This window comes from Triturus cristatus, chromosome 4_1, assembly GCF_964204655.1.
Source record: "Triturus cristatus chromosome 4_1, aTriCri1.1, whole genome shotgun sequence".
Classification (NCBI taxonomy): Eukaryota; Metazoa; Chordata; class Amphibia; order Caudata; family Salamandridae; genus Triturus; species Triturus cristatus.
This window is the reverse complement of record NC_140585.1, coordinates 128,423,909-128,495,997: the sequence shown is the minus strand read 5'-3', so window position 1 is coordinate 128,495,997 and position 72,089 is coordinate 128,423,909. Positions and strand designations below refer to the sequence as shown.

The 72,089-nt window shown below is 44.7% G+C and overlaps 1 protein-coding gene across 6 annotated transcripts; it reads right to left on the bottom strand.

Annotated features, from left to right (window-relative positions):
- Window positions 1-25,759: 25,759 nt before the first annotated feature.
- On the bottom strand, window positions 25,760-65,169 carry LOC146847629 (uncharacterized). Of its 6 annotated transcripts, XR_014981135.1 has the most exons (7): window positions 64,982-65,117; window positions 34,653-34,745; window positions 31,462-31,612; window positions 30,903-30,962; window positions 30,011-30,055; window positions 29,416-29,542; window positions 29,067-29,197 (listed from the first exon to the last, which is right to left on the bottom strand). XR_014981135.1 is itself a non-coding variant. In XM_085651763.1 (6 exons), the coding sequence occupies exon 6, from the start codon at window positions 28,409-28,411 to the stop codon at window positions 26,759-26,761; it is 1,653 nt and encodes a 550-aa protein (XP_085507889.1). In that variant the 5' UTR covers window positions 28,412-29,542; window positions 30,011-30,055; window positions 30,903-30,962; window positions 31,462-31,612; window positions 34,653-34,745; window positions 64,982-65,169; the 3' UTR covers window positions 25,760-26,758. The 6 variants fall into 5 exon arrangements, 5 of the variants coding, with proteins under 5 accessions (XP_085507889.1, XP_085507892.1, XP_085507891.1 ...); XM_085651763.1 differs by having other exon boundaries at window positions 25,760-29,542; window positions 64,982-65,169; XM_085651765.1 differs by lacking the exon at window positions 31,462-31,612 and having other exon boundaries at window positions 25,760-29,542.
- Between the last annotated feature and the right edge of the window lie 6,920 nt (window positions 65,170-72,089).

The following is a 72,089-nucleotide window of genomic DNA, read 5'->3' as shown; positions in this document are numbered from 1 at the left end:
CTCCATAGGTTAGGGGGGACCCCAAAATCATCACCTCTCTCATTGCCTACCATTTCCATTCACAGTTCACTTTTGTGAATTGGTTACATGCTGTCTAGCATGTAAAATTGCTTTAGCAAAGCATTAGTGGGTATTGTTGCTATTACTGCTACGCTACGTGTTGTAGCACAGTTTTTCCACTATGCATTGTGCATAGTACTGCAAACTACGCATGCTCCATCAGCGAAGCGTAGTACTATGCCCACTTTAAGCCACGACTACTACCAGGGCTTTTGAGAGGGAGGACTGTCAGGAATCCCCGCCACGCAAGTCATAGTTTGCCCTGTGTGATTTGTCGACATCCATATGGTGGATGCATTAATCATATTGCAGTACCCTTATAAAAGTGCTTTAATCAATGTTTATATTTATTTTGGTTGTTTGTTTTCTGTTGCATGTGCCAATGCTTTTTGTTTTCATTTGAAGCCTTGCCAATGCTTGTTTGAGCTTCAAGAATCAGAGGACACATGTATTTAAATTAGAACTGCTCTTGGCAGTTGACACGTGAGCACACACCCAAGGTCTGGGCTATAAATAGCTCTGAGCTCTTCCACTCCTTGCTTGGCTTTTTGTTCCGGTACTGAAAGGGGATTTCCCAGCTCTTCATCATCTGAAGAGGATTTCCCCTGCAGAGCTTTGCCAGCTGATCACCTCTCCGTCTTCCAGCCAGCTCAGACTGACTTCAAAGGACTTTCCAGGAAGTTGGGACTATGCCTGCTTTGAAGCTAAGTGATTCTAATCACCTTAATCCAATTAGCTCTTTCTGCTTGGTTGAACAGTGTTCTGAAAATCTTTTAACTTGATTTTGGAGGCTTATGGAAAGCATTTGGACTCTAATTATTTGAACATTGTACTAAAAAACTTTAACTTGATTTTGCAGGCTTATGGAAAGCACTTGGGCTCTAAATGTTTGTTGATTTTGACATTGTCTAATTGTGATGCTACACTTTGGCCTTATGTTCAGTGCTGGTAATTCTTGTTACAATAGGGCAAATAATTTCTTTCTGTCATTAGAGAAGTTTGTTGCATGCATTTTAGCAGCATGTATGCAATTGTGTGTATTGTTTAATGTTAGATTCATGTATATTTTTTGAGTGATCACGGACACATTTATACAGGCCCTTGAGGCTATTTTAGAAGCGCTTCATTTTGAGTTTGAAGGACAACAAGAAAAGACTGGTTCATATTTAGGTGAGATTATTGCAAATTAATATACATTAACATTGCTATGTGAATTTTCATGATCTAGAAAAGCGAAGTCTTATCTGCTTTATGTTTATAGAAAAGAAACCCTATTTCATATTCGCATATTTTTAAGAGACAACTTGTTTGAAGCGTCAGAATACCAAGAAAGGTAATTTTGAGTGTTAGAATTTTAATGTGCAGTATTGCAGTTACCTTTAGGGATTTAGGGCATCCTTTGCTTACATGTTTTTTGTGTATTTTAGGAACGCATGAGTGTTTGGCCGTGTTAACGTTACAGAACCTGGCAGGTCCAGACGACACCCTTATTTCTTGGTGAACACGCAAGGCGTAGCAGTCTCCCTTTCTTCTTGTCTCTTCCCATATTCCCCTTCCCTCTTTGGACATCTGCCAGGGCTTCTGTTTTAGTCAGTAGCACTGAGAGGTGTTCAAGGGGGGTTGAGGGACAAGCATCGTTCCTGCAGACAGGCCTGGATTTCAGGTGAGTGTCTGGACTCACATCTTACAGACAAGCAATGTGTCTGCCACTAGCATGGACTCCGACTCCCCACATTCCACCACCTAGACAACCGACACCTCATGCTTCTCCACCTGGGCAACAATCTCCTTCAATTAATACCATCTCAAACCAGACGTGCCACGTCTGGATTTGTCTCAATTTGAAGCAGAGATTCTGAGCAACTCATACATAAATACCTCCAGCCAAAGCTACCACTCTAAGATCCTGGTCATCCTCGGCACGAGCAGGATCCCCCCCTCCCATTCCCCCCCAGGCCACCATCCCCACTCAAATCCATCCAAACAGCACATTATGTACCAAAATCCTCACCCACACTAAGCTGCATGCTTCTAAATTGTTGGTCAGCAGCCACTGAAATAGAAGAAACCATCCTTCTCCATAAAATCGACATATGCTTCCTGACTGAAACCTGGCTAAACGACCACTTATTGACCTACTTACTCCACCGGGCTTTTCAACCATTCTTCATGATTGCAAATACCATACCAGTGGTGGACTAGCCATCATACACAACAAGGTCCTCCGCGTAATACCCTTCCACACACAATCGAATACACAACTTTAGAATGCCTAGGAGTTGATCTCCCCTCTAATGACTCCAACCTCGTAGAACTCCACACCATCTACCACCCCCAAGGTAAAAAGCTGCTATTTCTTGAAGAGTTTACAGACCTAAAAACACTAAACTCGATGAAGGATTCTACAGACATCGTACTAGGAGACCTACATTTGCACCTGAATGATGCCAACAGTATAAGCCCTATCTACACTCCTTGAATCTAAATCAGGCTTGATAAAGCCTCTACCCTCAATAAAGGCTCTACCCTCGATGCAATCATCTCCAACTACAATGGCATATCCCACCACATCATCGTTCCCCTCTACTGGCCCGACCACCACAATTCTCTTCGACTTCAACCTCTACCAGCCCAAGCACCCTAACCAAACCCATCGTCCAAAACACTGGATGAGGAACATACACCAAATCAAGCAAACATAGCTAGAATCCCTAATCAGCTCCCAAATTCTCCCCCATCTGAACTTACCACCGCCGACGACCTCACTTCCCACTAAAACACGAAAATGTCTGAACTTCTTGACACCATCGCCTCCTTAAAACTAAAAAAAATCAAGAAGCATCTCCTCCAGATCCTGGTTTAACAAAGACCTTAAGAAGGAGAGAGAACTACTCAGACTGATTGAAAGAAACTGGGAAAAAAACAACCTTCATTAGTACATCTCTCTCTCCTCCATAAAAAACACATCTACTGAGAAAAAATAATCTTTATTCCTAACCCAGCTGGACCAGTTCAGAAACAGACCAAAGGATCTCTTCAATATCATCATACACTAAACCTCCTTGATCCCTCAATACCCTATTGATACCTCCACCAAGCTCTGTGAAGCGTTTGCTAAATTCTTCTCCGACAAAATAAACATTGAACTTGCGCGTGTCCCTCACATACCCTCACCCCTACTATAGCAGACCCCCCTCCCAATAATGCTCCCACCATCCTCCCAGCTCCACCCCACAGAGAGCCAGATCAGCCTCACCAATCATTTACATCACAAAAACTACACAATATGGTCCAAGATCGAAACCATCTCTGAAAAGGAAGTCCTCAAAATACTACCACGCCTGAAACCAACCTCCCACCTTTCTGACCCACTCCCCTTCTCACTTGTCAAAAATCTCAGACACATTATCTCACCAACATGGTCCAAAATCATCAACTCCTCCCTATCCAGCGGCTCCATGTCAGCTTCCCTGAAACTTGGCCAAAACACCCCCTCTTCAAAACTTCTGAGGCTGACCCCAATGACCTCAACAACTACATACCTATAACCATACTCCCTCTCTTTGCCAAAAATATGGAAAAATGTGTGTTCTCCCAGTTAAACAAACACATCGAACATTTCAAGACACATTCCAATCTGGATTCAGGAAAGGCTGTGGCACAGAGACCGCAATCGTGAACATCACTGATGACCTATATAGATCCCATGATGATGACGGCGCCTGCCTCCTATTCCTCCTGGACCTTTAACATCGTCAATCACAACTCGCTTCTAAAGGACCTCTAAAAACTTGCTGGCATCAGCGGTAGTGTCCTGCAATGGTTTGCGTCATACATGAAGGAAAGATCCCATTTAATCAAATTACTCCATATCTCCAGTGCCACTAGTCAACCAAGAAGTTCCCCAACTCATTCCTATCCCCTGCCTTATTCAACCTCTACATGGAACCCCTTACTGGGATCCTAAACCAAGCCAAGACAGCCTACCGTCTTTATACTGATGATACACAAATATACATCAAAATCTCATAACCTAAAGACATCCAACACCTAAATAACACGCGCTTCCTGATACAAACCTAGCTGACCAACAGCTACCCAAAGCTTATCCCCAACAAAACTGAATTTCTCCTCCTCTAGCCAAACACTAGCCAGCTCCCTATCCACAACTGGCTCAACAATCTAAGGACACTAAACTGTACACTACCCCCCTCCGATTCGGTTACATTTCTTGGGATCACTCTCGACAAGAACCCAAAATTGAAAGACCAGTTCAACGCCTCAGAAAAAAGCGCCTGCTACACGCTAAAACACATAAAAAATGTAAACAATGCATCCACCTCGATGACCCAAAGATTGTAACACAATCCCCTTGTCCTCTCTAAATTGGACTACGGCAATGTAACAATCACCGGCACCCCAAAAATCCACCTCCTACTAATGAAGTCCACACTCACTGCAGCAGCCAAACCTCTCTGGAGAGAAACGATACAACCACATCACTCCCACACTCAAAAATCTCAATTGGCTACTGAATGAAGCAAGAAGCATCTTCAAAACAGTTTGCATAACCCAGAAAGCCCTCTACTCTGGACAGCCAACCTACCTCACCAACAAACTCTCTAAAGAGGGCCAATAGAGACCCGTATGAAGCTCTGACAATCTTCTCTTGATTCCACCCAAATTCAAGACTAATAAATCTCTCACCCGCTCCTTCTCTGGGAATGCTTCCAGAATTTGGAATGCCCTTCTGAAAGAGCAATGACAACCGGTCTGACCTGCACCTCAGGAAAAAGCTCACACTATCCCTTTCATGAAATATCTATACCCTACCGCTTAAATAAAATCTTCCCGCCTAACTACACTTCCCATCCTTGTTACAAACTAGGAACGTCCTAGCAAAAATCAGTACCACCCTGACTTACGATGCTACGTCCCATGCCGCAATCTCCTTTAACTACTGCAGAACTCCACTGACAATCCTCTCCTTCCCCCACTGGACATTTCGCCCCTTTTACATATTGCATTTTACTGTATGCTTCCTGGCTGTATTATGTCTCCTGTAGACATCCTATTGTTTTACACCCTTGAATTCACTGTGTATGCATCCCCTGTAAGGCGCTCTGATGCCCTTGGGCCACGTTTGTGCTATATGATAACCAAAAGCCCGATTGCCCAGCAGTTTTCCAGGAACTTTGTTTGGGGCCAGGTGCCCGTGAGATCTGGAGCTGGGATGCGCTGAGAGGAGGACTACACCTCCCAGTACCATTAGCGGTCCCGCCAAGGCCGCCACGAGCGCCGGAAGGCACCTTTTAAAGTCACCAGGTACTCCGGCAGCACGGGAAGCCCGATTGCCCAGCAGTTTTCTGGGGACTTTGTTTGGGGCCAGGTGCCTGTGAAATCTGGAGCCGGGACGCTCTGGGAGGAGGACTACACCTCCCAGCACCACTAGCGGTCCCGCCAAGCACCGCCAACGCCGCCACTGCCGCGAGCGCCGGGAGGTGCCTCTAAACGTCACCAGGGGCTCCCGCAGCATGAGACGCGCGTGGGCGGGCCCGTCCACACCCGTCGGAGCCCGGAGGAGACTGGGCTGGGCCCCTCCTCTAACATCTAATTAGCAATACAGCGGATCAAAGTTTCACAGTCAGCAGATAGCAGGTACTGTGTGTTAATAGTTCTAAGCCCCTATTGATTATTGTAACTCCTGCTGTATAGGCTTCTTAGTACCTGAAGTTCGGCTCTCATCATAAGTGCACGCAAGGGAGTAGTGGGGACTTTGGATGCCTTTATGTCAGGGCTGAATGGATGCTCAGTCATGAGATTGAGCTGACGGAACGGTGATTGTCATTAGACCCTATCACCCTGCATAGACGCTTATCACTAGGTACTTCTACTGTGGATGGTGCTTTACAAACCGGCCGGACTGTGCACCCACAAAGCACGCAACAAAGTTTGCCTTAGCACCCTCACGTACTTAGTTCGGACACACCCACTGTGGTTATTTCAGATGGCCCCAGTACAGCCACAAGGGCCAGGACTTCTAAACCCCACATGGGAGAAAAGAAGAGAGCGACTTTGGAAAATAGAAAAAGGGGCGTGGGTACCCAGAAACAAACATACCAAAAGGGGTCACGAGCGGTGCAGCCGGAGGTTCAAACTAACTCTATCAGCACACAGACTGATACTGCTTCCCCACTATTAACATTGAGTTCCCCCGGAGATGCTACTCTTGACACCACCATAGTGGCTGCCCTGGACACTGCTTTCGCACGGTTTAAGGAACTATTAGATAGGAACTTCACCTCCCTCTGGGATCACTTAGATCATGTGGAAACTGAGATGAATAATACGAGTGGTTAAAGGGAGTCCACTCAGAATGTTGCTATTGCAGGGGGGGTGCAGTCTATTGGTCCAGATGTTGGCACAGAGCCCGATCCTTTGATTTCATTACCAGTAATGTCTACAGGTGTTCCATCTGGCTATTCTTGTGTAACATGTTCAACCTGTTGCAAAGATAGGGATCTTTTTGTATCCAAGCCTAATGAAGCATCTGGAAATCAGCTTCATGTTACTAACACACGTAATATACCCGAGGCCTCTCAGAACCCGCCCTTTATTAGTCTGCCTGACTCAGTTATTAGCTTGCCTAGAGAGAACTCTATGTCAGGTAATGGCTCTTCGAATATTATGAGAAAGGGCCACAATTATGCTAATGTAGAGGTTTTGGGATTACCGCCAGAGGCTTGCCCATACGTTTTAGTGTTGGCAGGGGTACCAACTCTCAAGAAAGAACAGGGAGAAACCTGGCTACAATTGCGAAACAATTGTGTGAATTGGCTATCCAAACACAGGAGGTTTAAGGTGTCAGCTATGTATAACATCATAATGGTTAGAAGAGTTGGGTGGGTGGGGGTGTTACCAATGAATATTGAGGGGGACTGTATAGTGATTAACTTTTGCAGCCCGCCCATGGTCAGATCATTGCTGAGGGCACAGGACGACTTTATTTTTAATTCCACACATATCTGCACATTGCCGTTGGGCTATTTTTATAGGCCACTTCCTGGACCTTTGACAAATAATGCTCCCTTCCCAACCTTGGACAACAGGTTCTCACCTTTATCCGACCTAGATAGTCAGGACTGACTAACATCGCACTTGTTAACCACGGAAGTAGACCCCCTAATGAGCGCATATGTGTATCCCCCCTGAGCCAACGAGTCTTGTCCTGTCTTATAAAGTTGACCTACAGACAAATACAGAAGTGTGCTCTTTGGAACATAAAAATTATGCAATGTCTAATGTAGCCGGTCCCCTTCTGGTTGCAGATGGGAATTGCTCTAAAAGAACTAAGTTGGAATGTTGCAGGCTTAGAGTCCAAAGTGCCTCAACCTGAGTGGTTACATTTTGTACAGGAGCAGGACATCCTTATGCTTCAGGAGACATGGTCCACAAAAGATCTATATATTGACGGGTTTGAATGTCATAATACACTTGCCCTCACCCCAAAGCTTGGCCACCCATCTGGAGGCCTTTCAATCTGGGTGAGCATTGCGGCTGGGGATACCATAAAGATGTTAGATACTAAAGATGATAAATTCCAAGTGATAACATATAAAAGGGGTAAATCCATATGTTTAATCAATTTTATACAAATTTTTATTCAGTACCAAATAGGAATTTTATCAATTTGTTTAATTTTATTACATCCCTGCAGTTCGGTAACACTATGGGTATTTGTTTGGGGGGTGATTTTAATGCTAAAATACCCAATGATCTCATGCCACCTATAGGGACCAGCAACAAGGTACATCAATGCAATAGGGGTATTGAACTACGTGATCATTTGTATAAACATAACTTGTTAAACGTAATGGAAATTGCAGAGGTAAATTACAATGGGGATACCCTAGAAACAACATTTAGAGGTAGAGGTAGTGCCACCAGCATTGATTATATTTTCATTTCTCCCACTCTTGAGGATTGTTTAATTAAAGCTATGGTTATCCCTGCCATTCACGGCGACCACAATCCAATTACGATAGAACTACAAATTGCCCCCAAACCATACTATAACAATGAGTGTAGTGCATGGAATCTGACACCCACCACCGATAACCTAAGATTGGTTTGGCGTGGAGTTAACTATCTCGATCTTTTCGCTAAGATGGTTAGGGACCACTCGAGTCTTATCGATTCATGTTTGACATTACAGGATCCCACCCTGGAGGTAGTTGGGGATTTTGGGAAACTGGATTAAGTTTATACTGTCGAAACCAATGTCGAGAGTGGAATCTAGGTCAAGATGGTTCAATGGTGCATGCTCACTAATTAATAGACAGCTGCGTGTGGCACTATCAAAAACCCCAAGAGACCTTTTACTGGTTACCTCCTTAAGGAAAATGTAGAAGGTAGCCGTCCTACAGAGGAAAGAGCAGATTTTGAATGAGCGCTGGGATGACCTAGCACAGGCCGCCCTCTTAAATAATGGGTACACTTTCTGGGCTGCAGTCAAAAGTATGAGATCCCTTGCTCAACCGCTATGTTCCATAAGCTGTAATGTGACAAGCGAGGCGTGGGTAGCTCACTTTTCGATGATTTATTCATTGCCTTCACAGAACGAAGCGTTGTTAGAGCTTGAGGACCCCCCGCGATTGAAATAACTTTGCAGGAAGTTGAAGATGCTTTTAATCAAAGTCTGAGTAAGAAAGCTTCAGGTCCTGATGGGCTGCCTATTGATCTGATTAAATTTAAACCTGGGGTTCGTAGAGGAACGAGACAGGAGTGTCCCCTATCCCCCCAGCTTTTTGCCTTGGTGATGGAGCCCCTGGCGTCCATGATGCGGTCGTGCAAGAGTGTGCCGGGATGGGAGTTGCCCAACACAGAACCGGATAAAATTGCACTCTATGCAGATGACGTCCTCATCTATTTGGCAGATCCCGCCAGGTCAGGCCCACATTGCCTCCATATTCTACACCTCTTTGAACGGGCTTCTGGCCTAAGGCTTAACCCGGATAAGTCGGCCTTGGTTCCCCTACACTTGACCCGCGAATGTTTCGACTGGCTTCACCGTCAATCATTCAACTACTTGGGGATATGGATGACCTTGCTTCAGGAGCTCAGCTGGACTCTCAACATGGCCCCACTGGTGAGGCAGGTTAAGGCAGATCTCCAGAAGTGGCAGACATTGCCCCTGAACCCTATGGGGAGAGTCGCCCTATTTAAAATGATGGTGCTCCCCCGTTTCCTCTTCGTACTACAAAATACCCCCATCGGCTTTCCCAGAGCCTGGTTCCGTGAGATTGGCAGCATAGCCAGCAAGTTTTTATGGGGAAAAGGTAGGGCCCGGTTGACACTCAACGTGTGTAGGATCCCCTCATTTGACGCGGTACTGGGGATGACACACCTCTACCTATATTATTTGGCCATGCGGCTTCTCTCCATACATGATTGGTTCAATGGGGGTTGGTCAGACCCGGCATACAGGCTCGAAGTCGGAGAATTAGGTTTCGCCAAGATCCAGGCTATGCTATACGGGGCCCCTATTCCCTCCCGCTTGCCAGAGGTGACACGCTCTGTGCTGCTGGCCTGGCGGGCTGCTCTGCGCCATACCAAATGGACGCACACGTTAACCCAATGTACACCCTTGTGGCAGGGGACCTGGCTCAGAGATGTCAACGCACTACAGGGGTATAGAGCCTGGGATTTGATAGGCATTTCACAGCTAGGCGATGTATGGGTGGGGGGTCACATGCGGCTCTTTGAGGACCTTCATGGCAGGTACTCCTTACACTGGTCACAATTCTATATGTACTTGCAGCAGTTACGCCATGCTCTTCACACCCACCTCGCGACTGGCACGTGCCTTCCTGATCACAGTCCACCTGAAGCCCAGGTAATGTTCGGTGACCTGGGCAGGGGGGCATCTCCCGTATTTACCGTACACTGATCAATAATGCTCCCACTTCCTTGGATCGATTACGGGCTCAATGGGAGGGTTGGATAGGTACCTTAGACGAAGAGGACTGGCGCGATGCCATTATGGCTTCTAGGACGGTCACGTCCTCCGCTAGACTGCACTTAGTGCAATTGTACTACTTACATGCTGCACATCTCGCCCCAACACGCCTTCCCCGGGCTGGACTTAGCCCAACCTCCGCTTCTGCCAGGTGCGGTTATGACCCTGCTGATTTTTTCCACATGGTATGGGAATTTCCCCGCTTTGAGCGGTTCTGGGGGGAGATTGAGGCGGAACTCACTGATGTTTTGGGGTGGGAGGTCCCCCATGATCCAAAACATGCCCTCCTGGGTATCACTGATGGGCTGGATGGGTCACGGAACGAAAAACTTTTTTACACAACGGCAATGGTGGTTCCAAAAAGAGACATTGCGGCCTCCCGAAAGCTCTCCAAACCTCCGGACGCTGGAGGACTGGGGTGGATTGGTGTGCCACGCAGGAGATGGTCATGTACGAGGCTCGTGGGTGTCCTAAGAAATACCGTAGGGTGGTGAAGTTGTCATGAAGGTAATGCCCAACTTTACACTCCTATGTGATTTTGTTTTGTGTTTGTTTTATTATTACCTGTAAATCTTGTGGTGCTGCTTTCCTTTTCTATATCCTGGACTTATGCGGTGCTGGACTGTTAGACTGGTGTAAGCTCTTTATTTTGTCAATCAATAAACACAAAAAGTTGTTTATCAAAAAAAATTTAAACCTGAGTTCTGGGCGCCCCTTTTATTAAACATTTTTAATAATCTAATCATTGCCCCACTCCCAAGTACATGGTCGACAAGCATTATTGTGCCAGTTTTTAAAAAGGGTGATCGATCGCAACCCAACTGTTACTGGCCAATCTCCCTAATAGACAATACAATGAAAATTTTAGGAAGGATTCTGTACAACAGAATAAGGACTTGGGCCAAGGATGATTGTGTGAAGAAAAGTAGGGACTATTGAACAATGTTTGAACCTCAAATTAATCATTGGGAAATAAACTGTAGCGAAGCAAACCCTGTATATTTGGCTTTATGGACCTTACCTCGGCCATTGATTTTTGTAATAGGTTCCGTTTATGGTCCATCCTTTTGGAGTATGGCTTAGATGAGGTTTTAGTCAGTTTTTTAGCATACTTCCATAGAGACCTACATGCTCGTGTAAGGATCAACACTAGTGGGGAAGTTTCAGGGGACATCAGAATTGATAGAGGTGTAAGGCAGGGAGGGGTGTGTTTTGGCCCCCCTGCTTTTTATTTTATATATTAACAACTTGCATAAATCCCTTATTGTACTTACTGATGATGTCCCCAAAATTAACGGCAATTTAGTACCCACCTTATTGTATGCTGATGATGCTGTTTTAATGGGACGAACGCCGAATGCTTTACGAATTTTAGTTCGGGGTTTTGTGGATTTTATAGGTAGTCTAGATTTGTGTACCAATTTTAAAAAATCATTTATTATGTCTTGTTCCCCAAAAAAGCATCTTTTAAATTATATTACAGTAGATAACCAAAAACCTTATTGCGCTGGCACTTTCCCTTACCTTGGGGCTGTTTTCTCTGCCAATGGTTCATGGATTGACCATGTGGCATGATGCAGCAGAGTTTACCAGCTCTACACTTTTATACACACAACACTCATTTGGGCCCATATACATTCATACACTCACTGAGCTAGTAAATATCCACTGGTCATCAATTTTATTTTACCCTAGGAAACCTTTACACCAGTATTCTTACCATTTCTGTCTCCTGAGTAAATGAACAATTCGAAAGATCTAGTAGTAGATTAGAATAGGGAGGAAAATACAATAATGCATTTAACTTTTATTTAAAAGACCCACAGACTCAGTAGGAGTTTTAAAAGTTTATCTGAATTAATCATGTTGTGAGTCAAATCAGAATACACATGGATATACCAGAAGTCTCCATCAGGAAAAATAGTACAGTTAGCTTATAATGACAGCACCTGAGGAGAGAAAGAACAGAGAGCAAGCATGGAGCATTTACCCTACAGATATATTTACCTAGAATGGTGTGAGGACCCCGACATCAGAGAGTCAAGGATTCAGGACAGGGAAAGGTGACCTCTTCTAGTGTAATGCCAGCGTTAAACCCCTCTCTGGTGCTACTCTCTCCGGCTCGTCCGGACCCCTTCCTAGATGTGCCTCCTCGGCTGTTCCGTGACTTTTCCCCAGTGTTGGATTCTTCAGTCAGATTGCAGCAAATTCGGGCAGCATCTCAGCATAGCATCGGCATCTCAGCATCAAGTGTGTCTAACTATCTAGAACTTACCTCTGTTATACCAATTCAAATGTATGATCCACCCCCAAATGTTCCAATTCCATGTTCACCCGCAATTTGATTGGGCCAAGCAGTGGGGTGAGGACATCACACCATACGAAGTGCAATATTTTTCTTTAGTCTATTGTCTAGCTCCCCGCCCCTTAATTTTAATACCCACAAGCTTTATTCCCACAAGCATTTCATATGTGGATCGATAAGTCTATTTTACAATGTTGCTTCTTCTTCCTCTCATAGGGTCAAGAGTTGGTTTTTCCATGTCCTTGCTGGGCTTAGAGTTTGGCAGCCAGTCAATTACTTCACTTGTTCAAGACAAGCAGACGTTTGCGCATGCGTAAAAGCCACAAGAAAACAGAGACGGGGTCACCCTTCAAGGCCCAAATAGAAACTTACCTCCTAAAGCCAATTGGACATTGGGAGAGGGGATTATTGTTTCGTCTAAGGGCTGGCACAGTAAAATTTCTACTGTGTTTTCCTTTGGGGTATACTGCGAATCTGGATCAATTTCCTTTTGCATGTGACGACAGGAGCAGGCAGACAACACTCCATTTCTTATTCTTTCGCAAATTTTATAGCCTACACACATCCGTTTTTGCTTCAATTTTTTAAGAATACGCGACCTACACATCTGGAGGAAGCCTACCTAGCAATTCGTAAGTTAGAATATGATGAGCTAATGGCCTGTGTAGGTATCTTTTTAAAATTGTCAGTGCGCACTCGCAATTCTATGTGCACCTTATGATGTTCTGTTTTTTCTGAATCAACCTGTAGATGCTGTGGTTAGGCCCCATATGAATTTGATGGAATCTGTTTTTATATAGATAATGAGTCTAGAATATTATTAATTTATGGGATTCTCTGTATATATTTGCTTTATGTTAAAACAATTGTTAAGTATGATCTTGTTTTTATCGGGTTCTTGATAATGGCTTGCTATATTTACCCTTTTTATTATGATTGATCTCTGCTTTTATGGATAAAATGTATCCGAATAAAGATTTTTGAATTGAATTGAATACTCAAAATAATTTAAATAAATAAATAATGGGTGATGCTTAAGAATTGTTCAAAATGAAGCATGCAAAAAGGGGAACTGGTAAGTGTGTGGGGAAAAGAGCTTAGAAGCTTTCAAATTTGTTCCCAACAGTAGTAGATGGTCGTTATGACGCACATCCAGTGCAGATTCCTGCATCAGTATACAGATCAAGTAGATTATATTCTGAGAATCCCTGGTTTAGGCAAAGTATTCCATACATTTTCCATTTTTTGTTTGAAAGTGAAGTCAGTGCTGCTGTAGGCCATGTTATGAGAACAGGAACACGGTTTAAGGATATCACTGCCAGAGCTTTTTTTGGAAAAAAGTACGCAGAACAGATGAGGTTCTCGTGAGTAATTTGATGAACATCATGGCTTGCCAAAGTGGTACCAATGAATATTGGTCCAGTTGCCACGGTGAGGTAAAGAGTATGCAATTTAGGTGCACCTACATGATTTGGCACTTTGAGCTGGTCAGAGTATGCTTGGGATGATCTTCAGGAGTTTCTCCGACAAGCTAATGCAAACATTGCAGACATTAATTTTAAAAAATCCTAGAAAACATGTTCCATTGATCCTGCAAATGTTTGAAGATACTTTAAGCACCGATTTGAAGCTCCATTTTATCTGTAACAAAAATAAGGTTAGGTTGTGGATTTTTTCTGGAGAAAAGAATATCAAGCTAGAGGTGCTCCACATATACATATGTTATTGTGGGTGAAAGGTGCACCAAAGTGTAGTCAAGATACTGATGATTCAGTGTTATCATTAATTGAGCAGAATGTAACTTGTGAGATTCCAGAATAGTCTCAAAACAGAATTCTTAGGCAACAAGTACTACGATTCCAGTCCCATAAATGTGGGAAATATTGTCGAAGGCGATTCAGAGCAAAACGGAATTACTACACTAAATGTTGTTTGGATTCCTTAGGCCTGTAACCTCCAGAGGAAGAGAGAACAGTTTTACGTCTGCAGTCAGACACACTGTTGCTGGTAATACACCTACAACACATACTACCTGGAATAGAAGTGAAGCACCAAAATGTATCTATGATTATAATCCAGTAATACTATCTATATGGAATGCCAACATGGACATTCAGGGGCTTATTTACAAGCCCCATTGCTCTGCCGGTGCGTCACTTTTTTTGACGCGCCTGTGGCGCAGTATGCTGGTCCATATTTACAAGCCCACCAAAGCCACTCTGCAAGGCTTTTGATGGCCTCGTAAATACGGCCTATTTCATGCATTACTTTGCCTGACAGGGGCGTGCCATGGGTGTTGCCGTGGGTGTTCCCATGCAACACCCATGGATTCTGCAGCATTTCTAGATTTAGAACATTTTGTAAACCTGGGAATGCATCAGAATCCCACGCCTCTCAAAAGTAGGCATAAGGAGGCGCAACTGTGAGAAATACTTTTATTTCTCCTTGTTTTTTCTAAGGGTGGGCGTAGTGGGCGTAGTGGGGCTACGTGAAGCAGCACGTAGTGTGCCCAAATCTACGCACACTACGCGCTTCGCGTAGCCCCACTACGTGCCACCCACCTCCCGCCCGCCCTCCTTTTAAATAATATCAGCAATGTAAAATAAATTAAAGTAAAGCGACTTACCGTAAGCGCGGCGTCTCCGGGGCTCCCTCTTCTTCGTTTCTAATTTCTTCTGACAAATGCGCGCGGACGCCCGCGCATGCGCATTTCTCGCAAGAAATGCGCATGCGCGGGTGTCCGCGCATGCGCATTTGCCAGAAGAAATTAGAAACAGAAAGAGGGAGCCCCGGAGACGCCGCGCTTACGGTAAGTCGCTTTACTTTAATTTATTTTTCATTGCTGATATTATTAAAAGGAGGGCAGGCGGGAGGTGGGTGGCGGGTGGCAAGCAGCTACGCTTCGCCCTCGGCGTGTGTGTAGCGCTGCCCTGCTTCGCCTACTTCGGAAAGTGCGAAGCAGGCAGCGCTACGTACACTACGTGGGCGAAGCGTAGTGCTACGCCCGGGGTTAGTTTTTTCCTCTTTCTATCCATGCTGCAGCACCCATAGAAAGAGAAAAACACCATCATTGATTGTTTTTGTGCAGGAAGGTGTCCCTTCCTTCACTACAACAATCATCTCCGCAACACAGGAATCATTGCTCCATGGTGTAAGTGAGCCTGCTCTGGTGAGTGGCAGGCAATTGTGCACCAGCGCAGGGAAAAGCATATGGATTTGTTGTATTGTTGTAAATATGACGTATCCCTGGGCTTTTAAAATGACGCAGTTCAGCACAGCAAAATAACTTGCAGCGCCATGCTGCATCATTTTTTTTTTTTTGCGAATGAGGCTCACAGTTTGTAGCAGACAATTCTATTACTTTAGCTCAAAACGTCACTTCATATCTATCAAATTCAGAAAAGACAGATGAAGGATCAATGGAAAGAGACAGAAGCAGAGAAGTCTGTAACTGAAAAGCTTTACAGTTTTAGATTAAAAATGCTGCTCTCAGACAGGAAAATTAGATCCAATGAAAGTTGTGATAGACTTGGGGGCATATGTATCAAACGATTTTGTATTCGCAAACGCTGTGATTCGCAAAAAAACAGCGTTTGCGAATACAAAATCGCAAAACGCGATGTATCAGCCATTTTCGCATCGCATTATTAAGGAATTGCGTAAGCATTTAAGGAATCGCAAATTGCGATTCCTTAAACGCTATGTAACAAGCACCCAAGTTGTGCGATTTCACCTTAAGAAATCGCAAATTACCACCAACTTCAAGTTGGTGGTAATTTGCGATTTCTTTGAAAAATTCACTTTTTGGCATTTTTCAAAGTGCCATGTGGCGCACATACATGCCCTTATGGCATGTATGTGTGCCATATGCGCACACATGCTCATTTCAGAGGTGCATCAGGGTGTCATCATGACACCCTTGCACCTTTGAAATTATTCTCAATTTGCGATTAGCAAATTGCGAATCGCAATTGGAGAATGACTTCCCATTCATTCCTATGGGCCTCCTGGCCCATAGGAATGAATGGGAAGGTATTCCTTAATTGCGATTTCGCAATTTTCTAATCGCAATTAAGGAATATTAAGAAGTCGCAAAATATGTGCGAATTTTTAAATACATCCCGTTTTGCAATTCTCACATAGCGATTCTCAAAAAATCGCTATTTGAGAATCGCAAATACGGTTTTTGATACATATGCCCCTTAGTTCATCCAGCTTGTATGGGAAGTCCAAAACAATATTATGGGCTAGTTTGGGCCTGGCATCAACACAAAATCGTTTGTTGAGACTTTTTCCTGAAATTGAGTATCTTGCTCAGTTAGACCCAGAAATGACACTTATTTTCCTAACCGAATTGTCAATCAATCAGAGTTGGTAAAGTGCAACTACTCACCTGTGAAGGTCTCAAGTCGCTGGGGGTAAAAGTGGGGGCAGCTCCGTTGAGTACTGGGGCCATCCAAAGTGCCAGGTCTTGAAGTCCTTGCTGAACTGGGGTAATGTGGGAGCTTGCCGGAGGGGGAGGTCATTCCAGGCCTTGGCTGCAAGGTAGGAGAAGGACTTTCCTCCCGTTCTGTGTTGTAGATGCATGGGACGGTAGTCAAAGAGAGATCAGCTGATCGGAGGTGCCTTTTGGGTGCGTGGAAGGAGAGGTGGTTTTTCGGGTATGTGGGTCCAGTGTTGTGAAGGGCATTGTATGCATAGGGGAAGCGTTTGAAGGTTATTCTTCTTTCGATTGGGATACCGTGGAGATTGCGGAGGGGCTGGGTGATGTGACAGCGACAGGGGATGTCGAGGATCAGTCTGGCTGCAGTGTTCTGGACGGTCAGGAGTTTGCAAAGGAGTTTCTTGTTGATTCCAGCATAGAGAGCATTGCCGTAGTCCAGTCTGCTGCTGATGAGAACGTGCATGACAGTTTTTCTGGATTCGGATGGGATTCACCTGAAAGTCTTTCAAAGCAAGCAGAAGGTGTTGAAGCAGGTCAAGGATACGGCGTTAATTTGGCGGTTCATTATGAGCGATGAGTCAAGTGTGATGCCAAGGTTTTGTGTGTGGTTCGTCAGGGTGTGGGGATTTCCGAGGGTGGGGGACCACCAGGGGTTGTCCCATGTGGAGTAGGTGGAGCCAAGGATGAGGACTTCTGTTTTCTCAGGGTTGAGTTTCAGTTAGCTAGTCTTCATCCAGGTGGTGACGGCTTTCATCCCTTCTTGGAAGTTGTGTTTGGTGGTGTTGATTTTGTTGGTGAGGGAGAGAAGCTGGGCGTCGTTGGCATAGAAGACGATGCTGAGCCCGTGGTTCCTAACGAAGGTTATGAGGGGGGCCACGTAGACTTTAAAGAGGGTGGGGCTGAGTGAGGAGCCCACGGCTACTCCACAGTTGGTCTCTGTTAGTTCTGAGTTGGTAGGGAGGGAATCTGACCCGCTGAGTTCTGCTGGTGAGGAAGGAGCATATCCAGTTGAGGGCCTTGCCATGGATGCTGGCGTCGTGGAGTCTGGTGGCAAGGGTGCGGTGGGAGACGGTGTCAAAGGAAGCCGAGAGGTCAAGGAGGATGAGGGCTGCCATTTCGCCCTGGTTGAGGAGGGAGCGGATATCGTCAGTGGCGGCAAATAGGGCGGTCTCGATGCTGTGGTTGCTGCGGAATCCAGATTGGGAGATATCCAGGATGTTGTTGGGTTTGATGATGTTTGCTAGCCGGGTGTTGACGGCCTTTTCAATGACCTTGGCTGCGAATGGAAGCAGGGAGATTAGCCTGAAGTTTTTGAGGTCCGTCGGGTCTACAAAGGGTTTCTTCAGAAGTGGGTTGAATTTGGCCTGTTTCCAGTCGTCGGGGAAGGTGGTTGACCATCTGAAGTAGTTTGGATGCTATGGCCGAGGCGGCTCTGTGGAAGATGTGGTGTGGGCAGGGGTCAGAGGATGCTCCGGAGTGGATGCTTTTCATGGTCTTCAGGATGTCTACTGTTGTGAATGGGGTCCATATGAGCAGGGTCTTTTGGGCGGCGCATGGAGGGGGATCTGGAGTGGTGAGGAGGTCTTAGTTGTCAAAGTTGTCATAGATCATCTTTATCTTAAGGTGGAAGAAGGTGCTGAGACTGTTGCAGAGGTCTTGGGGGGGTGGGACGTCTGTTGTTTCGCTGCAGGGTTTAGCCAATTCCTTGATGATTGAGCAGAGTTCTTTGGTGTTGTGAGCATTGGTGAGGATTCTGTCTTGGAGGGATTTCGTTTTTTTAATTGAGATTTTTATTCATTTATCATAACAATACAGTACAACACATTCCAGAGCATACGCTCCATTAGGGTTCTGCAAAACACACAAGATGATGGACGGAATGTTGCACATTGGCAAAACATTCACCCCCAGTCACAGATCTGGCTGAAGAGGGGTGAAACCCCGAAACCTGTCCTAGGATGCTTGTTTCCAATCCAGGGAGGACCTGGCTTGGCAGTTTGGGCTGGACTGTACCAATGAGGCACAGGGTCAAGACTGATTTGCATATAGCTGGGTTCAAACTGGAACAGCATGGTGAGCAAAAAAACGATGGATTTAGGCCCAGATCTCTGTACTGGGGTGAATGTATGACATTGTTCTGCATTCTGTCCATCAACTGTTGTTTTTGCATTTATCAACCCCAGTGGGAAGGGTATGCCCAGACGTGGGTCCCGTGCTCTCCATGCCACTGGAATCAAGCAATCCTGGCTGAAGAGGGGTGAAACCCCGAAACCGGTCCTAGGATTCTTGTTTCCAATCCAGGGAGGACCTGGCTTGGCAGTTCGGGCTGGACTGTACCCATGAGGCACAGGGTCAAGACTGATTTGCATATGGCTTGGTTCAAACTGGAACGGCATGGTGAGCCAAAAAAAATGATGGATTTAGGCCCAGATCTCAGTAGTGGGGTGAATGTATGACATTGTTCTGCATTCTGTCCATCAACTGTTGTTTTTGCATTTATCACCCCAAGTGGGAAGTATGCCCAGACTTGGGTCCTGTGCTCTCCATGCCACTGGAATCAAGCTATCCTGGCAGAAGAGGGGTGAAACCCCGAAACCGGTCCTAGGATGCTCGTTTCCAATCCAGGGAGGACCTGGCTTGGCAGTTCGGGCTGGACTGTACCCATGAAGCACAGGGTCAAGACTGATTTGCATATGGCTGGGTTCAAACTGGAACGGCATGGTGAGCAAAAGAAAAATGATAGATTTAGGCCCAGATCTCTGTACTGGGGTGAATGTATGACATTGTTCTGCATTCTGTCCATCAACTGTTGTTTTTCCATTAGGGTTCCAGCACCTTTCCTCACATACATCAATAGTGGAATGCACCGTGAGACAAACAGTAAACAAAAAAGAAGATCCCTACTAAAGAAAGGGAGGGATGAGGGTTGGGGGGTAGGTGGGTAAGGGGGGTGTCTATCTCTCTTGTATGAATATGTTGAAGAAAATAAAAATAGAAGCAATATACAGTCATCATCATACACTGAAAGACATATTGTGGCAGCAAGTATCACCCAGCGAGTTCACATGTCTTTACAATAGGCTCTCCGCTTGACATGTTACTAAGGGGTGAAGTATCATCCTAGGGTGTAGGAGAGTCGTTGGGGCCAATGGGGACAAAGGCTCCTGTCCTCTTCTTCCTTGTGGATTTGATGAGATGGAGGTGTGCGGTGGTGGCTGCTTTGTAGGCGGAACGTGTTTCCGGGGTTTGGTTGTTCCTCCATGTCCATCTAGGAAACATGTGCTTGTATGAAGTATTGCAGCACTATTCATACAGGAAATATGTAGATGAGAATATTGAGCAAGGAAAGTTTGGGGTAACTGGCTGTAACGGATGTTTAGTGATACATTCAAAATCAAGTCTCATTAATCATTGTAAATTGAGCTGTCAAACAGGTGAGAAAAGAGAATTATTTTACCTGGCTCTTTTGCAACGTTTAATACCTTGGTGTTCAGAGACTGAACTGCAAGATGACGATGACTGTTACAAAGGTGTTTTCAATGCAGTCAAAGATAGCATTCAAAGTGAAGTGTTTCCCACATATCAGAAAATGTCAAATGATGAAATCCAGCCGGCGGAAACAATTGCTGTAGAAGTTGCAAAGGACAGTTCACAAGATAGCCAGAGCTCAGGGCCTAGTAGTCAAGATCCTCTTGGTTAGCCTATCATTGAAAATGAGGCACCCATATCTATTAATGAAGTAGAAAATGCGATGGGTCAAGTGAGGAGTGAGAGCATTGATTTAGAAAGTTTGATCTCTCAACTAGATGAAGAACCGCTAAAGATCTTTCAGCAAAAAAAAAATCTGTAGAGTATGTACTGCTACATGCTAAGTCTGAATGTATACTTGCAAAGTATTCAAGCCTACACTTCTATATGTTAGTGGTCAAGCAGGTACTGGAAAAAGTTTTCTGATTAAAGTGCTCACTGCATTTGCTCATGGAAAACCTAGCTTTCATCTTTCATGTGTTATGACTGCTCCTACTGGACTAGCTGCTCACAACATTAACGGAATCACACTGCACAGACTCCTTATGTTGCAAGTGGAATATGACACAAACTAGAATACCTAATGTTATTTGGTGGTGCTTGTCATGAGGTGTCTAGAGTTTGCAAGAAATTCAAAGGTCTGATTATTGATAAAGTTAGCATGGTATCATACCTTAGGCTAGCTTTTTATTCATCTGGGGATGCAAGAGGTCCTCAGAACTGACTATGATGTTTTGTTTGGAGTTAAACACGTCATAGGTTTTGGTGACCTTTTACAGTTCACTCTGGTCAAAGATCAACTAGTTTTTAAAAACTTGCGCTTCAAAAAACAAAAAAGTAATTAAGCAGTATTGGAAATGTTAAGATCTGGTTAAATTTTCATTATGTTGGTTTAACACAAAATATGAGACAGGCAGCAGATCTAGAGTATGGGAAAATATTAAAAGACATGAGAATAGGTATAATTAGCAAACAAGCCAAAGAAGTTGTACTTTCTCGCATGGTTAGATCTCTATTCCCATAGAAGAAGTCACCGGCTTCTATAATGCAACACATTATGAAAACTCAAAAACAGATTGTATGCCTAATGCCAACACTGAATGAGTGCGACTAATTTAACTGTACAAATGCTTCATTTGGAGAAACAGGAAATAGTGACCTTTAATAGTAAAGACAAAATGGAGCATCAAAGTTTAAACTTATCACTAAGTCAAACAGTGGTAAAGAAACTAGGATCTCTATAGAAAACAGTTTCACATACTGCTGGTTTAGAGAATACTCTAAACATCTGTAGAAATTGCAGAATAATTTTGCAATAAAATCTAAACATCAAGGAGGGATTAGTTCAATGCAAACATGCGAGAGGCTTCATTACATATCCCAACAGAACAGAGTATAAAAATATTGTGATTACATTTGATCTCATTCAGGAAGGGAAAAAATAGGAAAGTGCACTGCCAGATTTTTCCTGGTAAAAGATCTGTATGTGAAAAGCCAACAGTTTCCTATGTGTTAGGTCTATGCTGTCACCATTCACAAATCTCAGTAATTAAGTTTGGTTGCAGCTGTGATAACTATGTCACACATTCTTTAAAGTAGGTATATCTTATGTTGTTTAATCATGTGTGAGGACATTTTCAGGCTTGTAACTTCTTTATTTTGATGAGAGCAGAGTAAATGCTGAGTCACCATGTGATATAGAGCATAATCTCTTGCAAGGATGCTATGCTCCTTATCTGAGCTTATACCCCATTGTTGAGAAGCATCCAAACTACAGAAAGCGAAATAGTTCTGAGAGTGTCGATTTTTCAAAAGTTTCAAAACTACAAACACTTCACAAAAGCAAAAAATGAACATTTCTGGAGTCTCATGTTACTGTAATGTAGTAGTTATTTTCTATTCTGCCTAGAGCTGGTGGTTGGAAACATTGTTCAACACAAAGAGAAACCTTTATGTCAAGCTTTGAAAACTCTTTTACATTTACTACACACTGAAAAACACATCTGTAAATTCTAGTGCATTTATACGTGATATGGTTGACCACTGTAATGGAGACACACAGTTCACTGCGAACGTACAGCAAGATGCACAGAAGTTTTTTGAATAGTAGTGCTAAATGTGTTAGAAAATGATGGAATTGCAATAAATTTTATCTTTACAACAAACTATTCATAGAACCGTGAATGTGCAAATTGTTGCTAATAAGGCAGAACAGACATTCAATCAGTGCGATTTGTGTACCTTACAGTATCAGATTGCAAGTCAGTGTCTTTTGAAAAACTATTTGTGAAAGCTGTTCAGAGCAACTCCTGTCCAGACTGCACATCAAAACTGTTGTCTGCATTGGTTATAAGGCACAGCTAAAAATATCTCATTCTCATGCTATAAAGATGCAGAGCTGATTGCAGCAAAATCAATACTGATATCACCAACTTTAAAGCTGGTCAGATATTGATTCATAAGAAAACATACTGCGGGTATTGCTTTCCATCATGGACACTCAATCAACTCTAATCACTACACAGTCTACCTAAAAATCTATCTAGCTCGACTGATGGTGATGATGCTTCTCTTACAGTAAACGGAGATTACCCTGGAAACCTTCAAATTCCTATCTTAGATTTCTACAACCAAAGTTCTAGAACATGTATTTAGATATAAATAGGCACAAAAACATTAAAGTTCATTTACATTGTTGTTATGTGGCTTACCAAGGATAACGACAATATAATAATGAAACTTTTTCTAATAATAATAAATGGACTTAAAACAAATAAATGAGTATCAATGTGTGCTATGTACCAATGTTGATGTCAGGCACATAAAACGTGTTTTTTCGTAAATCTAAGTGATTTATTTTTTCCTCACAATTATATAATGGATTGCATTTCACTAAACTAAACACACTGTTAGCATGCTGGCGTTTATACATTTTACATACTACATCAGGATATTTTCAGTGTAAATGTAAATTCCATTATAAAAATAAATTCTTGCAAGAGACTTGCAAACCAGGAAGCACTGCCCCCTCGGACATCATGCAAGGGATTGCCTCCATGGCTCTCGCGCCTGCTCACTCTCTCTCGCTCTCTCCCTCTCTAGAGAGAGAGAGAGCGAGAGAGAGCATCGCAAAAGCAGCTGGTTATAATGGGTGTCTCTGCCTCTTGCGACAGCCTTATGAGTTATTTTAAGAACAAAAAAAGGGAAACAGTACAAAACAACACATATGATAAAAGTAGAGGCTAGTTCGCAAAAGACCAGTTTTAGTTAACAATTTAGAGGTTCTCATGAGAGTAATACCACCTTAAAAATAAACTACTGATATCATGTGTCCAAATGAGAGTTACAAGAACTCAGCAAATGCACATTCACTACTGAAATATTGAATATTTATCTCTTTAATATTCTCACATATTTTACAAAAATGTTACAACCTACAAACCATACTCTGTTATATTACGACAAAAAATTATTTTTACAAAATGATGTCTAAGCTTTATATGTATTACAATAATCGTTCTACCATACATAGAGACCCATACATAATTCATTTACTTTAAAATAAAACCTAGAAATTCACAGAAAATAACAAAGGTTAAAGTAACATTATAGTGCGGTGTAATAAAAATGTAAGTTTTAGATTTTAAAAAAACCTTAGAAATTCATTGAAAAAAAAAAGTTTAGAGTAATGTTATATCTAGGTGAATTTCTTAGTGACAACATTACAGTTTTAAAGTAATAAAACTACATTTGACATCACTCATGAAATGTTCTATGCCATCATTTATGACATCACTGATGGCATCTCAAATGACATCATTGATGACATCATCCAAGCTATGTTTTCCTGCATATTGCTGTATAAATTGCAATGGCTTTATATGTCGGATACTTCACAATAACAATCAACTACACACCTATGGGAAACTCTCACTGAGTACGGTGTTCAATCTGTATACAACTGTTCAGAGAAAGCCAAAATAGTGAATGCCAAATCCCAAACAAATGCCCTACTACTGACAACTTTTATCTGTATCAACCCCCTGACAAACTACAAACCTACATTAAGAAATTAAGTTGATATCAGTAGAGAAATGAATACTGTAAACAGTGTTTACTCTATGGAGAGAGTTTATTCTATACCACACTGTTTGCAAACAGTGAAACTCTCATATGAAATACATCACAGAGTATTCAAAAGAATCTACTAAGAACTGCATACATTCTATGCAACAGTTGTAAAAAAAGACGCTATTTGCTAAAAATAACCAAGATCTGCAGGTGCTAAAGAAAATGCTACCCGCACACTTCCTACTGTGGTGAAAACTTTACAGATAGCCCTTCTTCTGAAGCAAAACAAGTATGTATACATAAGTTACTACCTGGTGCATACTCTCTTCCATTTTAAGTATAACTATGCTGACATGATTCTCTCTTATAGCTCGAGGCTGCTTACAAAAGTTAGTTTATATGACGAAGAATCTTTCTCCTGTTAGAAACTTTTTCCGCAGAACCAAAATATTGTGAGCAGTATATTTAATAGAACTCGACTGTCACTTTCACACAAGAGTTCCTCGTGAATGCAAACGTTTATAACATGTTCAATACCTCTACAAAGTTATGGTGCATTAGGAGCACCTGCGTTTTGTAACTACTTACACCCATTAGCTGGACCCAACCTGTACACAATTTTGTAGAAACGTAATATGGTAGTTACCTGCTACTATGTAAACTTTAAAACAAACTAGCACCCTCATTGGGTGATATCGCCAGTGATGTCATCAATGATGTCATTTGAGACATCATCAGTGAAGTCATAAGTGATGTCATAGAACATTTCTTGAGTGATGTAAATTGTGAGGTCATAAGCAGTGCATGGTGGGGGCACAAGTTATAGTTACTTTAACCTTTGGTTTTTTGCAGTGAATATGTATGAACATATATAACGTTCTATTGAATTTATATGTATTTTCAAAATTTATTTTAATTTAACATTACTTCCTGTGAGGTTTTATTTTAAGTCTCTACCACCATTTTCTTCTATGGGAAGGTATTGCAGTAACCAAGGTTGGCCATGTGTGGTGTTGGACTTACTCGAGCTCTTAGCTGGAGTACATTTACAACAGTTTTGAGGTCTTTTGGCTGTACTAACTTTAGAAGTGCAGTTTATGAATAGCAAAAGACTTACTCTTTTGTGAGTGTATGCAGGTTCCTCCCTAAGACCCTTCCTAAACTCCTTTATCCACTTCCCTTCTCCCCTTATTCATAAATATTCCACATTTCCAGCCACTCCCCGTCCCTCCCACATTTATTAGTATAACGTATACTTACATGTGTGATAATACTGCAGTAGGGCCAGAGATCTCTGCGCTGAAAACAATAGGAGAGGCAGAACGTCCGCACGTAGCTTTGAAGTAGCATTTTATTGAACTTTAGTAGTATTATTGTAGTACAAGTAAACGTAGAATAAAATGCAATTTGTGAATCGGCCTGATTATTTATGAAAGCTGAAGAAACTTACATGAGCAGATGGGAAGCATTTGCAGCAATAAGAAAATAGAAAGAGATCACTCCAGTGAATCTTTATAATACTATGCTGTGCAACCTCGGAATAGAAGTATTTAGGACCATTTAGGATGGGGCCAAGAATGGTTTGCATATGGTTGGCCATGTCTTCAGTGGCACAAAAACTAGACAATGATGTGGTGTAATGTTGCCGAGATGAACTATCAGTCCTTCCCTCTGTTTTAGTTTTTCTCAATGATCAGCCTGAAGTGGCACAGGCATGAACAGACGTTGGTCCCATAGGGACCTAAAACATACAGACTCCTGCCAAGCTCCCTGGTGTACACTAAGGCTGGAAACAGTTTGAGATTACTTGATTCCCAGATCATAGGGGCGTGGCCTGAAAGTTTAGGATCAACTCAAACTCGTGATTCAGAACCATGGCTTATTAACACACAGGGAGAAAAACACACTGAATGGAATGAGGCCACAAATAGTTACCAAGGAATGAGATTAATTCAAGCATTTCCATCCTTTGCACTGTGCTTTTCTCAGTACACAGTTTGTAAAACAATCAATGGATTGATGTCTTTGTGGCTGCTTCATGTTAAGGTTTTGCGATGCTGATACCTCCTTCCCAGGGTTAACAGTGAGCACCTTTTATTCTCCCACATTGCCTCTCTCATGCAGAGATGTTACATTTACAACTAAAGTTGTTGTCACATTGAGAACACTGATAATATTTTTTCTGATTGTGAGTTCTCTCCTGTTGAATCAAACTGAATCATGTACTGAAACGTTCCTGGCATTTAGAACAATGATAATTTATTTGCCCTGGGTGCATTCTCTCATCTTCAACAAGATCAGATTTCGGACTGAAGCTTGTCCAGAATTCAGATCACTGATGAGGTTTTTGCCCAGTATGAGTTCTCTCATGGTGAGTGAGACTAGCTTTAAGACTGAAACCTTTCTGGCATTGAGAGCACTGATAACGTTTTTCACCAGTGTGGACCATCTTGTGTCGAATGACACTAGCCTTACAACTGAAGCTTTTTGGGCACTCTGAGCATTGATAAGGTTTGTACCCAGTGTGTGTTCTCATATGTTGACTGAGATTGTCTTTCTGACTGAAGCTTTTCTGGCATTCAGTGCACTGATAAGGTTTTAGTCCAGTGTGTGTTCTCTTATGTCGAGTGAGATTATCTCGCTGACTGAAGCTTTTCTGGCACTCAGTGCATTGATAGGGTTTTAGCCCAGTGTGAATGTGCTCATGTTGAGTGAGACAGATTTTCCGTCTGAAGCTTTTCTGGCATTCAGAGCACTGATAAGGTTTTTGACCTGTGTGTATAAGCTCATGTTGAGTAAGACGGGCTTTCAGCCTGAACCTTTTATGGCATTCAGAGCACTGATAAGGTTTTAGCCCAGTGTGGATTCTCTCATGCAGTGTTAGAAGCCATTTGTGCTTGAAGGATTTTCGGCATTCAGAGCAGTGATAAGGTTTCTGGCCAGTGTGGGATCTCTCATGTACAGTGAGGCTGCCTTTATCGCTGAAACGTTTTTGGCATTCAGTGCACTGATATGGTTTTATCCCAGTGTGAGTTCTCTCATGATGAGCGAGACCAGATTTCAGACTGAATCTTTTCCAGCATTCAGAGCACTGATAAGGTTTCAGCCCAGTGTGAGTTATCTCATGTTTAGTGAGACTTTGTTTCAATCTGAAATGTTTCTGGCATTCAGAGCACTGAAACGGTTTGTGCCCAGTATGGACTGTTTCATGCTGAATTAAACTGGCTTTCTGACGGAAGCTTTTTTGGCATTCAAAGCACTGATATGGTTTTAGCCCAGTGTGAGTTCTCTCATGATGAGCAAGACCAGATCTCTGCCTGAAGCTTTTCCAGCATTCAGAGCACGGATAAGGTTTCAGCCCAGTGTGAATGCTCTCATGTTTACTGAGACTTGATTTTGAACCGAATCTTTTCTGGCATTCAGAACACTGATAGGGTTTCTCCCCAGTATGAGTTCTCTCATGTATAATTAATTGGGCTCTCGTTCTAAAGCTTTTCTTGCATTTGTTGCATTGATAAGGTTTTTCTCCAGTGTGACTTTTCAAATGTAAAATGAGAGAAGTTTGGTGACGGAAGTTTTTCTGGCATTCAGAGCACTGATAAGGTTTTTGTCCAGTGTGGATTCTCTTGTGTCGAGTAAGACTGGCCTTATGACTGAAGTTTTTTCGACACTCAGAGCATTGATATGGTTTTTGTCCAGAGTGGGTTCTCGCATGTCTAGTGAGACTAGATTTCTGATTGAACTTTTTTTGGCACTCAGAGCATTGATAAGGTTTGTGCCCAGTGTGGATTCTCACATGTTGAATGAGATAGCTATTGTGACTGAAGTATTTCTGGCATTCAGGACACTGAAAAGGTTTTTGCCTCTTGTGTCTTCTCTCATGTTCAGTGAGGCGGGACTGATAACTACAGCTGTTCTCACATTTATTACAATTATTCAAGGTGTGTGTATCCCCAAGTTGGGTTAGTTCCTGGATACAGGTCATGTTAAGACTGAATCTAATACGATAGTCTTTACTCGTTTATGGTACACTCAGCATTAACTTTTAAAATCCACTGCAGATGGTCTTCTTAACATTTGTATTTAAGTACATATAGCTTTTATTTGGAGATCAATGTTCCTATCTTTAAAGGCAGCCTATCTAACTTGTCTTATAACTTTCACCTCGGAGCCCCATATTTTTTTATTAAGATGCCCCTCATAGAGTCATTTCCTGCACCCTATGCCCACATTAGTTCCCTCAAGTAAAATTAAGCGCATAATGACTGCAGTTTCAAGGTCTTTGGGGTTTAGTACTTACAGGTTATGTATATTTGTGCATACAAGTAATAGCAGGGGATTAAAACATGCCAGTGTGATTTTATGAATTATCAATAGCAGAATACAGGCCTTTTTGAAGCTTCCAATTCCAGTGAGGCCCCAAAAGGTACATGATCAACTTGGGAGGTCTGACACACTTGGAAATAACTTAATAACTTAGATCAACCCAAAAGACAGTGGTGCTAAGGAAACATTTTTATACTGGAAATGATAATGCAGTATCTTTGCTGTAATGACATCTGAGAAAGAGCATTTACTATTACTTTCTTTAAACAATGTTTGTTCTTTTAAATTCATGTACAAATTAGGTTTTGCTGGAGAGGGCTTTGGGTCGCAAAAGCATTCCTCATGAACCATCAGATAGAATTTGCAATACTTATTGTTCTCGAGTACACCGCATGGGTATCAATTGTCGCCAATGTTCTTCGTAGCATCAATCTTGAAATGTTCCCTTCAAGTGAAAATATTCTTACAATTAGTAGTTGTGGTAGATAATCAATTTACTTGCGTGTACAAAGAATATTTCAGAGGTTATTCTTAACCAAAAATTGACACTTGGGAAATGTTTCTGGTCATTGTGCTTTAAGGATTTGATGACAAATAATAAATGCAAGAAAGTTTAGAAATCACTTTCACATTCAGATGGTTCTTCTGCCCAAAATTCCTCACCATTCCTGGCACAGAGAATTTGTTTCTTCTTTAGAGATCTAGAATGTTTCTACTTTCTTCAAAATAATCCTTTTTGGCATTTTTCAATAAAATGCAACATTTCTTTATCTTTTCGTGCTTCAGTAACCTGTAGAAATAGAGTTAGAAATTGTAAATGGACCTAAAGAAATAACATTTATGACCAAATTCTCTGCAGAAAGAAAGCATTTACAGAAACAAGATAGGAAATCAGTTTCAGTTGCATTTCTGATAGGGGTGAAACAGCTCTTGGATCCTATGTAGATCGGGAGCTTGAGACCACTGGAACTCCAGGTTATGAGAGAAAAAGTAGTGAATACTGAAGAAAGAAACACACGTTTGAACATACATTGAGACACAGATTCTTAGAAGCAGCTAACACCATCAATTTACTCGTTCTGTGACAAAGGCTAGCATCACAGTAAGGAACCTTTAATGAATTGTCAGATGTTGTCTACTCCTCTTCCCACTTAAAGGTCTTGTAAACACTGCTTTAAATGCCACAGTGACTGAGGCTGTGTCCACTTAGCTTAGTTGAATTCACCATTTCAAATTGTGGGGGAAGATAAGGACTTACCTGGTGGAACAGACCTCCCCATGCTCCTTCGACAGGATCTGGACACTGCAACACCAGAAAGAGAAAGAAAAAACATCAAAACAGTAAAGGAAACCAAAAAGGGATAAGAAAAGACAAATACTAAAAAAAAGAGGTATCAGACTATCCTCCAGTCTTCTTCAAAGAGACCGAGTGTGACTCTGGAAGTGGCAAACAGGAGAGGATAGGGCAGGATGGGAGGACACAGAGAGGTGGAAATCAGATCCAGAGAAGAAGGACATGGAAGGAACAAACCAAGGGGAGGATAGTATCATGTGGTGTTGAGGAGGAGAACAAATGCGCCAACAGTCAGGGGGCTGCTGGGGAACATGGGAGGCATGAGTACTCATGGCCCAGTGCCTCCCGACCCGAGAAGGAACCAGTGGTGCGACGGGACCCCACTATATTTACATTCTTTGAGGAATGTGGCTGCATCAGGTGGGTGTCAGGGTTAGCAGGAACTAAAAGAAATCGAAGGGCGAGGTTTGCCGGAAAATGGGGAGGCAGGACGCTGCTGCAACACCCTGCTTGGTGACACGCTTTGCCAGATAAACCTTAGTATTCATCAGAGCCCTACAGTAAGAGTCAGAAAGAAGAAAACATCACACAATTTATATGAAACTTTAGATAATTAGCCGACCCTGGAGTATACTTGCATTTGTAAGGAAACACGCTCAAAGCAAATAAGGATGAGAACTACATAAATTCACCTATTTGTTATTTTCTATTTCATTTTTAGTTATTATCACAAGCTACATAGTTAAAGAATAGTCTGGAGATGGGGTGAAATTCCGTAAGCTGAAAAGATTTAAAAAACAGAGTGAGAGAGAGAGAAAATAGTACAAAAGGACTTAGGGTTTTTAGTAAACTTTACCTGACTTTTCTTTGTTGCTACAAGGGCGGCAGCCGCATTGCATGGTCTGTACCAGAGTACCTTGAAAGGAAGTAAAGGGATGCTTGAACCAAGAGCTTATTTGCATCAAACATGAATCACAGTTCATCACATCTTCCAAACAACAGTCCTTAACATATAAAACAAGTTCTCTGCACAACCATTGTAAGGTACCTTTGGTTTATGAATAAATCGATTTTTTTCTTAAAAGCATTTTATTCTACTGGTATCTACGACCAAACGCACAACACACAACTTCCTGCAAATCCAAACCTTGCGCTACAAGTCCACAAAAATAACCATAATCCCTTGCTGAAAAAGGTGCGAGTGAACAGACAGCGCACCCACAGGCTAAACATGGTCTGAGTGAACAGACGGCGCATGCACAAGCTGAAAAAGGTCTGAGTGTACAGACAGTGCAGACACAGGCTGAACAAGGTCTGAGTGAACATACAGACCACCCACAGGCTGAACAAGTTGAGAGAACATATCGCACACCCACAGGCTGAACAAGATCCGAGAGAACATACAGAATACCCACCCTGAACAAGGTCTGAGAGAACATACAGTGCAACCACAGGCTGAACAAGGTCCGAGTGAGCATATAGCGCACCCACAGCATCAGAAAGCAGACCATAACAGCCCAGACCACTTCTTTATAAACCCCATTTTGCCAATTACAGCCGATGAACCTGCAAATTAAAAAAATCTGGTTGACAAACAGCATATTAAGGTCCTTGTATATAATTCTGCCCACCCTCCATAAATCTGTCAACAACTCTTGGATTAATCGAAACCATGCTCTGTGAGCAACAGCAATTCAAGTTTAAGCTGATGCAGCCTGCCAACGAAGGAGAAATGGCAGCAACAAGACATCAATGTAAATCTATTTTCCATTTTTAAAGGGAACCAGGAGTAGAAAGGAGGCAACCCACCACAAAGGGCACTAAAGACAGGTGGAGGCAGCAGGGAACACGTCACCTATTGTTAAAGATTACAGAGATCTGTTAGCATGAGCTGAAAGCCATTTTGTACTTGGCAGCCATTTTAGCTAGCTATGTGCTGGCCATTTGCTTTCTCCCTCTTCCAGAGCCTTGCACATGCTCAGAAGGGCCTAGCTAGTAGAATGCACCTGTTCCTAGTATAGAACTGTCAGGCTTATTACTCCTCCTACTTGTTGACTGTGCATTTACTGTATGACCATCTATGTGTGTAACTCTTTTCATGTGTACTTGTACTGCCTTCTTTTGAGCCCCTGTGTGGGCATATAAGGCCCCTGTTCTCTGTAGTCCTTAGAATGCCTCCTACAGTGACTTGAGATTACTGTGTGACGCAATCTCTCTCATCTGAGGTTAATAAAAAAGATGTCTTTTATATTACAGCTTCTGTGCCAATCTCTTCTTTGCTGTTGGTTTAAAAGGACCAGGTGTATAAGTGAAACCCCTGAGAAGGTTTTGATTTCTTCAATTGGTGCCCTCTGTGAGGCTCATCAGAGAAGTGGCTTTCCAAGGGAGTGGTCTTGATGGGAGAAAGGAATCTACTGAGGAGGACAGAACAGGACTCTAGTAAGAAGGTACCCTAAACTGAGATTCTGTCTCTGCAGCCCAGTATATTTCTGGTCTTCCTGATTTGACTCCTCTAATTGCTTACCACTCCTGACTGAGACATTTTTTGGGGTGAGCATTCTAAAAACAACCGTTTGGTCACTCAGAACTTGGCACTGAGGTTGGAGATGTTTGTGCTTGGTAAGGTCGTTTGTTGCGACGCTTGTTGGAATTGTATGGAAATTGGCCAATATTTGGAATTTGGAAATACATAAAATGTAATTTATGTAGGCAGGTAATGAGAAACTTTTGTAAACTTGAATGGCACACTTTGAGTTAAGTGCTACTTTGTGTATAATACTGTATATACTGCAATATTCTTGGCATGCCTGTTCTTAGCACACATCGTAGAATGTGTTGCTTTCTTTGAGGTACCATTTTGGAACTTGTATAGAATTAGCCGGCTCCCCTAGAGGGGATACCTAACTAGGTTTAGGTATAAAAAACTTGTTTCTTCCTCGGTGACTAGTACCCCAGGGAACGAAATATGTACATAGAAAGGATCCTGGTCTGTGCACTTAGTAACATTCATAAGTGGTGATATGCAGAGCGTTTTTTTCTAGGTGTTCTGTCAGCCAAATCTAGTGAATATGACTTACGATTAGTATTTACAAATGGTTTGGCTTAAGTACAGTCTGTGGGCTGTCTTTTGTTTCTGTCCTAAGTGTTGATCTGTGGGTTACATGTGTGTTTAAATGTCTGTGGTTTGTCATTAGTGGTACTTGTGTGAGTAAGCAGCGATTGCGCTCTTGGTGCAAGAATGGCTAGCCTTAAGCGCGCTGTATTGTGTGTTCTGAGTGTATGACCCCCTTCTGAAAATGTCTGGAATGAGCTGAATGTGTTTTTTTTGTCATCATTCTGTTATACAAAATATCATTAAAATAAACATTTTAAAATAATCCAGCAATGAATTATATAATATATGCTAAATAGCTGCACGCTATCATTAAATTGACAGAGTAAGACACTATACATGTGTGCAAACTGCCACGATGCTAAAGATAAAATTAGAATTCACATTGAATAGGAATAAAAAAAGGCTTCAAAAACGAAATTGTGTGTTTTGCAATATATAAACTAAGATACAAAATGTCACATCATTTATCCTTATGTATTAGGTATTAAAAGGCATTCACATTATCTGAGTGACTTTGGTTGTTGTTGAACTAAACACACATTACAGAATGATAGATTTGTGCTGGCCTGAAAGGCTGGCTTGAAAGGCGTGTGAATTAGACGCCTGTTCATCACAAGCAGCTGTGTCAGCACGTGGGGTTTTCTGACTCCAGGCCACAGAAAGAAAGAATGCTGAAGTCCACTAAATCTTATATCAGTGAAAAAATATGGTGTAAAACCCTGCATTTCAGATTGCTGTTGTAAAAGTTAGAAATATAGTTTCATTATTTTGGATAACAGAGAACACAGATTGACAGCAGGGATTTCTTTTCTTAATGCCTTTTTAAATAAGGACATCTGTGGTTTTGATGTTAAATAATGACTGTCCTTTAAAACGTGGCGCAGGCTTTCATGTTTCAAGTTAGGCTTTTGTGTTTAGGATTATGAATGAATGCATTTAAATATGATAGGCAAGGGGATGCATTTATTAATACAAAATATATATTTTTTGATTATATAAAAAAAATGTTATCAAAGATAGGTGCATTAAATTCGTTTTTTAATATTTATAATGCCTAATAATTATACTGTGAACTCCTAGCATCAAAATTGAATTTAAGCAGTGCTGTACAGCAATAGGGGGTAACTTACATGTGAAATGTCACTTTACCCAGGCGTACAAAACTCATTTTTATAAGGGTATACATTATACATTTCTGATCCCCCATCACTGGGATATGTAGAGGACATTCTGGAGATGACTATTATGCAAAAACATTGTAGGATATTCATTTTTAAGTGCCCCAAACATCAAAGTCAAAATTGGATAAAATTCACTATTTAAATGAGGTTCTTCCAATCAGAGCAGCTTTTAAACTGCCTTGGGCTCCAGTAAATGCACATATGTAAGTATAGAATAAATAGCTGACATCTATACTGCTAGACAAGCACTCAGCACACTGCTTACAAATATAAATATGTACAAAAAACTGGCAGAAGTTATTAAGCTTACCTCTGAATTGCTGCTAGACAGGATTGGAGTGGGTTTGCCGTTCAGCTCTCAGTCTCCAGGGTCACTTTGAATTGGGAGAACCGCATGGAAACCCTTGCAAACAAAATGCTAATAGGTTAAAGGTCGAAGTTCTACATTTATGTTATGTTATGAAAATTTATTAAGCGCACTACTACCCGAAGGTGTCTAGGCGCTCACGGTCTCCATAACTAAGTGAAAGAACTAATTACTAAAAAGCCATGTTTTAAGCGATTTCCTAAATACTAACAAGGAGGAGGAGTTCCTGAGGGGGAGCAGGAGAGCATTCCACTCCTTGATGGTGTTGTAACTGAAGCTCCTTCCCCCCCAACTAATCCTTTTAATTCTGGGGGAGAGCATCAGAAAAGCATTTGCTGAGCGAAGCGCTCTAGTAGGAGAGTACCACTGAAACAGATCCATCAAAAAACGTGGTCCTTCTCCCTGCAATGGCTTTAAAGGCCGTGCAAAGCGCCTTAAATTTGATCCTCTGGCCAACTGGAAACCAATGTAATTTCGCAATGCCTGTACTAATAGACTGAGATTTAGGGATGTCAAGAACCAGCCTGGCTGCAGCGTTCTGTACTGCCTGCAGCCTTCCAAGTAAATTGGATTGTATATTAATGTATAATCCATTACAATAATCCAATTTAGACAGCACCAGGGAAGTCATCACAATTTTTCTGGTGTTCGTCGGAATGAAAGGCAGAATTTTCCGAACCATTTTCATAGTAAGGAATGCGGACGAAACCACCTTAGAAACCTGGGACTTCATATTCAATTTGTCATCAATGATAATCCCTAGGTTCTTAGCCTTAGCCACCGGAATGGGAGTTATGCCCAGCGTATGTGGCCACCAAGCAGGTGACCACTGAGGGGAAAGATTCCCAAATAGCACCACCTCCGTTTTGCCTGAGTTCAGCTTGAGGCAGTGCCTACCCATCCAGTCATTTAGTGAGAGCATGCAGTCATGGAGTTTAGTGGAATAATTAATATTGTTATCCACTGCTGAGATGACCAACTGGGTATCGTCGGCGTAAGAGGTTGGGCATAAGTTAAAACTTCTTATCAAGGAGGCTAATTCAAAAACATAAATATTAAAAAGCGTAGGGCTCAACGAGGATCCCTGTGGCACCCCACATGGCAATATAAAAGGAGCCGATTTAAAATTGCCCAGATGCACAGTTTGTGTTCGATCCGAAAGAAATGATTTTAAAAGGGAAAGGGCCCTTCCACCTATCTCAGTAGCTTTTAAACGGTTAATCAGAGTCGTATGGTCCACGGTATTGAATGCCGCGGACAGGTCCAGGAGAACCAGGGCCTAGCAGGGCTCAGAGCAAGGTTTGCTTTGACACTTCGACATTTGAAATGTTTTGAACAACGAAATGGCAGGGCAGGGAGAGAAAGAGAGGTTTTGCTTACTTTGTTTTGGCAAAAGCAAGCTTTTGTGCACTGATATGAACAAAAGGCAATATCATGGTATATGTGAGCTCTGATTAAGAGAATGGCTCTGCCATATATATAGCACTAATGCTTTTAGGGCTGAGTTAAGGAAGCAATGGGATTTAGTTTGAATTAATGCGCCCTCATGTTCCACTTGTACACTTGCTAAAGGAATTGGTGGTTGGTTATTCATGTTCTTTAGCTAGTTCAATGTGCTATTTACCTCCTATAACTTTGTTTATGCCCAGTTGCTACAAATAGAGGTTGATAGTGTTGACAGAAGTGAAACCTGTTTCAGGTTCCCTACTGTCAAAATGGGGGAAGGAGGCTAGCTCCTCTACAAATTAAGGGTAGGCAAATTTATATTTTCTCTCTCTTTTTCTCAATTTCTTTTTAGCCTGTCTAAACTGTCTGTGAAATAGCCATGAGACATTTAATTGGCTATTCAGTAATACTGTTTTAAACATTGTTAGCATTAATAAAATGAATAAATAAATATGTTATGTTACTGCTCATCCTGTCTGATGAAATTATGAAAGGACGAGTAATCTAGATTGCTGTTTCCTTATTTGATCTTTAAGGGGAACTAGCTGTGGGTAGTTTTTGTTCTAAACTTCTCAGGTGATAACACCATTATTGTTTATGTTATTCTCATGCTACATACAGTTTTGCAAGGGCATTGTTCGTTTTTATTAGCTAGTCTGTGTAAATAAACTGACAGTCCTTACTAGAGCTGATGTTGCATAGTTTGGATCGTGAAAAGTAGAATGCAGGAAAGATGCCCATGTGATCCTTAGCAAACATGTTTGAGGAAAATATTGTTTTATAGGAGTTTGTTTGTCACAACATGTTCTGCTGGAGAAAATGTACCCATTATGTTGAAGCTTTTAGTTCTTTATGTAATAGGAATCCCTGTTAAATTAGCAGCTTTAGATTTTCCTGTTGCTCCTATAACATGAGAGCATGGTTCTAAGCATACAATGTAGGTGCTTTTATTAAGAGAAATCATTTTAGAAGTGTCTGCAGTCCTGTACAAGTAATGCAAAGTCTATAAGTAAAAGTGTAGAACATTTCTTTTTTTCTTGAGGGTCTTCAGATGAATAATATAGGAATACACAGATGTAAGGATTTGGAGTATGTCTGTATTGTTTTTTCTCTTTTCCTCAGAATTTAGTAAATGAACACAGACTTCCTTGGCTGCTTGGGAATGGGTGACGTATTACTCTTGTCAGTTCACCAAAGAGTTCCTTTTATACTTGCCAATAGGTCCAGGCTGTTGTTTTTTTTTACTCTCACATAGATTAAGAGGTTCTTGGGTGCCTTGCTAATATATGGGGCGTTCCAAGACTAGGAAGTATTCTGAGAATATCCTCACTGTTGATAGATTATTTCTGTGCCTTGTCTAAAGACCTTTTTGTTCTGTCCATCAATAGATATTTGCTGCCTTACAACCATCGCCAGAGGGGCGCAGACATCAGATCTAGCTTGGGGAGTCAGCACCAGTCCAGCTTGAAGTCAAGGTGAAGGTAATCAGCACAGGCGTTGGTGGCAACTAGGACCTCAGTGAAGGTAGAAGGCCGGAAGCACTGGGATGTGAAGTGTGTACCCCTGTCACTGCCTTGGGCGAAAGACGGGGTCACAAATCAGAAAGGAGAAATCGTGGATCAAGTTTTTGATGCCCAGCTGAGAGTCACAGACCGACCAGAAACGGCAAGGACGTTTTTGATTGAGGTAACCCCCTTTGAAACAAGGGTTGCTTCAGGCACTTCAGCATCACGCTCCTGAATGCTGGCTGTAAAGTCTTCACCTTTGTTGGTCAAGAGATACCTGGGCACACTGGATGCAATGTGTGGCCCCAACGAAAGAGCAGTGTGCCAGCAGAGCAATACAGGAGTTAGGGAAGGACTTGAGTTCAGGGTACAGGTGCTGTGTCTCTCGTGCCTGTTAGATTGAAGTGAAGAAAACTGGTGAACTGCCTGAGACACTGGACAGGATCGCTGAGAGCATTTGCCCTGGTGGGTGATTGCCCTATTCGGAAAGAAGAAACTTTTCCCTTGAAACTGGGCCATGATTCCTGAGTTGCGAGTTGTGCAGCTCCACCGTGGGAACAACCTGTCAAACGGACACAGGGAGAAGACTCCCCTCTGGCTGGTTGTAAAGCGGCTTTAATTTCCCAAGGACTTTTTCTTTTTTGTTAAAAATGTACCCCTCTGGTCGTCCGATTTTTAAGGAGGAGCAGCCCTTTGCGGCTCCTCGTCCTAATTCTCATGTCCCTGTGTGGTCCTCCTGGTCCCCTGGATCCAGGATCATTTTTGTTATAATATGTCTGACTGCTTTATTATTTGCATTAGGAATAATGTTTATTCTGCGAGAAAAAAGTTCATCTGAGCAGTTGACAAATGTTACTTTACCCTTTCCTTGATTATAATGATTGATACTCTAGCCCTCATAAAGGAAACACTGGAAAAGTCTAGTGAAAATGTTTTTATTAGATATGTGCTGTTGGATATTCTAAAATTGAAATGGATGGTCACTGAAATGCATAGGAGCCTTGAAAATGTTTTTGCTGAATGGTTCTAGGATTTGCTTAGGACTAGAAAGCTAATAATTCTGTTTGTGATAATTGTCATTACTCTCTCCTGCTATCTGTATGTTAATTATGACCCAATGCTCTGTTCCCTTTGTACTCCTGCTTATACCTTATATATACCCACTTAACAATATTTAGAATGAGAAATGCCCACCTAGCAATGAATTAGGATATTGATAAATTTATGAAAATTAATGTGCAAATATTTTCTGTGTTCCTACTGGATCATGGAAATGTCGTTAGCTCATGCTAAAAGGACCATCTGTTAAAGATTACAGGGATCTGTTAGCATGAGCTGAAAGCCATTTTGTACTTGGCAGCCATTTTAGTTAGCTATGTGCTGGCCATTTGCTTTCTCCCTCTTGCAGAGCCTTGAGAAGGGCCTAGCTAGTAGAATGCACCTGTTCCTAGTATAGGACTGTCAGGCTGTTGTAACTGATGGTAGCAACGTATTACTCCACCTACTTGTTGACTGTGCATTTACTGTATGACCATCTATTTGTGTAACTCTTCTCATGTGTACTTGTACCGCCTTCTTTTGAGCCCCTGTGTGGGTATATAAGGCCCCTGTTCTCTGTACTCCTTAGAATGCCTCCAACAGTGACCTGAGATTACTGTGTGATGCAATCTCCCTCATCTGAGGTTGATAAAAAAGATGTCTTTAATATTACAGCTTCTGTGCCAATCTCTTCTTTGCTGTTGGTTTAAAAGGACCAGGTGTATCAGTGAAACCCCTGAGAAGGTTTTGATTTCTTCAATACAACATGTCAGTCAAATGGCTGGTTGGTGATGATGGGGTCAGCAAGTTAGATGAAGGACATTCGAAATAGCAGGATATGAAGACACTCCATTGCGATGGGAAGTAGGTGGCCCAGGGGGAAAGTCAAAATGATGCAAATTAGATGACGATGTGTAATTAGTGACCACTGCTCTGGAAGGGCAAGGAGTGAATTAAGGCCTTGTATGATAGTGGTCACCCATACCATGACTGGCACCAGTGAATATAGGGCAGCACGGCTTCCCAGCACAGGGCCAGGCAGCTATATAAGGGGGCAGAGAAGCTGTACAAGGGCACTTTAATCATGCCAATATGGATGAATGTATGTATATGCTATTACTGTAGCACAAACCCAGCCAAAAGGCAACGGAGCAATGTACATGGTCAAAGACAAGCATAAAGTGAACAAGGGCACCTTTACCCCGCTCAGTGAACAAGACATCAAAAAGATTCTCCGGAATATCAACCCGTCCAACCACTTCAGTGACCCGTTACCCCCATCCATTTTCAAGGAAATCAAGAATGCACTCATCCCTACCTGGACAAGGATTGTAAATGCGTCTCTGTCACAAGGCACAATCCCTGATTGCTTAAAAGCAGCTCAAGTATCCCCTATACTAAAAAAAACCTTACGCTGATAGGACAGACCTCAATAATTTCCGACCTATCTCCAACATACCCACCATTGCGAAACTCCTTGAAAAATGCGTTCAGGCCTAACTCTGTGTCCACATTGAGAACTACCAGCTCTTGGACCAACATCAATCCGGCTTTTGGACGGGGCACAGCACTGAATCGGCCCTCATTCATGTAATGGATGACATTCTAAAGATTCTCGATCAAAATGAATCCTGCCTCCTGATCCTCCTTGACCTTTCCTCTGCCTTTGATACGGTCAATCATGACAACCTCTTATCCATTCTGCAAAACAGGTTGGGTTTTGGTGATCAGGTGCTACAGTGGTTCTCGTCCTTCCTCCATCACAGATCGCAAAGAGTCAAGGCAAATCACTCTCTCTCCGAGCCTTTGCCCGTTCTCATGGGGGTCCCCCAAGAATCTGCTTTATCTCCTATCCTCTTCAACCTTTGCTTGGAACCATTAGCTAACGCACTTACCTCCATGGATATCCATTTCCACATGTATGCCGATGACACGCAACTCTACTTGAAAATCTCATCCCCGGAAAACCTCATATCACTCAACACCATCCTAACTTATACTCAAAACTGGCTAACTGAGAACCATCTCCTGCTCAACACCTCAAAAACAGAATTCTTGCTTGTCTCTCCTCAGAATTACACCCCCAATCTTGACCTCTGGATGAGCCACCTCACTGCTTTCAACTTCATTCCGCTCATCGTAAACTCAGCCAAATCTCTAGGAGTCACCATGGATAATAACCTGAATAAGAAAAATCATATCAGCACTACATGTAAAGGAGCAAACCACTTGATTAGGACACTCAGAAACATCAAACCTTTCCTTCCACTGAAGGATTTCAAGCAGGTGGTTCAAGCTCTGGTCCTACCGAGGATAGATTACGGCAGTGCAACCCTCTGTGGCCTGCCCAAATACACCCTGGCCCCGCTAAGGGCTTCACTGAATGCTGCCGCTAGATTGGTTGCAGGCTCCAAACGCAATGAGCGCATATCGCCAGTCCTAAAAACTCTAAATTGGCTCCCCTATGAAGCACGAACCCAGCTAAAAATTGCCACGATGACGCACAAAGCTATCCACTTCAAGACGCCCAGGTATCTGGCACAAAAACTTGAGCTATCTGGTGGTGCAAGAGTCTCTAGAAGCGCTACTACCTTACTCTTGAAACCACCTATCTTTAATAAAAAGAGAACTTCTCACAGAGCCTTCTCTGGTGCGGCTCCAAGGATATGGAACTCTCTTCCTCCAGAAATACGCAGAATCACCAGAACAACGGTGTTCAAACTGGAAGTCAAAAGATTCCTGATGAACAAACTCCTTCAGTAATTGGGCTAATCACCATGGCCCATTGACATTGTTCCTTCTTCCATTGCGTCAACATTTATTACCATACTTTTTTTTTTTTTGACATTCTTTGTTCGGCTGTCCTTACTCTATACTTTATTTAACATAACTTCAATGTGAATTTTCGTGCACTTTATGGTTCATTTGTATTTTTTTTCCTGTGGTTGTTTCCTGTTCTAGTTTGACTGTAAAGCACTCGGATATCCCCTGGGATCTTGTTCGCACTATATAAAACTTTATAAATAAATAAATAAATAAGTGAGAGGAGAGGTAGCTGGTTTGTGGACAGTTAATGCACTTGTGACATAGGGTTCTTTAAAAAGGTGCATCTTCACCTCTTTCACAAATTGAAGCAGCTTTTGGGCGGCGGTCCTGATGGATACGGGGATGTTGTTCAAATGTGGATTGCTCACCTCTCGTCCTTTGGAGCCTCTGATGAGGGGGCATAGATTAACCCATTGAAAACAATGGAGATGAAACATATATTTTAAAGGAGAGACGTTTGTTTGGTGGGGGATCTCATCGATGTGGGAGCTGTGTGTTGGTGTCCTGAAAGGCTGATGGTGTAGATTAGAAAACTCTAGGGCAGTCATGTGGGATCAGAGATCAGGGGTCTCCTGGCATTTCGAAAGTTGAAGTAAAGGAATGTACCTGAGTGCATTGCTTCTATGCAGCCGCAGCACCGATCAGATTGCATCCAATGGAGTTACTAGCAGGACGTGTTTAGTATTCCACCAGCAGGTGTTATATTCCTGAGTCAAGTAAAGCAGCTTATTTCTTATATTTTCCTCACAAATAACATTTCCAGCTGTGACCTTTTGCACACATTTGCACACACGACAATGTTGGATTAGTTGCTCTGAAACTAAACTTGTTTTTACATCTAGCTTCGCACAACATTATCACAACGCCCTGAACATCATGTACAAGGTCTCGTTTCGCACTATGAACAAATGACATCACTATCTTCATCCACGGGGTGACAGGCCTATCTATATATCCATAACATCACTAATCTATGTGCACATTGCAAGGCTGTTTTCTATCATAAAAGATAAACATCCTGTATAGCGTATAGATTAGCAGAGGAGGTACTTCCGCTGACACCGAGCGTCCTTGCATGCTGAGAAATCCCCACGCAGCGGTCTGACATCTCGTGAGGGGTGTCCAGTTTGTGACCACGATGAAGGTCCTTCACTCCATCCTATCAGGTAATGGGGTTGGATCGTCATTTGGGGGGATTCTTGGCTCTACACCTACACACACTCTAGGTACACTTAGATTAGGGTTCACATAGGAGGAGTACGCTAAATTACTGCCTTGTTTATATGCCTGCATACATACATTGTTTAGCAACATGGTAGAATTATATCTACTATTTACGCTTTTGATGCTTGTAATCACTTTTATCTGCTTTTGTCCACTAATCATTGCACCACACGTATTTTATGCAAGAATAACATTGGTTCAATAAATATTATTGAAAAACGTCCCACTGTATATTCTCTGTATATTTATCTGAGACTAAGTAAGCACGAGTGACTGAGCGAAAGGTTCTGTACTGTTTCCACAATCCCTGAGGGGTCAGGGCTGTCATGTTCAGTGGTTGCCAGAAAACCATTCACTCCCTGGTAGGTTTGGGGTAGCTTGCAGTGGCACTGCGAGCTAGCTGGTCTATAGGCCAACATATCCTGCGGGGGTGTCCAGAATCAATCTTGACACCAAGCCCTTAGTTTATGTTGTCCAACCGGAACTACACTACACAGGAAAGGTCCTATTCTGTCTGTAAGTTCTCTTCACAGGTGAGCATATAATGGCTGGCTGGATTCGGGGAACTGTGAGGTCAAGAGGGTAGGGGGCAAACACTGGTTTCATATGGGCTGAAGGATGGACAAAATGAGAAACATTTCCAGGAAGTATTACAATACAGCAAATCATGCAGAGTCAGTTTTTTTTGGGGGTGGGGGGGCAGGTATGGAATAAGAATTACTAAGTGGTGTCAAAGAGATTATAATTTTTCCTACAGGGTCATCTCCTTTACAAAGAATCTCAGTGCGAAGAGTGACTCTAAAAACAGCTTGGGGGCTCAAGCAGTCAGAGGAGAGAACGCAGAGTATCACTAACATTATGCAGAACCACACAATTTAAGGGGCTACATACAAGCAAAGGAGACATCTAAAATCTTCTCTCCACCTCACATGAACCCAGTACACAAATGCACCTTTCACACACAGGCCAAACATCCTCGGGTCGGGATGAGGGGGAAGGAGCTCACAAAACAAACACAGAAGGAAGAGCTGGTAGGTATTCATTACTGAACACTGACTACTCTAGTTAGTAGTGTCATGGACTCGTTATGGGGACGGTAGTCCCCTACCACAAGCACCCACCGCTCCACGGGTAAAAGAAAAAGGTCTCAATCTACTTCTGACTTTTCCATTACACATATTGGTGGGGAGGTGCTTAGAAATAGGCTCAATACAGCTAGTACATGCTGTAAAACCATGCCACAACACAAAACGAGGTGGGCAAGTCACTGGTTTGTGCGCACACCACCACTAGACATTACATCTAATTCCCGCTTTACCACTTTACCTAAGTATGCTGGAAAGAAACACCAAATGTTACGCCTCAAAAGGGCCACTATACAGGTCATTATACTGGGATTGTGGTCCCTCGGCCTCTGCATCACATTCTCTGCCATCCTGTGTGTGGTTTACTGCACTAGGAAGCTACAAACAGGAGACTGTGTTTAACCCTGACCTACCAATTTGTCGCTTGGGTAAACACTGATTAAATGTATACCTCTCCCCCCATTTATGTCCGAGTTCAGGGGTATTTACAATCATCCATGGGTTGTAAGTAAAACTTACAACCCATGGATAATTGTAAATACTTGTAAAAATGGGCCTAGACTATTGTGATGCGTCTTTAACTAAAGATTGTTTTCCGTAGTTCCTGGAGTGTTGATGATGGATTGCCAGGAGTGTTCCGGGCAGCTGTGTTCCAGGTGCAGATGGGTGAGTGGTGAATAAATCTTACTCTTAACCTACTGATGGCACAATAGTTTGATTACCACATAGACATTGCCTCTAGGGAGGGTGGGTACACAGTGTCCACTCTCAGGGGCTATCCACCAGAATGTAACATGGTCAAGTAATAACCTTTGGAACAAGTAGTTCTGCGTTCATCGGATTGGTAACTTACCGTTTAGTACTAGGCGAATCTTACTCTTTCTGTGCCTCTGTCTCCTGATCGGACAATGTGTGCACCTCGATGGAGGCTGGATGGAAGAAATAAACAGCAAAGGCACATTCCCAGCACATGCCCCCAGCATTCGTTCAGAGCTGCTTCACTGCGGGTCTCCGCACTCCATATCAGCATCTCTAAAGGCAATGGAGTCCCTGAGGCTGCACTGTGTGGGATCCCTCCTGCCTCCCAGCGCCAAACAAGGACGACTTATATAGCGGAGATGTGTGCACCCTGCCAGGCTGTTCAAGTCGTACTAGCTAAGGCGAGCTGCACTAGATCGGTATAGGCAATGGGGCAGACCACCCAAAGGCGGGACAGACCTGAAGGTTCCTGGTGACAAATAGTTATTCTTTTTGAGATGGCTGTAAGGGTGTTTCCAGTACTTCTGGACTGCAATGTTTTCATGGAAACAAACAACAACAAAAGCTACGCTAGCTACAGTAGGATTGCGGTTACTAAAAATGTATCGTCTGATAGCGCAGTAAGCATTTACACATTCTATCTTTTGCACATGTTGCGGCAGCTGATCTTATAGTCCGCACAGCCCATCTATAATTTGTGTGGCATATTTTATACCTTGTGTAATTCTTCCTTTAAACTATTGACTTACTTATTCAAAGTGCTGTCTCGCACAGGTAGGGACTTCATAGCACTGTAAATATACAAGTCACTATTCCCTAATGCACCAACCAGGATTCAGATTAGCGACCCTCCAGTTTGACACAAAGACATCAGAAATTATAACATTAACCAACTGACCATTTCATACAGAATAGTTTAACTAGCATTCACTGTTCATTTCAGTTGTTTACATTGTATTAAAGTTCCTCCCACTCGCACCTCATTGACACGACCCTCATCCAGCTCAAAGATCTGCAGCTGTATATTACAAATTTACAAATGAAGGCTACAATAAATAAATGTAAATATCAGAGGCCAATTATTTTAGGGGAAGACAAAAATATGGACTGGTTGGGCCCTGTCTGTTTACCCTATCCCCCACCTTGGATAAGGCCCAATGTACCCTGGCCTTGAGAGATGAAACTGCAAGTGACACTAGCATCCTGACTTTATTTTGTTCTCAACACACACAAGATCATGCGCGCGCATGGCATGCCAATGCCCAAAATTGACAAGTAGGCCCAGAGCCTAGCTATGGGGACATTGGTGGACATTAAATGCAAACTGCTGGCAGGGCACACGACTATGTTCTGTTTCCCTGGCCATGTACAGTGAGTGATGGCATAGTTGCCAACTATTGAAAAACAATTCCAGGGACCCTTTGCAGCACAGCCATAAACCACTGCCCCAAAGCTCCGCTCACTCCACCCAACCCACATAATTAGCAAAATGTAACTCTGCCTACTTAAAATACTGTCACACATTGCCAGTTGCATTATAAAATAAGCAATGTGCTATTAAAGTTCAAACAGACATACAGTCAATACCGATAACAACCCCTTCCCAACTAGAAAACACTATCAATCTCAAACACCACAGTGGAAGACATTTCTTACTCACTCTCTCAGGAACAGCAGATGGCGCCCAGACCAACAATCTTTTTTGGTGCTCCATGACCTCGTTCTCCACGGCATCCCTCAAAACCACTGGCCTACAGTGCCCCCTCATCTCTCCATAGTCCCTCAGTCACAAATATTTATAGTGCTGCTCTGACATACTAAGTTACAAACAACCCCTCCACCAAGTTGCAAATCGCAAAAGCGATGTCCTGCTTGAGCAAAAAAGTGCTTTCACAGGGTGAGATGAAAAGGGTCATCTTTGCTACATTACAACGCTCTCTCACCTGGCAGAAAGTTGCAGTAGGGGCTTCCAATGCTTAGAATCGTGGGGTAAATAGGACCCAAGGCTAGATATGTCCCCAGGCCAGTTCTCGCGTGTGTATCCTTTATTTGGGTCCTCCCCTGGCACTTGTATTGAGCCACTCACTAGTACCCTTGAGGCAGGAGAGCCCAACGAAGCACCCTGAGCGAGAGACCAGAAGAGTGGCTCGTGCACTCACCATGTTCAAACGCCCAACCAGTAGTAAGGCTGCCTTGAGATGAACCATCTTTCTCATCATCCAATCACAAGACTTGCTGTGCTTGGACTCGACGCAGGTGCAATGAGCCTGTGACCATAGAGTTTTGTAGCTCTCACTTGAAAGTATCCCTGCTCGAAGTGGCTGTCCTTTTTTGAGGGCAGACGAATTCCGTGTCCGGACCGGAGGCTCCGATTATGCTTCTTATTTCTTTGCATTTATTACATAGCAGCCAATAAAAAAACTACAAATCCCATGAGCACCAGGTGCCCCATAACCATAGAGAGTACTCCTATATAAGGTCTCACAGACGTAACCACTTCCTCTTTCTTTGCTGCTCCGCAGCCAGTTAAGTGTCTTTCCCTTACTACTCCTTATGGTGTAGCGTATGGTTGGATCATAGACTTGGATACTGATGCTTAATGCTCAACGTATTTTAATGTATGGTTGAGGCTTATAGTACTTTCCATTGTCGTTTTTCTCCTGAACTTAGTGCGTGGCGCTTCTTCAGCATGCCTAGACAATTGCATGCCTTGTAAGTAATTTGGTTATTTTACCTCGGATCGTGCGTCGCTCGGGAGCGCTTTCGCCTCCTCTGCCGGGCGCTTTGTGCCCACGGCAGTATTTCAGGTGGAGTGGGAGTGCGGGGACGAGGATCGCGCGTCGCTCGATCACGCAGAGTACTCTTTTGATTTCTGACAGGCGGCCGTTAACGCGCATGCGTGGTGGCCATTTTGAGCATTCTCCTCTCGGAGTTACGTGAGTCTGACAGAGCGGGAAGACGCTCCAAGTTTGAATTATATATTGGCCTGTCTGCAGCCCCCTGTGACGCCCGACGCTCCTAGGACACGGAGGGCAGCATAATTGTGCATAGGTGCTGCCTAGAGAGGTTTTGGTAAGCCCTCCTCCACCACATAGCAGTTGTTGATTGCCTGGCTTGCCTGGGGTTGTTCCTCTCCCCTTGTCTCCTCCATAATTTTGAGGTACCCTCAAATTGGATTTATATTGGTATCTTTTGATCCTGCGCAATGGCTGAATTCTTTTTCGAAGGTGATTATTTGGAGGAGGAGCCATCCGGCTCACTGGAGCACAACCTCGTAGAGGCCCTAGATGCAGGGGTGCAACACTCTGTAAACACAGCCTTAGTGAGGGCGATTGCACCCCTCAAGCGCCATTTGAATAAATACGCCTTTCAGCAGGGGTGGCTCCCTGCAGCAAATGCACGACCAAAAACCAGTAGCAAGAAAGGTTCCAACCCTCATACAGAGGATTTTGCTCGCCTCTCCAGGGCGTTGGCAAACGACCACGCTTACACTGCGCCAGAAGAGTCTACAGACTCCATTCAGGGAGATAAGGGAGACTCCTCGTCAGACAAGGACTCGGAGGAAGAAGAAGCACCCAGACCGGCGGAGAAATCTAAAAAGGAGCATATTCTTGAGGTCCCCACATAGCCTAAGCTCCTCATATTCGAGCCTGCGGACATAGTCCACCCTAATTCCACCGCATGGCTCCCGTCACAGGAGGTGGCGGATTACGTTCAATCACACCTCCGACGTCCCTTTGACAAGGACGTCAGGGCACGACTGCAGTCGGAGTGCCCGAGGCCGAATTTGGCGGCGCGGGTTGCAGATACCCCAGAGGTGGATCCTACAATGATCACCTATTTAAAGAAATATGCGAAAGACCCCAAGAAAAGCATAGACGGCGCCTGGCGGTCATGCCAGGATAAGTTACTCAATCTGTCAGGGCCAATCACCAAAATTATTGAGATGGGGTTTCACGCCAAAGAGTCCAGACCTCCGGTAGACCCAGATGAACTAATCGAATGGGCGCAGTGGGCAGTATGCCAGCTGGGTCACGCCAACTGCGCCATGTCTAGTCAGAGGAGGCTGTCTATCCTCCTCAAACTGGATCCTAAATTAGCGGAGTTGTCCTCCTCTGAGGCGGGACCCGTGGCCCAGGGTCTTGTTTTCGGCCAGTCATTCTTGAAAGAACTGACCAAATTTGTGGCAACCTTCAGTGGCCTGGATAAGGCGCAGGAGTTCCTTAAGAGCACCTTCCGACCGGTTTTCACCAGGGCCGGAGAAATCGAGGGCGGTCGTTCGGCCGAGGATATAATCAAAGTGCCCCACATGGCCAACAGCACCAAAGAGGAGGTTATCAGGAGCACAACTCCAGAAACTCCTCCTTCTATCCCTCCCGAAGAGGCAGATTCGGTGGCAACCAGGGCAACCACCAAGACACCGGAAATACAGGTGAGACTCATCTTGTGTTCAGAGGTGGTTCTGGGGGGACGGATTCAATCTTTCCAACAGGTCTGGCAAACGATCTCGCAGGATGCTTGGGTCTTGAAGGCAGTTCAGGGGTACAAACTAGAACTGTACAATACTCCCGCCCAGGGTTCCTTTCCTCCTCCCATACATTTTTTCCGTCACGAGCAGAGTTTTATTACGGACGAGATCCAATCCCTCCTCAAGAAAGGAGCTATCGTTGCCACTCAGCCCCTCCCTCGAGGTTTCGTCAGCACGGTTTTCCTAGTTCAGAAAAAAGGGGGCGGTTCCAGATTAGTTCTGAATCTGAAAGAGTTCAATGGGTGGATTATTTACCGCCACTTCAAAATGAAAGGCATCTATTTATTACGGGACCTTCTGCAGGAAGGAATTGGATGGTCCGTCTGGACCTGAAAGACTTGTATCTTTCCGTGCCCATATACGCCACCCCACCGACAGTTTCTTCAGTTTCTCTGGCAGTCCGTCTACTGTGAGTACAAGGTCCTTCCCTTTGGACTTTCGTCAGCCCATTGGTGCTTCACGAAACTCCTTCGTCCTGTCATGGAGTCATTGAGAGCTCGAGGGGTTCGCTTGATCGTCTATCTAGACGACATCATTATCATGGCTTGTTGCCACCGACTGATGACCATGCACCTGGAGTGGGCCATCAATTTGATTCAGAGCCTGGGTTTCGTGGTGAATCCTCAAAAGTCCATTCTGTCCCCCACATAATTTATAGAGTTTCTGGGCTTTCAGGGCGACTCTCGGAGCTTCCAGCTTTTCCTTTACGCACAGAAGATCAGAGCAATCAAGAAGGAATTGAAATTGATTGTGTACAGGCGGATTTTATCCTTGAGATATATAGCCCAGGTGGTGGGCCTTCTAGCCTCATCGATCCAAGCTATCTTTCCGGGACCCTTGCACTATCGCGCACTCCAACGTTTAAAGATTCAACATCTCCGCAAAGGCCTCGGATATGCAGAACGGATTCCTCTTTCAGAGAAAGCGAGGTGGGAAATGTTGTGGTGGTTGGACCACATGGAGTCGTGGAATGGCAGAGCCATATTCGGATCCAGTCCTGAGATAGTGATCAAATCGGATGCCAGCCGCTGGGTCCGATTTCGATAGGGGGACATGGTCTCAGGAGGAGCTTTCCCTACGCATCAATTGCTTGGAGCTGCTGGCAGGCTCGTTTGCAATGCGCAGTCTCTCCCCCCAGAAGAAGGATTGCTGCATCCTCTTACGGATGGACAATGTATCGGCAATCCAATATGTGAATGTAAATGTAAATGCTTGTACTTGAATAGCGCACTGTTACCCTAGGGTGTCCTGGCGCTGTACTCATACCGCTGTGGAACCCTTCCTGGCTTTTTCCCTGTGAAATGTCCACTCCTGGGCACCCCCACGGTGAAGCCAGGCATCCCAGCGCTGTTGGGGCCGTTGTGGAGATTAAGCAAGCTATTGTCCTGAGTTGCAGAGTCGGACCCATGATTAGAATAGGCACCGAGGCGAGAATTAACAGGTCCGAGGAAATTGAGCCCAAGACCCGCCAAGGCGGGAATTGTACCCTGGTCCCGGGCCAGACCTCTGCATCAGGGTCTGCCGCTCTAACCATTGAGCCACACTTCTCCACAAACTGGGGGGAACGAGGTCCCGAATTCTTGCAGAGAGCGCCAAAGATTTTTGCCATTATTGTCTCCACCACAGAATATCAGTCTTGGCGGAATATCTACCGGGACGCAACAACGAGGTGGCAGATTGGCATTCTTGTTACCTACGGGATTTCAGCAATTGGAGGCTTCACCCCCGAGTGTTCCGTTTCCTGAATCAAACGTGGGGTCCTTGTCAATTAGATTTGTTCACGTCATGTCTGGACAAACAACTCCCGAACTTTTACAGTTGGCGTCCGGATACGGAGGCGATTGCCTTGGATGCGATTTTGCAGGTCTGGCCTCCTGCCCTTTGCTATGCCTTCCCGCCATTTGTAATGATACCCAGAGTTCTAGCTCAAGCCAGGCGCCAGCAAACAGAGATTATTCTAGTCACTCCGTTGTGGAAAACACAAGCTTGGAACCCGGTAGTCCTAGAAATGTCTTGTGCTGTACCAATTCTACTTCCACAAATGTGGAACCTGTTGCTGGACCCTCACAAACAACCTCATCTTTTGGTAGTCGCAGGACAACTCCCTCTGGTGGCATGGCGAGTTTCAGGGATAGATGGGAGATCCCTGGCCTTTCAAGAGACGCTAACGCCTTCATTAAACAGGCATGGTCTGATAACACCCACAAGCGGTATTCATCAGGATGGAGCAAATGGTGTAGCTGGTGTGCTCAACGGGATATCGATCCCACTACAGCAAATATCTCCATTGTCATGAATTATTTGGCTTCCCTGGCTTCATCTGATCTCGCATTCAGAATGGTTAATACCTTTCGGTCTGCGATATCGGCGGGACATGTTCAGCTGGATGACAAACCCGTGGGGGAACATCCCTTGGTTTGCAAATGGCTTAGAGGCATTTGGATGGTCAAACCTCTGTGTCCAAAGTACTCGTTCCTATGGGACGTCACAGTTGTTCTATGATTCTTAGAACCCTGGCCTGCTAACAAATACCTGTCACGGAAACAGCTTTCCGCCAAATTTACCATGTTGTTATGTTTGGTCTCTTGCAAGAGAGTGTCTGATATTCAGGCTTTGGATTTGGCAGGACGTTGTTTATCCCCTGAAGGGGTCACTTTTATTATCTCCAGACGTACCAAGTGTAATACCACATCAGTTTCATATCCAAGTTTTCCGGATGATCCAAAATTATGTGTGGTCCAGTGTCTTAAAACGTACGAGGTGAGTACAGATGAATTTCGTTCAAATATGCAGGGACAACTGTTTATCGCTTTACAAAAACATTTTCGCCCGGTGACTCCAGCCACCTGATCTTGTTGGGGGCGTTGGCTCATGAGTGAAGCAGGCATTGATGTTTCCAAATTTGGTGCCCACTCTGTTCGAGGGGCAATGGCGTCTAAGTCATTTGCTCTGGGAGTAACTCTAACTGATATAATTACTGCAGCTGATTGGTCGACAGAGTCCACCTTTAAGGCTTTCTATTATAAACCGATTGTAGATGTGGCACCAGTAGTGGTGGCTACGCTTTGAACAAGCATAATCGGAGCCTCCGGTCCTGACATAGAATTCTAAATTTGCGAACAGTCGTGACAAGAATTTTCAATTCTATTAAGGACACGGAGGTGAGGATTATCCCACCCAGGATTATGTATTAAACTGAATCATATGTGGTGAATTTACAGTGATACTGTCAATATTTCTTTTGATTGTACTATTGGATTATTTCCCCCCTTGTTTTGACAAATTTAATGTTTCAGATATTTTTTCTAGAGTGACCGTTATTATGGAATTTTCTCTTTGTATCCGATACAAATGTCAAGTAAGGAATTCTTCCTTCTTCAATGGTTTGTTGGAGTGTTGAAGTGCTGCGATCATTCGCCAATTTTTCGAGACGCGGGGCTCCTCCCCGAGAACGGAAGTTTCCCTGTTGGGCTTCAAGATGTTTGGTTATCGTAATAGCCTGTTTCATTACGGACACTGTTCAAGAATAAGTTGTTCTCTTAAGGAAGTTGAACTTAATGGTTTACAAATCACGCAAAGAAAGAGGAAGTGGTTACCTCTGTGAGACCTTGTATAGGGGTACTCTTTATGGGGCACCTGGTGCTCATGGGATTTGTAGTTTACAAATAAAAAGTGTTTTTATTGGCTGCTGTGTAATAAATGCAAAGAAATGAGAAGCATAATCCTCACCTCCGTGTCCTAAATAGAATTGAAAATTCTTGTCACGACTGTTCGCAAATTTCTAATTATTCTCATATGGTCACAGATCAGATTTCTGGTGGATGAGATAGGTTTGAAAAGATGGGGACTTTTTTTGCATTTGCATATTTAGGTAGTAAAGGACAGCAGCTACTGGGGTGCGGGTGGATGTCTTATAATTCTGGGCGCTGGGTCTTGGCAGGGCTGAAAGTGCAATTGCCAGGACTGACCTGGGATAGTGAATTACCTGGGATTGGTGGAATCGTACCATGTTCTTAGAGGTCACTAGCTGCACAGGCTTTTTTACCTGTTCGGGGATGACTGTGATGCCTACAGGCTGTTGAATAAAGTTCCATTCACTCGTCTTGACCAGACCTTCATTGACATCCCTGTTTGAAAGTTGAGTTGTGTATTTTTAGTATAAGGGCACAGGACTGTATATTGTTTACACGTGTGTATGTATGTTGTAACCAGTTACATCCAAGTTAGGTTGCCCCTGGGCTGACATGGCACAAGATGGAGTGTATTGCCGTCGTTCCTGAAGAGGAGGGTGTAACTTAGGACACAGAAGTGTGGTGGCATGGAGTCAAGATTGCGTTTCAGAAAGTCTATGTGACCTTTTCAGCAGAAGATTGCTGATTGGTCTTTAATGAGAGTCTGCAGAGACAAACGCTAGTGAAAGAGAAGTTTCTGGGAAGAGCTGGATTGTTTGTTTACCTTTGGGTGGCCAGTCTAAGATTATTGTTTAATTCCTGCACATATACAGCCTCAGCTCTGGCGATGAGCACATTGTATTATTGTAAGAGGCTTCTAATCAGCTTCCTAAAGGTGTCTTTTCTTTCTAGAAAAAGGCATCAATTCTGCCTCTAGAATCCTATGAATCTTGCCTTCAGCCCATCACTCATGCATCACATCCCACAGACATCAAGAAAGCAGTCTCTCCCCAGACTCCAGGTCTATTACACATTACTCATCCTATTAAGGTCTATTACACATTAATCATCCTAACAAGGTTCAAAGCTACTCGCGAAATGAACCCATGTTGTGTTCCTGCCCTGATGGAACCTCACGCTCCTCTCTGAGAAGATAATCTCCACTCATTGCACTGTGTTTTTTCAGCTGCTTAGACCTCTAGTTTGTAACACTCTCCCCACTCAGATAAGAGCTACCCAGTGATTTACCAAATTAAAGTTAGCACTGAAAGGTCTCTTGACTGAACTCTGAAGTTCTGTCACCCGACCATCCCAACTCTGTAGCCCCTTCCAGGCCTGGCCACTGTGACTATAAACTGTAACCCCGTCCATTTATAAAGATGTGTTTTCTTCTTAGTTTTAGTGTTTAAAAGGTGTCAGCCCAGTATGGTACGCCTCTCCTGGAGTTGCCAGGCCTAAGGGTCCGTTGCTAGCATAAATAATGTTCAACGGGTGGCTTCCCAGCCCAATGCCCCATGTGAGCTGAATGGCATCTGAGTTGAGCCTATTTGCGTAAACTCAGGCCGTAGGCTGTGTATGCAGCAGCTTCAAAGTGATCTCAAACTCCCTGAGATATCAAGGCTCCAAACTGTCGCCATCATGAAAGGCTATTCCAGGGACTTAAATGCATTGTCAGCATCAGCCACCTTCAGGTCTGGCTTTACCCGATGCTGCACTGCGGATACTGTGTGTAAATTCATCACTGTGGATCTACATGGGGCAAATGCTGACAATGTACTGGGGAGACTATTTTCTCTAGTAGGGTGGATAGCCGAGTCACATCACCTCAGGCAGAAATGTATTATCACAGGAAAGCAGTGGCAGAGGGCGATAATAGGTACGCTTAGCCAGGACTTTCCCTGGCTTGGGGAGCAAGGATATGATTGCTTCATTTACAGATGGCATTAACACACACACCCTCAATGCCTCGGCATACACCTCCAGCAGGTGTGTGGCTGGTATTGGTTTGTCTGCTTTGTAAAACTTTTCATCAGACCTTCAGATCCTGCCTTTCCTCCTGCTGCTGTGCGTATTATAGCCTTATAGCTCACAGTAGTGGACTATACTGGCTATTAGAGGCCCGCTCCAGTCTTAAAGGCCTGAACCGAAGGCCTTTAACAAGGGAGCAGGACTAAAATGCCAGTATAGCCCAGCTACCGAGGTCTATAAGGCTATTAGAACATTCCGCCACTACAGGGCAGATTGTTCTAATATATAAAACAAAATCCTCATGGAGCCCCACCGGAATGAAATACCCTCTGCTTTATGAGGCCTTTATTCACAGCAACAACTGTGAACGAAAACATTGGAATGCTGGAGGTCCGGGCTTGTACCGGCCTTTAGAAGCCCAGAACACTCCATTGTTTTCAATGGAGCTCCCAACATTCCAATGTTCTAATGCTGCAACAATCTCTTTTCTGGAAAACCGATGGATTATGATGGGATATGATATGAGAGCCAATTTATAAAGTGCTGCACAGCTACTTCGGGAAAGATGTGGCCTGGACCTAGTATGACAACATAAGTAGCGAAAAACACACCCCTCTGAACACTAATGCGGAGACCAAGATGATATTTAACAGAAAGGTTTTGAGTTGTTTCCTGAAAGAACTCAAGTTTTCTTGGGTGCAAAGGGCGGGTGGGATTTTATTCCAGGTATCTGCCGTCACCACAGGCAGAGAGCAGCCACCTATTCTGGTTTTCCTGAACTTAGGGACAAGCATGGCGGGATCTCCCAGCTCGGGCTGGCTGATACTGAGCAAAAAGCGAGGAGATATAAAAATTCTGGCCCAGATTTTAGAGTGTTTATAACATAAACAAAGTGTTATAAATTGACATCTTTTAACAACAGGAAGTCAGTGCAATTTGACCAGTTTGTTAGAGATCGACTTTCATTTCATTAAGCCCAGAACCAGCCTAGCTGCTGTATTTTGCAGCAGCTGCAACCTACGTAAGAGATATTTAGATATGCCTACATATAAAGGGATGCAGGAATCCATTCCCAATAGGATCAGGGCCAAAGCCAGGTCCCTGCTAGATGGAGCTGGGATGAATGGAAGGATTTTTCTGCTAACTTTCAGCAGTCGGGAGCCTCTACAGCAGGTGGTTTTAATGTGTCCTTTTAAGGACAGATGAGAGTCCACCTAAACTCCCAGGTTGCTGACCAGATGGCATGGTGTTGACAGACCTCCCAACGACACTATGCACCACTCTTGTGCCCATGTGGCTCTGGACCCAAAATACACATTTTTTCCAGTTTTCCACTGTTGAGCACCAGAGAGTCTGAACTTATCCAATCAGTGACTTCCTGGAGGCAGCTCATGAAGTTACTGTTCATCTAACCTTTACTTTCTTCGAATCTAATGATCTGTGTATCATTGAGTATCGAATGACTCGATCAGGCTGGACAAGAGAGCCTGGTAAAGACTGGAAAGATTGTGGCTCAAACCAGCCCTGGAGAGGGGGTTCGTGTATTGATCATCTTATGGGTTGATCTGAAGTTAGCTAATGCCACCACTTGGGTCAGATCTTTCAAAAAGGATTACAACTAAGCAAGCACTTCTAATATGACCCCCCTCATCTCCAAATCTCTTTAGTAAAGTGAAGTGATGTCAAAGGGTGCTGACAAAACTAATCAAATAAAAGTACCCCCCCCCCCCACACACACACATAATGTCTCTAATATCCAGCTTGGCTTTAGCCGGCATTGTCTCTGTAGGGAGACCCTTTCGGAGCCTTGATTGGTCATTGATCAGAAGGTAGTTGGACTCAAGGGAGTTGGTTAGCTGCTTGTTCACTGTGGTCTCAGTTAGTTTGGTGAACATCAGGAGCAGAGAGACAGGCCCGTCTTTAGAGTTAGAATTGCCGTGACTACTGGAGGAGACATCTGGAGCTGTCTTCATGGAGACAATGCCGCGCCAGCGAGCTGCCCATGGAGAGGAGGAGTTGCCTGAACAGGTTCCTATGTGCACAAAACATAAACAGCATTGGGCAGCAGACGTGCAAGCCTCAAACCTACACAATAAGAGACAGCAGCAAAGCAAGTCTACCTTAAAATACGTGTGCAGACTAGGCAGCAACCACCCAGTCATTCAGTGAAGGTGTGGACCACTGCCAAGAGGCCTTTGGGAATGTTGAAAACTTTAACCAATCTTTGATTTGTACTCAACATGCTTTGCCAGGCAGAATTTTTAATCCCATGCTCATAATGGTAAAAAACAACACTATGAGTTCCAGACTGCAAAGTAATGTTGTCGTAAACATTATGATTGGTTGCATGCTGAGGTGCAACGGGGAGCAAGAACAAAAAGGCTGGGCTGAGATGCGTCCCAGAGTAACTACCAGTGCCTGAGATGAACCCAAACAATTCATCATCTTTTTCCATTTTCCTAAATATGGCAGCTATGCCCAGACGCGGGGCCAGACAAGGAACCCAAAGCAGCCCTGGCATTGTTGACAAACCAGCCCCCCCCGCTGCACTTGTTACCGGAGGCCGATGTAGCATCACCACTGCAAAACCGGCCCCCAGTAACAAAAACGACCCCCACCATGGCAAAATCGCCCCCCACCCTTCCAACTGCCCAAGGAAACCCCTGATGCCCGCTATGGCCAGTCCGGCCCTGCCCAGATGTGGGTCCCATCCTCGCTGCACCTCTAGAATCAAGCTGCACCCTAGTCAAGGCCCAGAGAGGCTGAAACCACTGCTTCTGCTCTGGTTCAGAAAGGACCTGGCTTTGCCTTTCAGGCTGGACTGCTCCTATTGGAAGGAATCTAAGGCTGATTTGCATATGTCTGCTTCATGTCTGAGGTGAAATGGTGGGCGCACAACGATGGACTGGGATGCAGCCGCAGGTAAATACCAGTGGCTGAGATTGGGTCCTCAACATCTCTGAAAATGACATCACATTTCTTTAAGCCTAATGATGTCCATGACATCACAGGAAATGACATCACATCACAACGGACCCAGTGTGGCTACAGATGGATATGACATCAGGAAAACTACATGAGAAGACATAGATAAAAGACTTTTGAGGGTACGAAGGTACTGAAGTGTTGGGAGCTCCAGTAGATGGGGCAAGGCAGGCAAGGTATGTTACGGCTTTTCACTCTCCATTGCTGAGCCAGGCAAGGACTAGGCTGCACAGTCCGCACTTCCTTCAATGACATGGACGAGATGACATTACAGCCCGCTCCAGCTATGCAGGCATCTCTTCCGCTCCCTTGAAAGGCCTGGTATGGACCAGGGTGCATAGCCTATTCTTTCTCTCTTGTACGGCCTGGGAGGACCTCTGAGTGGTGAGAACAGCGGCTTATGCACTCCAGACACCGCACCCAAAGGACAGGGCAGGCCTCTCCTCCAACCCCCACAGGACAGGCCTCACTTCCTACCCACACAGGACAGGCCTCCCCTCATACCCCTACAGGATAGGTTTCATCCTCCGCACAGGACAGGCCTCACCTCCTCGGCACCCCTCAGCACAGGACAGGCCTCACCTCCCCTGCAACCCCCTGGCCAGGCCTCCCCTCCTCTGCACCCCCCTGGGCATGTCTCACCTCCTCTGAACCCCCCTGGACAGGCCTCATCTCCTCTGCACCCCTTGCACAGGCCTCACCTCCGCTGCACGCCCCAGCACAGGACAGGCATCACCTCCTCCGCACCCCTTCTGGACAGCTCTCACCTCCTCTGCACCCCCTGGCCAGGCCACACCTCCTCTGCACCCCCTGGATAGGCCTCATCTCCGCTCTGCACCCCACTGGACAGGCCTCACCTCCTCTGCACCCCCCTGGTACGGTTTCACCTCCTCTGCACCCCCCTGGACAAGCCTCATCTCTTGTGCACCCCCCAACCCCGGGACAGGCCTCACCTCTTCTGCAGCACCCTGTAAAGACCCCATCTCCTCACCCCCCAGCACAGGACAGGCCTTACCTACTCGGCACTCCCTGGGCAGGCCTCACCTCTTCTGCACCCCCCTGTAAAGGCCCCATCTCCTATGTACCCCACTAAACAGACCCAACCTCCTCTGCTCCCCACCTCCCCCCACAGGACAGGTCTTACTGCACTGCCTGGACAGGCCTCACCTCTTCTGCTCCCCCTCCTCTGCACCCCTCTGCACAGGCCTCATCTCCTCTGCACCCCTTGCACAGGCCTCCTGTACCCTCCTCCGCAAAAGACAGGCTTCACCTCCTCTGCACCCCCTCGACAGGCCTCATCTCCTCTGCACCCCTCAGCAAAAGACAGGCCTCACCTACTCTGCACCCATTGGACAGACCTCACCTCCTCTGCAACCTGGAAACCAAGATGACCGACAGGTGAGGAGCTCTGGCAGGGAGCTCCCAGCCACAGACTGCCTGTTTGGATCAAATCCCCAGATGCTCTCCTCCTTCCTTGGACCCAATTTGTCACCTGATGTCCGCCCTAATCTCCTGCTTGCGGACTCGAGATTCCTGATAAAAAACAGGACCAATGCTTTCTCCCGTGTACATGCCGGCCTGGAAGCAAGATGGCGACTGGACTACTCTGAAAAAGACGAGCAAGCAGACACGATCCAGTTGCTCACCGGTGAGCGGGGTGCGACCGTAGATCGGCAAACCCAGTGAGTATGCGGGCGGTAGTGAGGAGGCGGGGCGGGGGTGCCGAACTAGCGGGGGAGCAGCAACCTGTACGTCGCTTCCGCTCCCTGCCCCCCTCGAGATGAAGCAGGCCGTGGAACCTCCCGAACCCGACCAGCCACCCCGCCGCAGGCCTTTAATTAGAAAAGGCAACCGACAGCCTACAGTCAGAATTGCAGCAGCGGATTCCAGGGGCGATGACCCTCGTGAGTACCCTGAGCACTGTCTGACCTCAAGATGGCGGCCGGACTGACCTGAATCTGTCCGTCCTCGTGACCATGGCCTGTATGGACCTCAGACTGTCATTGTGAAAGGCCCCCTTGCAAGGTAGAAATCAGCCTGTGGGGAAAATTATTATTCTTGTTGAATCGAATCGTAAGGGCTTGGGGGGCTTAGATGACAGTGTTGGCATCTAGATAAGCCTTGCCTGACTTCAACATGGCTCCCAAGACGAGACATGCCTGACCTGGACTTGGCGCCCGCCGAACAGTAGATGAGCAACATGCAGGAGTAAAGCTACTGTAAGATGGCAACCAAGCTGCATATCCTTTCCTACCATACCATCCTCATCATCTCCAACCCTCCCCAACCCCACCCTGTTTCTGGACTCAAGACTTTTCGGTCACTTCACGATCTTCAGTCTAAATCCGGTGGAACCTGAACCACATGGCCGATTCCTGGTGGAGCTGCTGGACACCTGGCTGAACGATGGCAAGAATTTCCTGCTCTGTAAATATGTAATATATAATCGTCTAAGCCTAATCACTGTTAAAATATAATCCTGAGTGAATTTGCTATTTGTATATTTATATAACTCTAACCACTAGTATATGTAGTAGACCTTTGTACTTACTATCATTTCTATGTGATTTTAGAATGTATCTGTTTGTATCTCTTCCTTGTGTGACTTTACAACTTGTACATTTGCAATTTTCCCCTCCTTTCACTCCACTAGTATATTTGCAAAAAGAATTCTGTTTGTATCTCTTATGTAACTCATGTCCTTATGTAACGCAACTGGTTCTTTTGTAAAGCGCTGTGACACCTTCGGGTAATGTTCGCGCTATATAAAATCGCATTAAATAAAATAAATAAAAATAAAACCCCTGGGCAAGCCTCACCATTGCACCCTCTCCGCCTAGTATACTCTGCATCTCACCATCCACTCCTGACTTAGGGGTGCCCTGCCAGTGGCCCTACCTTGGGGGGTCCCGGCCCTGCCTCCTTGTCACCCATGCCTGCCATCCACTATGCCCCATTACCACCACTCCCTGACCTCCCAGGAAACCCCTCTCCATCGAACACCGAAGCTCCCCCTAGGATCCTCCCTTCTCGGCTACCCAGCCCCACCATCTCACTTCCAGCATTCACCAGAAGCGTCCCCAAACCCTTAACCTCCGGACACCGGCCCCCTGTAACCCCTGCTAGGGATCTCAATACTGATTTGGAAACGCCTCACTTGGCCCAGAACCCGGGTCGAGTTAACCCCTCCGCCAGGCTGCTTTTTCCCTCTGGCGAAATCGCTCCCACCCGCCTGGCCCCTTGCCCACAAGACCCCTGTTCACATAGGGACACGGACCAACCTAACCCCCCTCTCTCCACCACAATAGCACATCGGCTTCCAGCCCTCAGCCCACCTAAACCCGCCTCGAGGCCATCGGAAAATACCGTCAGAACGGCTCAGTATTTCCCTATAGCTCACCTGCCAACAGTCCTCACCCCGCCTGATCACACCGCTAGGTTACCTGAACATACCATCAAAACCGCGCCCAGGCAACAGGCCTCAGGCCTTCCAGAACTCACCTCTCTTTACGATATTGATATTCTCCACCGCAGATCCTCAGAGTTAACACTGAGCATCCACAAATCGATTCTGGACCTAAAGCACCTCCTTCACATCACCGAACTCACCTTCTCCAAACTATGGCTCTCACAGACTGAGACTCACATCCCCTTCACGAAGCCCCTCCTTCACCCTCTACCTCTATCTCAAAGACACCTACGCCCTCGCAAGCAACCCTGCCTCCTCTCTGAAGAGGAAATTCTTGCTCTCCTTTACACCTATAAACCCTCCCCTGGCATGATCAATCCCTCAGAACTCACGGAGGAAGAAGTAGTTGACCTCCTACGTAGCTACGACTCTGCCTTCATAGCCCCATGCCCTTTAGACCCAGAAGGAGAACACCCTATCTGCACGGTTGCAACCAACCCTAACAGAGCTGCTACCCGCCGCGTCCGAGGGGTGGTAAATAGCAATCTAGCTATAGTCCCTACCTCTGCCTCTACTGTCGACACCCACTCCTACCCCTCCCTAGCCGGCCTCCTAATAAACTGCCGGTCAGCGGTAAAGCATGCATCCGATGTCGCCGACCTCATCATGAAACATAAATCGGATATTGCGATCCTGACTGAATCTTGGCTCAAGCATTCCTCATCACCCTACCTTGACCTCTTAGTCCCGCCCAACTATAGCAACGTAAGGTTGGACAGACACTCAAAGAAAAAGGGGGGTGGCATTGCCTGTATCTACCGCTCCAACCTTCTTGTTACAGAACTGCCGGTGGACCCCACGGACTCTTGCGAATACCTCGCACTCGCTATCTCCAACAACACCTCGCAGCTGTGCAAACTGCACATTTTTTACCACCCCCTGGCAAAAATGACTGCTTTACGGACCTCCTCATGAAAATCCTCACTGCTAAGGTGTCCCCAAGCTCCAACGACATTTTTCTTGGTGACTTTAACTTGCATTGGAACGATCCTAAAGATCCTCAGGTCAATGCAATCAGAGACCTCTTGGCCGATCTAGCCCTTACCCAAGCCTGCTCCCTCCCCACGCACGCGAAAGGTGCCACCCTCGACTGGATTATTGCTAAGAAATCAGCGGTCAAACTTATCTCCATTGATCCTTGTGATTGGTCTGACCACCACGCCATCACCTTCCTCCTGCCCAGCACTCGCAAACCATGGGCCCCCCAACCTGTGATTCCCAAACGATGGGTCAGGGACACCAAGAACCTCGACCACGAGAAATTGGCAGCCCGTTGTGAGTCTGACCTCCCCCCCCCTCCACAGTGCACAGCGGTCACAAACCTGGCGGACCACTACTCCTCCACCATATCCGACATTCTTGATGACCTGGCACCGCTAACACTAAAAAGAACACAGATCAAAGACAGAAACCCCTGGTTCAGTGGATCCCTCAACAAGGAGAGGAGATCCCTGCGACAGTCTGAACGAATCTGGAAAAAACACCCATCTGCAGCACATCTAAATCTCCTTCACCAGGCCAGAAATGCCTACAACAAGAAAATACTCAACACAAAAAAAGAATTCTTCAGAACTGAACTGGAAAATGGGAAAAATAGGCCCCGCAAGCTGTTCGACCTGGTCAAACACCAATCCAACAAATTAGTAAAAACTGCCAAAGAAATACCGAAACCCTTAATATCAAGTGAGGAATTCTCTTCCTTCTTCTGTGACAAAATCGCGGCCCTAAGAAATGAGCTTAAATCTGCAACCCACCACCAAAATCAAAATCAGCCAGCTCCACCTTCTCTCTCTGTGTTGTCCACCCAAACCTCACACAAAAACCTAGCACACTGGTCCAATTTTAATCTATATGACGATCAATCTATCTCGAAAGTTCTTGCCTCCCTTAAACCGAATAATCACTTTAACGATCCTCTGCCCTCGAACTGCCTAGCTGCCGCCTCCAAGGCCATCATCCCTTCCTAGACCTCAATAATCAACGCCTCCCTCCTACAGGGCTCAATTCCTGACTCGCTCAAGGCGGGTCAAGTTGTCCCCATCCTAAAAAAACCTACGCTGGACTCTGCCTCCGCCGAGAATTATAGACCCATTTCCAACAGCCCTCTCCTTGCCAAAGTTCTGGAAAAATGTGTGCAACAGCAGCTAAGCCATCACATCAACAACTTTCACCTGCTAGATGACTTTCAATCAGGCTTCAGACCGGGACACAGCACAGAAACCACCCTCCTCCACATTGTTGATGATGCTCTCCAAGCCCTAGATCTAGGCAAAACCTGTCTCCTAATCCTTCTAGACCTCTCTTCCGCCTTTCATACGGTGAACCACGAAATTCTCCTTGAACGCCTCAAACTCAGGATGGGGTTGGAGGGCACCGTCCTCGAGTGGTTTAGATCCTTCCTCCAAAACCGCTCACAAAGAGTCCTCATCAATGGCGATCTATCCGCCCCATCTCCAGTTTCCGTGGGAGTCCCCCAAGGATCAACCCTATCCCCTACCCTTTTCAACCTTTATCTTAAACCTCTCACCCAGGTTCTTCGTGCCGCCAACATCTCCTACTTTATGTATGCCGACGATACACAGGTCTACATAAAAATCTCTTCCCCTCAGGACATTCTCTCCCTAAACAAGGCACTGAAGCTAACTGTCCATTGGCTCACTGCCAACCAGCTTAAACTCAACCCAAACAAAACCGAATTCCTTCTGATATCCCCACCCAAACCTAATCCAGACATCCAGGAATGGATCAAGACAATCACGGCACTAAACTGCCCTCCTACCATTGTTGACTCGGCAAAATCCCTGGGAATAACCTTTGACGGCAGCTTGAATATGCACAGCCATATAAACGCGATGGCCAAAACGGCTAGATTCCACTTGAGCTACCTAAGAAACCTAAAACCCTTCCTCGATAGGTCCGACCTTAAAATGGCAACTCAGGCCCTTGTCATCTCCAGACTTGAATATGGATGCTCTACTCTCGCAGGGCTACCCAAGAACTCTCTGGCCCCACTAAAAGCCTGCCTCAACTCCGCTGCCAGACTCATAACGGGGTCAAAAGAATTTGACCTCATCTCTCCCCACCTCAAAGCTCTGAACCGGCTTCCCCTGGAGGCCAGAATACAATTTAAACTGGCCTGCATAACTCACAAAGCTCTGTACGCGAACTCACCGACATTTCTTGCACAAAAACTCGTGATATCCGGACAGGCCAGAAATTCCCGATTTGCCAAAAACCTGCTGTTGCAGCCAGCACACTTACGGAAGAAAAAAACCTACAATCGAGCCTTCTCTGGAGCCGCTCCAAGAATCTGGAACTCTCTCCCACCCTCCGTTAGAAGACTCCTGTCCTTGGCACACTTTAAGAAGGAGACCAAAACTTTCTTAATGGGAAAAGACCTCATCTAGCGAACTCTTTACAAGCACCTCATAGACCTGCCTCTTGTACCTTATAACTGCCTGCTCTAATTTTTTATCCCAAATGTAGCGTCGACCGCAGCTAGGATGCACCTCGTGGATTGGAAACCTTTTTATTGGTACTCTGCATGCTTCACTTTTTCTCCCTCATGTAGCTTGGACTTTAAATTAAACTGAATGCTCCCCGGTATCCCTTTCTCTCCCAGTGTGATCCCTCCCATCCTTACGTCTTATTCCCCCCCTTCAATCCTGTAAACCGCTCTGATACCCTCGCGGGTCTGGTTCGCGCTATATAAAACTGTAAAATAAATAAATGTGCCCCCCCCCCCATCTCCCTCTGGTCAGGCCTCACCTCCTCTTCACCCCTGGACAGGCCTCTCCGGGGTGCTGCAGCGACTTCTCACGGGAGGTCTCGGTGAAGGATTTTGATTAAGGACACAGGAGCCTAGACCTAAGTTTATGAAACCCCCATACAGCGCTTCTCTGGCTCCGCAAATGCCCTGAGCCTGGGTGCGCTATGCACAGGCCCCGAGGAGAGACACTGCTCCCTGCCGAGAGGCGCCGGATGTAGGACTGTGGCTCGGACCAGAGTGCGCTTTCATGCCACACACCAGATACGAAGCGCTACACACGAGGCACGTAATCACTCCGAATAAGGAAAATTACAGAAATGTCCTGATCCGTAATCCATTTGGCATCTTTCAGCCCTGACACTGCACCGCTTTACTAATGTCTGTACCTTTACGGGGTATTATACTGTGTGTATCTCGTCTTGTACATAACTTGTGGTAATAAATGGTTACTACGAGTCGCCCTGGCTCCCTCAGGCCTCGTTCACGCTTTATACTCATCCTAAAATAAAATACAAAATGCAATCCTTCGCTGGCCGCGCATGCATTCCATATTCTTTTATTTCATATTTTCTTCTTTGTGTTTCTCGTGGGTTGCTTCCTGTCTCTCTTCTCGCGCTGCAGGCTGCAGCATCAGAGAAGGGCCAGTGACGTAAGTAGGCTTCAATCCGGAAATGTAGAAGGACATGTTTACTCAAGGATTCACACACCACCCACTACCGGAAGTGACTCAGCTGTCAGGAATCCGCGAGCAGCAGGGATATTCAATTGTGTACATGTATTACAACACATCACGTCATGTCATTACATCACAGTACTACATCACCTTAGCCCCGAAAAAACACAATTAATGAGATGTAAAAACGACAGCATGAATGAACAATAGAGCATACAAATAACTACATATCTGTGGAACAAAAGCGAATACAACCCTTAAATGAAATTGCCATGGAATTGCAACCTGTCAGCGATAACAAGAGGGAGGGAGCATGGAATGCATTTATACATCATAAAACCATTGACTCTCTGAGGTCTTCTCACCTCACATGACCTTGTACCTGCAGCTAAGGCATGACTGGCAGGAGCTCTCTGTACCTGCCTCTCTCAGATTGGTTATCTCTGACCCCTGTCACGGTGTCACCTGTGGGTCGAATCCATTGAGCCCAATCCAAGTCAATACTAGAGCAGCTCTTACTACTGATGATGCTGGCTTGCTGCTGGGACAGTTTCACTAAAGGCCAGATCTACGAAGCCATTTAGCATTTCTTAACAGATCAAATCGCTATTTCGGGCCGTTAAAAATGCTAAATGGGTTCGGAGGTCACACTACTCTGGCAAGACCTTCGCATTGCAATTGCAGTGGAGCAGATAACGGAGGCAGAGATCCGAGTGTCAGGTGTAGAGGACTCTGTCGCCTACTTGCAGTTAACAGTAACTAAGCTCACATCCATTACGAAGAACTTACAGCTCGAGTCGAGTAGAAGATGCTGAAGGCAGAGCACACCGTAATAACTTCGCTTTGTGGGATTTCCAGACGGCTGTGAGGGTTCCTCGATGGAGCAATTCCTTAACTGATGGATTCGCAAGTGGGTGCCACCAGGAACCCTCTCCTATTTTGTTGTCGAAAGGGCCCATAGAGCGCTTATCTGTCGCTCCCCTTGGGGCACAAGGCCCCGTCCAGTCATAGCTAAACTCCTAAATTATATGGATAGAGATACCATCCTTAAGCATGCTCACCTTCAAAGGAAACTGGCTTACCAATCAGACACCATCATGGTTTTTCTGGATTATTTTGCAGCATTCTACAACATCAGCTCCAGTCCTTTTAGGCCGCCAATCGACACCTGCAGGAGATAAACATCTGTTATATGCTCCAGTTCCCTGCAAGACTTATATTTCTGTACCAATCGCAGTCACTCTTCTTTGATACCCCAGAAGAAGTACTCAAATGGGTGGATGAACGGGTCCATGTGATGCCCCACACCTCTCCATGTATTGACACCAATTCTTCCCAAAGTGACAGACGGGCCAAGATCACCACGACCCAACCCACCCGACGCAACAGGTTTCGTTCTGCCTGGCAGAGCTCCCAGCATCCAACGGAGGCATCGGCTACAGAAAGAGGATCCCGGAGCACCCAAACGTCTGGTGCTAATTCTTCTACGTGATACTGGGCCGTATGTATATTATCATTCAACAGCACACGTTTTAATCCCACGTGTGTATCATATGTTTGGTGGCGTGTAATACCATGGGCAGATACACTTACCTCCTCGTTTTGAGTAGTTACTGTTACTAGAGGGGATCCACTGGAAAATGCCAAGGTGGATCCCCCGTTGGGATCTGCTGTGGACTCTTTTTGTGACAGATGCTTCATGTTTTCGAAGTATGGGGAGGGGGGTGTTTGGGTCTTCTGGGTTTGATCAATATGTAGTTATGTTTATTTGGCAATTTACTATGTTATTGTTGTCCTTTCTTTTCGTATTTTTCTTTTTCTCCTTTCATTGTCCACCTGCTGCTTGCCACCTGCCACACTCTCCACATGGACATTATTACACACCACCGATATGGGTTCCCCACCACATATATGCCCCGTAGGCCACATACATCAAGTTTCTGGAATGTGAAGGGCCTGTTGGCTAAGGTCAAACGATGGGCTTTCCTGAAACAGGCCAAGAGATTGAGTTCCGATATCCTGTTATTACAAGAGACTCATATTGTTCGGAATACATTTCCATGCCTCACACATTGGGGGTACACCCAGGCCTTCCAATGAGGGTTTACCCAGGGCTCTCGGGCACAAGTATCTTGAATCGATGGACAGTTCCATTCATGATAATAGATACACAGCAGTCACTGTGATCCATCATGGCGAACCTCTTACGGTACTGAGCATATACACGCCCCCTCCTCGCTGGCATTCCTTTGTTGAGCTATTGACGGGGCTCTGGAGCGGTTTGCCCGACAGGTTCATAATTCTGGGGGGGACTGGACCAGGGTTGCAGCTGTAGACCTAGATAGATGGTGTGCCCTCAGCGATGGGATTGACACCCCTGTCCTCCTTCCCCTCTACTTTAAATTCGTGGATGTGTGGAGAGCGCTCCACCCCACTCCCGGGGCTATGGGCTATACCGTCTTTTCATCAGCTCATCGTTTCTCCTCCCGAGTTTTTAGTCCCCCCATCACTATTAACAGAGAGTGACAACCATTATGGTACTCCCCAGAGGTTTGTCGGATCATTCCCATGCGGCCCTGGATGTTCGTGTGGGTCCCCGACACCAGATGTTTTGCTGGTGTATGTCCCCATGGCCTGAATATCATAAACACAGAGAAAGTTCCATTGAAGGATACTTTGCACAAAACCTCAATTTAGTTACATCCCCCCAGACGCTCTGGAAGGCCCTGAAGTCCATGATTAGAGGGATAAACATTAGCTACTGCGTGGCAAAGCAGCATCATAGACTACGCCAACTAAACGATCTGGAGACAGATATCTTGGACCTAGACATAAGGGGCCACCAATTTGACGGCCAATGTCCCCATCGACAGCCTCGACTGGCTTAACAACAATACTAATAGATGAAGCAAAACGTGCCTGGAGAGAGTTTAGGCAGTTGTTTCTTAGACTGTGCCAAGGTGTTCACAAGATACCCCCTTCCTTCCTATGTTCATGGACAAATCAGGTGTCTTACTCATGGACCCTGAATAGATAGTCGGTAAATTTGCCTCTCATTTCAGGGACTTCTACACTGAGAAAGAGGTGGTGTCCGTTGCTCACATAGAAGTTTCTTGAGACGCTCCATCTCCAGTCCCTTCCCAACACGACTCGCGAATCACTAGACACAAAGGTTACGAAGGAAGAACTTGCTACTGCAGTGGCTGACATGGGCTCTGGCAAAGCGCCCTGACCAAATATGGTACCCTGCGAATTCTTTAAAGCTTACAAACCCAAACTCCAAGATCACCTTTTAGAAACGATTTTGTCTGCCTCCGATGCAACACTTATGCCACAGGAATGGTGTCACGCCAAAATCGTAGTCTTCCCTAAACCCGGATGCCCCCCAGACAATCTCATGTAATATCGCCCTATTTCCGTATTAAACCTAAAAGGCAAAATCTTAGGTAAAGTGCTTGCAAATAGATTCAGTACACATATCCCAGATCTGGTACATTCGTATCAGTCGGGTTTTATGCCCCACCGAGCTACTCGCCACAATATTTGCTGAGTATGTAATGCAATTGCAATGGCCGACAGGTTGGGTGAGTTAACAATGTTCCTTTTGGCTGACATCGATAAGGCCTTCAACTCAGTCAGCTGGATATGCCTATTTAGGGGAACAACCTTTACAACGCAACTTTTACAACGCACTACCTTTACAACGCATTTTTTACAACGCATAATCCATTACAACGCATGACATTACAACGCATACCATTACAACGCATTTTTAAAAACTACCTTTACAACGCATTCCATTACAACGCATACTACCATTACAACGCATACCATTACAACGCATAATATTACACTACACTATCCAACACTTACCCTACTGTTGCACCCCCTGGAGTTAGAATAGTAATTTTTACCCCTATACTATCCAACACTTACCCTACTGATGCACCCCCTGGAGTTAGAATAGTAATTTTTACTCCTATACTATCCAACACTTACCCTACTGATGCACCCCCTGGAGTTAGAATAGTAATTTTTACCCCTATACTATCCAACACTTACCCTACTGATGCACCCCCTGGAGTTAGAATAGTAATTTTTACCCCTATACTATCCAACACTTACCCTACTGATGCACCCCCTGGAGTTAGAATAGTAATTTTTACCCCTATACTATCCAACACTTACCCTACTGATGCACCCCCTGGAGTTAGAATAGTAATTTTTACCCCTATACTATCCAACACTTACCCTACTGATGCACCCCCTGGAGTCAGAATAGTAATTTTTACCCCTATACTATCCAACACTTACCCTACTGATGCACCCCCTGGAGTTAGAATAGTAATTTTTACCCCTATACTATCCAACACTTACTTACTTACTTTGGAGTTAGAATAGTAATTTTTACCCCTATACTATGTAATAATTACCTTAAATGTAATTTAATATTATGCGTTGTAATGGTATGCGTTGTAAAGGTAGTATGCGTTGTAATGGTAATGCGTTGTAAAGGTATTTTTTTAAAATGCGTTGTAGTGTCCTGCGTTGTAATGTCATGCGTTGTAATGGATTATGCGTTGTAAAAAATGCGTTGTAAGTGCATGCGTTGTAAAAGTGTGCGTTGTAACGTCATACATCCGCCTATTTATCCTACTCTAATGCCTTAATTTTGGCCAACAATTTCTTTCTTATCTTCTCTTATTACTGACTTAACGACATCCATACAGATTGTGGGGGCTCGGTCATACCTATTCTCTATGCAACGGGGGGCACAACAGGGTTGCCCCCTGTCCCCCATGTTATTTGGTCTTATCATAGAACCATTGGCAGTTTGGGTGAGGACAAATACACTGGTCCGGGGCAGCTGTTTGATAGATCGCATTGCATTGTCTGCTGATGATGTCCTTTTCTTTCATACTTCGCCAGCCATGAGAAGCCCCAGATTGCTCCAGACCCATCACTCCTTCTGTGAAGCCTCTGGTTTAAAGATCAACACCTCAAAATCCAGCTTTATACGTGGGGCCATAGACCCCATGATCTCTGTTGAGCCTTCAGATTGAAAACTGCCATTCAAAGGTTTAAATATTTAGGCGCCTATATATCCCCAGATGGCACAGCAGCACGGAATACCAATATCGAACCGGTCTTTACCCGCCTCAAGGAGGATATCAGGATTTAGTTGGTTCTTCCACTGTCACTATTAAGCCGATCGGCAATCTTCAAAATGGTCTCCCTCCCTAAATTTTTATACCAAATACAGAATTTCCCATTCATGATCCCTCAGCAGTGGTTTCGTAAGATGAATTCCCTTCTTAATACTTTCCTTTGGGATGGTGGCACCCCGCATTGCCCTAGCCAAGTGTTTCCAGTCCATATATTTCTGACGTAAAGCGACAGTGGATTTAGAGTAAAATTATTTTGCATCCTGTAGGAGAGTAGGGTCTGCAATCCTATGATCACCCAGATTTTTTGCTTTTTGCTTCATTGGTTTACGACTTTCCCTGGCTGTGGGCCTGCCAATCAGACCCACAGCCTAGCTGTTCTCCCTCGAAATTAACACACATGTACATTAGGTGCATCCACTAATTGGAACTGGGCCGCCTTATCAGTCCCTGTATCAGCATACCACAGGTATCCAGGGCATCGGTGTACTCAGGGCCTACCAGGGGCTGCAGCATGTATTATGCCACCCCTGGATGGCCACCCAAATCTGACGCAACTGGCTGCACGACAGCTGGGGCAAGGTGGTGTAATCACCCGTTGCGGTAGGTGTAGTATTCCTATACCTAACCCTAAAATGGACGCATGGATTCCTGTCAGTCACTCCTATGGCAGGCCTTATCAATCCTGAAGGCAGAGTGCTGGGAATCATGTGGGATGGTGCTCTGGCGCGAGCTGAGCCCGTCGACGGCTTGCGGAACCAAGTCCTAATAGCCGTTCCATGGTGACGCGGGCCAACTACCTTTAAATGCATTATAATCCTCGCGGTTATTTGCTAACTTTGGCATCGCATCACCCACACATGTCGAGTAAGGTGTCATACGAATTGGAATACGAACCCCTCGCCAATTCTGGCGACGGGGTTAGCATTCCACCCTTCTAGAGGGACACGACATGGAAGTAACCTTGAACCCCGGTTAAAGTTGACTCAAGCCTCAGCATCACAAAATGGATGCTGCCACCAGACACAAGTCTGACCTCCTGCTGCTGGGAGACCTTCCAGCGAGGGGAGCTTGGACAAAGGGTTTCCTGTCGAGGGCGGTGTTAGCACCATCCCAGACAGGGTTTGTGTATCCCAGGTAGGCAGGGCTGAAAGGAAGGTGATTGCCAGTGGCACCCCGGTGCTCACTGTGCATAGCCCGGCTCAAACCAGTTTCGGGGGCACACCAGCCCCTGAGCTGGGGCGAAGCCGGACAAAGGATAGGGGTGTA

Excerpts from the sequence above, each read along its gene's own strand:
- LOC146847629 (XM_085651763.1), bottom strand. The coding sequence starts at position 28,411 with ATGACCTGTATCCAGGAACTAACCCAACTTGGGGATACACACACCTTG.